A 71,063-nucleotide genomic window follows, 5' to 3' on the forward strand; every position below is an offset into this window, starting at 1 on the left:
CTGGCACGTTCGGAGCAAGCATAGCAGTGCATCCCCAACCCCAGCCCTAGCGAGATCGCGATACCAGTACCACGCGTACATAATTACGCTCTGGAAATAGCATGGGCATAAGGGGAGGGGCACAACCACGGCACGCCCAGAATGCGGCTCAACCGCACCAGGGGCTCCCGATTTTGCCATTTCTTATTTTTTTTATATACTTTCAGGACTCCACTATTCGGAAAGCCTGTCCGGCAGTACAATCGCCGAACATACGATGCAAAAGCCAGGGAGACAACAGGCCATGTCAAATGCCCAGGTGGTCTCTATAACGAGCTACATACCTGTCTTACTTAAAGTATCACAGCTTGCCCCTGGAGGGGGACATGTTAAATAATCCCATCTCTTGCGTATCGCACCATTTGTATCGTTCTGCTCTCATAGCAGCCCTTTTAATAAACAATACATAGCTTTTGTCTATTATTGCACTCATTTTTTATATAAATATGTTCAGTTATGACATTATGCAACCGTACACTTTGGTACGGCCAATACACCAGGGGCTTAAGTACCCCATAATACGGTGTGAGAAGACCGATCACTCTCATGAGTGCGGTACCCCGAACTTATAGCATTATATGCATCGGTTCCGAATCATGTCTTGGGTCAATAGTTGGGTTTGCCCGGCTCCCATGTTTTGGTACCTTACGTTCCGCTATGTCGGCTAAGGTAGCGCTGGGAGAACTACTGCAATTGTGCCCCAGTTGAGCTGGGTTAACACCTCAGTAGAGAAAGCTAAAACTGACTGTCATGATAGGGCGAGAGACCGGTCGCTGTTCGAGAGGTTTTTCGAGTCCATAAAGACTTATGTCGCTTAGAGCGAGGAGCTGGCTTTGTCCGGCCTAGGCGTGGATAGCGCCCCGAACTCGGTCTTCCGAATACTAGGGGCTTCGCTGAAATTTAAAATTATAGAATTCTATGGCTAAGTGAGAGTGGTAAAGCATTATAAGTCCGACGGCCTTGTTCGTTGTGCTGAGCGCCTCCCTCGATGGACCCAAGAATGGGAACAAGAGCGCTCAAGTTTATCCCGAACACCCAGCACTCATGGCATGGGGGTAGAAGCCGACGACTTGCATCTCTCAGATTTAATAAACGGATGCACAGAAGGTAATATTTTAAATTCAAAAAGCGTTGCTTAGCGCATATGAACAAGTTTTCAGCGCACAGGATAAACACGAGCAAGTTTACTCAAAAATTACATCCCTGGTACATTCATCCACCACACGACGAGCACCCTTCAGGACGCCCTCATAATACATCTCGGGCCTGCGATGCTCCTTCCCCTTCGGTGGCCCCTCTGTCACCAGCTTCTCAGCATCCAGTTTTCCCCAGTGCACATTAGCACGGGCAAAAGCCCTGCGGGCGCCTTCGATACAAACGAAGCACTTGATGACTTCAAGCCGGGGACAGGCATCCACCAGCCGCCGCACCAGCCCAAAGTAGCTCAAAGGCATGGCCTCCCTAGTCCACAGCCGGCCTATCAGGCCCTTCATGGCCTGTTCGGCTACCTTATGAAGCTCGACCAGCTGCTTCAGCTGGTCGCTCAGGGGCACCGGGTGTCTGGCCCTAGCATACTAGGACCAGAACACCTTCTCCGTCGAGCTCCCTTCCTCGACCCGGTAGAATGCGGTGGCGTCGGATACACTGCGGGGCAGATCTGCGAATGCTCCTGGAGAGCTCCGGATTCGGGTAAGTGTTGGAAATATGCCCTAGAAGCAATAATAAAAGGATTATTATTATATATCTTTGTTCATGATAGTTGTCTTTTATTCATGCTATAATTGTATTATCCGGAAATCGTAATACATGTGTGAATACTTAGACCACAACATGTCCCTAGTGATCCTCTAGTTGACTAGCTCGTTGATCAACAGATAGTCATTGTTTCCTGACTATGGACATTGGATGTCGTTGATAACGGGATCACATCATTAGGAGAATGATGTGATGGACAAGACCCAATCCTAAGCATAGCACAAAGATCGTGTAGTTTGTTTGCTAGAGCTTTTCCAATGTCAAGTATCTTTTCCTTAGACCATGAGATCGTGTAACTCCCAGATACCGTAGGAGTGCTTTGGGTGTACCAAACGTCACAACGTAACTGGGTGACTATAAAGGTGCACTACCGGTATCTCCGAAAGTGTCCGTTGGGTTAACATGGATCGAGACTGGGATTTGTCACTCCGTATAATGAAGAGGTATCATTGGGCCCACTCGGTAGTGCATCATCATAATGAGCTCAAAGTGACCAAGTGTCTGGTCACGGGATCATGCATTACGGTACGACTAAAGTGACTTGCTGGCAACGATATTGAACGAGGTATTGGGATACCGACGATCGAATCTCGGGCAAGTAACATACCGTCTGACAAAGGGAATAGTATACGGGGTTGCTTGAATCCTCGACATCGTGGTTCATCCGATGAGATCATCGAGGAGTATGTGGGAGCCAACATGGGTATCCAGATCCCGCTATTGGTTATTGACCGGAGAGCCGTCTCGGTCATGTCTGCATGTCTCCCGAACCCGTAGGGTCTACACACTTAAGGTTCGGTGACGCTAGGGTTGTATGAATATGAGTATGTAGCAAACCGAATGTTGTTCGGAGTCCTGGATGAGATCCCGGACGTCACGAGGAGTTCTGGAATGGTCCAGAGGTAAAGAATTATATATAGGAAGTGTTGTTTCGGCCATCGGGAAAGTTTCGGGGTCACCCGGTATTACCGGGACCACTGGAAGGGTCCCGGGGGTCCACCGGGTGGGGCCACTTATCCCGGAGGGCCCCGTGGGCTGAAGTGGGAGGGAAACCAGCCCCTAGTGGGCTGGTGCGCCCCCCCTTGGCCCCCCTGCGCCTAGGATTGAAAACCCTAGGGTGGGGGCGCACCCCACTTGCCTTGGGGGGCACTCCACCCCCCTTGGCCGCCCCCCCCCCCTTGGAGATCTGATCTCCAGGGCCGGCGCCCCCCCTGGGGGCCTATATAAAGGAAGGGGGAGGGAGGGCAGCCGCACCTAAGTCTTGGCGCCTCCCTCCCCCTGCTACACCTCTTCCTCCTCCCGCAGTTGCTTGGCGAAGCCCTGTCGGAGTCCTGCTGCATCCACCACCACGCCGTCGTGCTGCTGGATCTTCATCAACCTCTCCTTCACCCTTGCTGGATCAAGACGGAGGAGACGTCACGCTGACCGTACGTGTTTTGAACGCGGAGGTGCCGTTCGTTCGGCGCTAGGATCTCCGGTGATAGGATCACGACGAGAACGACTACCTCAACCCCGTTCTCTTGAACGCTTCCGCACGCGATCTACAAGGGTATGTAGATGCATCTCTCTCTCTCTCATTGCAAGATGAACTCATAGATGGATCTTGGTGAACATAGGATTTTTTTTATTTTATGCAACGTTCCCCAACAGTGGCATCATGAGCTAGGTCTATGCGTAGTTCTCTATTGCACGAGTAGAACACAAATCTGTTGTGGGCGTAGATCTTGTCAACTTGCTTGCCACTACTAGTCTTTTCTTGCTTCAGCGGTATTGTGGGATGAAGTGGCCCGGACCGACCTTACACGTACGCTTACGTGAGACAGGTTCCACCGACTGACATGCACTAGTTGCATAAGGTGGCTAGGGGGTGTCTGTCTCTCCTACTTTAGTTGGAGTGGATTCGATGAAAAGGGTCCTTATGAAGGGTAAATAGAAGTTGACAAAATCACGTTGTGGTTATTCGTAGGTAAGAAAACGTCCTTGCTAGAACCCAATTGCAGCCACGTAAAAGATGCAACAACAATTAGAGGACGTCTAACTTGTTTTTGCAGCAATTGTCATGTGATGTGATATGGCCAGAAGTTGTGATGAATGATGAATGATATATTGTGATGTATGAGATCATGTTCTTGTAATAGGAATCACGACTTGCATGTCGATGAGTATGACAACCGGCAGGAGCCATAGGAGTTGTCTTAATTATTGTATGACATGTGTGTCAATGATTTAACGCCATGTAACTACTTTACTTTATTGCTAAACCGTTAGCTATAGTAGTAGAAGTAATAGTTGGCGAGCAACTTCATGGAGGCACGATGATGGAGATCATGATGATGGAGATCATGGTGTCATGCCGGTGACGGAGATGATCATGGAGCCCCGAAGATGGAGATCGAAGGAGCTATATGATATTGGCCATATCATGTCACTACTTTATATAATTGCATGTGATGTTTATTATGTTTTATGCATCTTGTTTACTTAGAACGGCGGTAGTAAATAAGATGATCCCTTATAATAATTTCAAGAAAGTGTTCCTCCTAAATGTGCACCGTTGCTAAAGTTCGTCGTTTCGAAGCACCACGTGATGATCGGGTGCGATAGATCCTTACGTTCACATACAACGGGTGTAAGACAGTTTTACACATGCATAAACACTTAGGGTTAACTTGACGAGCCTAGCATGTACAGACATGGCCTCGGAACACAAGAGACCGAAAGGTCGAACATGAGTCGTATGGAAGATACGATCAACATGGAGATGTTCACTGATGATGACTAGTCCGTCTCACGTGATGATCGGACACGGCCTAGTCAACTCGGATCGTGTAACACTTAGATGACTAGAGGGATGTCAAATTTGAGTGGGAGTTCATTAAATAATTTGATTAGATGAACTTAATTATCATGAACTTAGTCTAAAATCTTTGCAAAATATGTCTTGTAGATCAAATGGCCAACGCTCATGTCAACATGAACTTCAACGTGTTCCTAGAGAAAACCAAGCTGAAAGATGATGGCAGCAACTATTCGGACTGGGTCCGGAACCTGAGGATCATCCTCATAGCAGCCAAGAAAGCATATGTCCTAGAAGGACCGCTAGGTGAAGCACCCATCCCAGAGAACCAAGACGTTATGAACGCTTGGCATTCACGTGCTGATGATTACTCCCTCGTTCAGTGCGGCATGCTTTACAACTTAGAACCGGGGCTCCAAAAGCGTTTTGAGCAACACGGAGCATATGAGATGTTCGAGGAGCTGAAAATGGTTTTTCAAGCTCATGCCCGGGTCGAGAGATATGAAGTCTCCAACAAGTTCTATAGTTGTAAGATGGAGGAAAACAGTTCTGTCAGTGAGCACATACTCAAAATGTCTAGGTTGCACAACCGCCTGTCCCAGCTGGAGATCAACCTCCCGGATGAGGCGGTCATTGACAGAATCCTTCAGTCGCTCCCACCAAGCTACAAGAGCTTTGTGATGAACTACAATATGTAGGGGATGGTGAAGACCATTCCTGAAGTATTTTCAATGCTGAAGTCAGCAGAGGTTGAAATCAAGAAAGAACATCAAGTGTTGATGGTCAATAAGACCACTAAGTTCAAGAAGGGCAAGGGTAACAAGAACTTCAAGAAGGAAGGCAAAGATGTTGCCGCGCCCGGTAAGCCAGTTGCCAGGAAGAAGTCAAAGAATGGACCCAAGCCTGAGACTGAGTGCTTTTATTGCAAAGGGAAGGGTCACTGGAAGCGGAACTGCCCCAAATACTTAGCGGACAAGAAGGCCGACAACACTAAAGGTATATGTGATATACATGTAATTGATGTGTACCTTACCACTACTCGTAGTAACTCCTGGGTATTTGATACCGGTGCCGTTGCTCATATTTGTAACTCACAGCAGGAGCTACGGAATAAGCGGAGACTGGCGAAGGACGAGGTGACGATGCGCGTCGGGAATGGTTCCAAGGTCGATGTGATCGCCGTCGGCACGCTACCTCTACATTTACCTACGGGATTAGTTTTAAACCTCAATAATTGTTATTTAGTGCCAAGTTTGAGCATGAACATTGTATCTGGATCTCGTTTAATATGAAATGGCTACTCATTTAAATCCGAGAATAATGGTTGTCCTATTTATATGAGAGATATGTTTTATGGTCATGCCCTGATGGTCAATGGTTTATTCTTAATGAATCTCGAGCGTAATGTTACACATATTCATAGTGTGAATCCCAAAAGATGTAAAGTTGATAACGATAGTCCCACATACTTGTGGCACTGCCGCCTTGGTCACATTGGTGTCAAGCACATGAAAAAGATCCATGCTGATGGACTTTTAGAGTCTCTCGATTATGAATCATTTGACACATGCGTAACATGCCTCATGGGCAAAATGACCAAGACTCCGTTCTCCAGAACAATGGAGCGAGCAACCAACTTATTGGAAATCATACATACCGATGTGTGCGGTCCAATGAGCGTTGAGGCTCGCGGAGGATATCATTATGCTCTCACTCTCACTGATGACTTGAGTAGATATGGGTATGTCTACTTGATGAAACACAAGTCTGAGACCTTTGAAAAGTTCAAGGAATTTCAGAATGAAGTAGAGAATCAACGTGACCGAAAGATAAAATTCTTACGATCGGATCGTGGAGGAGAATATTTAAGTCACGAATTTGGTACGCACTTGAGGTAATGTGGAATCGTTTCACAACTCACGCCGCCTGGAACACCTCAGCGCAACGGTGTGTCCGAACGTCGTAATCGCACTCTATTAGATATGGTGCAATCTATGATGTCTCTTACCGATTTACCGCTATCATTTTGGGGATACGCTCTAGAGGCAGCTACATTCACTTTAAATAGGGCACCGTCTAAATCCGTTGAGACGACACCATATGAATTATGGTTTGGGAAGAAACCTAAGCTGTCGTTTCTAAAAGTTTGGGGATGCGATGCTTATGTCAAGAAACTTCAACCTGAAAAGCTCGAACCCAAGTTGGAAAAATGCGTCTTCATAGGATACCCTAAGGAAACCATTGGGTATACCTTCTACCTTAGATCCGAAGGCAAGATCTTTGTTGCCAAGAATGGATCCTTTCTGGAAAAAGAGTTTCTCTCGACAGGAGTAAGTGGGAGGAAAGTAGAACTCGATGTAGTACTACCTCTTGAACCGGAAAGTAGTGCAGCTCAGGAAAATGTTCCTGTGGTGCCTACACCGACTGGAGAGGAAATTAATGATGATGATCAAGGTACTTCGGATCAAGTTGCTACTGAACTTTGTAGGTCCATGAGGACACGTTCCACACCAGAGTGGTATGGCAACCCTGTCCTGGAAATCATGTTGTTAGACAACGGTGAACCTTCGAACTATGAAGAAGCGATGGCAGGCCCAGATTCCAACAAATGGCTAGAAGCCATGCAATCCGAGATAGAATCCATGTATGAAAACAAAGTATGGACTTTGACTGACTTGCCCGATGATCGGCGAGCGATAGAAAACAAATGGATCTTTAAGAAGAAGACGGACGCGGATGGTAATGTCACCATCCATAAAGCTCAACTTGTTGCTAAAGGTTATCGACAAGTTCAAGGGGTTGACTATGATGAGACTTTCTCTCATGTAGCGAAGCTTAAGTCCGTCTGTATCATGTTAGCAATTGCCGCATACTATGATTATGAGATATGGCAGATGGATGTCAAAACGGCATTCCTTAACGGTTATCTTAAGGAAGAGCTGTATATGATGCAGCCGGAAGGTTTTGTCGATCCTAAGAATGCTAACAAAGTATGCAAGCTCCAGCGATCCATTTATGGGCTGGTGCAAGCATCTCGGAGTTGGAACATTCGCTTTGATGAGACGATCAAAGTGTTTGGGTTTATGCAGACTTATGGAGAAGCCTGCGTTTACAAGAAAGTGAGTGGGAGCTCTGTAGCATTTCTCATATTATATGTAGATGACATACTTTTGATGGGAAATGATATAGAATTCTTGGAAAGCATTAAGGCCTACTTGAATAAGTGTTTTTCAATGAAGGACCTTGGAGAAGCTGCTTACATATTAGGCATCAAATCTATAGGGATAGATCGAGACGCCTCATAGGTCTTTCACAAAGCACATACCTTGATAAGATTTTGAAGAAGTTCAAAATGGATCAGTCCAAGAAAGGGTTCTTGCCTCTATTGCAAGGTGTGAGATTGAGCTCGGCTCAATGCCCGACCACGGCAAAAGATAAAGAAGAGATGAGTGGCATCCCCTATGCCTCAGCCATAGGATCTATTATGTATGCCATGCTGTGTACGAGACCTGATGTAAACCTTGCCGTAAGTTTGGTAGGAAGGTACCAAAGTAATCCCGGCAAGGAACACTGGACAACGGTCAAGAATATCCTGAAGTACCTGAAAAGGACAAAGGACATGTTTCTCGTTTATGGAGGTGACGAAGAGCTCGTCGTAAAGGGTTACGTCGATGCTAGCTTCGACAAGATCTGGATGACTCTAAGTCACAAACCGGATACGTGTATATGTTGAATCATGGAGCAGTGAGCTGGTGCAGTTGCAAGCAGAGTGTCGTGGCGGGATCTACATGTGAAGCGAAGTACATGGCAGCATCGGAGGCAGCGCATGAAGCAATATGGATGAAGGAGTTCATCACCGACCTAGGAGTCATACCCAATGCGTCGGGCTCAATCACTCTCTTTTGTGACAACACTGGAGCTATTGCCCTTGCCAAGGAGCCCAGGTTTCACAAGAAGACCAGGCACATCAAGCATCGTTTCAACTCCATCCGTGAAAATGTTCAAGATGGAGACATAGATATTTGCAAAGTACATACGGATCTGAATGTCGCAGATCCGTTGACTAAACCTCTTCCGCGAGCAAAACATGATCAACACCAGAACTCTATGGGTGTTCGATTCATCACAATGTAACTAGATTATTGACTCTAGTGCAAGTGGGAGACTGTTGGAAATATGCCCTAGAGGCAATAATAAAAGGATTATTATTATATTTCTTTGTTCATGATAGTTGTCTTTTATTCATGCTATAATTGTATTATCCGAAAATCGTAATACACGTGTGAATACTTAGACCACAACATGTCCCTAGTGAGCCTCTAGTTGACTAGCTCGTTGATCAACAGATAGTCATGGTTTCCTGACTATGGACATTGGATGTCGTTGATAACGGGAGCACATCATTAGGAGAATGATGTGATGGACAAGACCCAATCCTAAGCATAGCACAAAGATCGTGTAGTTTGTTTGCTAGAGCTTTTTCAATGCCAAGTATATTTTCCTTAGACCATGAGATCGTGTAACTCCCGTATACCGTAGGAGTGCTTTGGGTGTACCAAACGTCACAACGTAACTAGGTGACTATAAAGGTGCACTACAGGTATCTCCGAAAGTGTCTGTTGGGTTGACACGGATCGAGACTGGGATTTGTCACTCCGTATAACGGAGAGGTATCATTGGGCCCACTCGGTAGTGCATCATCATAATGAGCTCAAAGTGACCAAGTGTCTGGTCACGGGATCATGCATTACGGTACGAGTAAAGTGACTTGCCGGCAACGAGATTGAACGAGGTATTGGGATACCGACGATCGAATCTCGGGCAAGTAACATACCGTCTGACAAAGGGAATAGTATACGGGGTTGCTTGAATCCTCGACATCGTGGATCATCCGATGAGATCATTGAGGAGTATGTGGGAGCCAACATGGGTATCCAGATCCCGCTGTTGGTTATTGACCGGAGAGCCGTCTCGGTCATGTCTGCATGTCTCCCGAACCCGTAGGGTCTACACACTTAAGGTTCGGTGATGCTAGGGTTGTACGAATATGAGTATGCAGCAAACCGAATGTTGTTCGGAGTCTCGAATTAGATCCCAGACGTCACGAGGAGTTCCGGAATGGTCCTGAGGTAAAGAATTATATACAGGAAGTGTTGTTTCGGCCATCGGGAAAGTTTCGGGGTCACCCAGTATTGTACTGGGACCACCGGAAGGGTCCCGGGGGTCCACCGGGTGGGGCCACCTATCCCGGAGGGCCCCATGGGCTGAAGTGGGAGGGAACCAGCCCCTAGTGGGCTGGTGCGCCCACCCTTGGGCCCCCCTGCGCCTAGGGTTGAAAACCCTAGGGTGGGGGGCGCACCCCACTTGCCTTGGGGGGCACTCCACCCCCCTTGGCTGCCCCCCCCCCCTTGGAGATCTGATCTCCAGGGCCGGCGCCCCCCCTGGGGGCCTATATAAAGGAGGGGGAGGGAGGGCAGCTGCACCTAAGTCTTGGCACCTCCCTCCCCCTGCTACACCTCTTCCTCCTCCCGCAGTTGCTTGGCGAAGCCCTGCCGGAGTCCTGCTGCATCCACCACCACGCGCATCGTGCTGCTGGATCTTCATCAACCTCTCCTTCCCCCTTGCTGGATCAAGACGGAGGAGACGTCACGCTGACCGTACATGTGTTGAACGCGGAGGTGCCGCCCGTTCGGCGCTAGGATCTCCGGTGATAGGATCACGACGAGAACGACTACCTCAACCCCGTTCTCTTGAACGCTTCCGCACGCGATATACAAGGGTATGTAGATGCATCTCTCTCTCTCGTTGCTAGATGAACTCATAGATGGATCTTGGTGAACGTAGGAAATTTTTTATTTTATGCAACATTCCCCAATAGTAAGTAACAGGTAATTTACTTTCACGTGCTTCCTTTGCATAAAGAATGCCTTACCCGCCGCAATCCTTTTCATCGCCTCAATTTCCTAGAGGGCTTTCTGGGCTTCGGCCTTGGCAGATTTGGCGCTTTCAAGTGCCGAGGCAAGCTCGGACTCTTGAGTCTTCGAGTCAAGCTCTAAACTCTCATGTTTTTTCACAAGAGCATTGAGCTCTTGCCGCACCTCCGCCACATGCGCCTCTTGTTTCTCTCGCTCGGAGCGCTCCATCACCGCATTATCTTCGGCCTTGGAAAGCGCTTCCTTCAGGGTCACCACCTCGGTTGTGGCCCCTGTAACATTCACGTTGGTCTTGTCATTACTTGCAACCAGGTATTTATATATACACTTACATAAGGTACTATATACCTTCTTTGTCCTCGAGCTTCTTCTTGGCAAGGCCGAGCTCGTTCTCGGACCGCTCGAGGCTCTGCCTCAATGCATCAACCTCCGCAGTCAGTGCGGCAGAGGTCAGCAGCGCAGCCTGCATTCCCATTTGACATATTTATGTTAGACTCCTGCGTATATCTTTTTTCGATCCTCAGTCCGGCTTTTCTTTCTGAACACCAGACTGAGCATCAGGGGCTACTGTCTATGCGGTAACATTTTTATATGTTTTAAATACATACCTCAAAGCCTGTTAGAAGGCTGGTACAGGCTTCTGTCAGCCCGCTCTTGGTGGACTGAACCTTCTGAATCACCGCACTCATAACAGTGCGGTGCTCCTCGTCCATGGAGGCGCCGTTAAGTACCTCCAGCAAATTGTCCGGCGCCTCTGGTTGGACGGAGGCTGCCGGCGTCGTAGGCTTGCCCTTCTTGCGAGGGGGGCGCCTACCGGACTCCGGAATCACTGAAGGTTCCGGAACGGTGTCCGGCCCAGGGCCGGACTTAGATCCCTCTGGGGCTTCATCCCCTTTGGGCCTGGAGTCCGGGAGGTCGCCTTGCGGCGCCTCCAGGACCACCTCCTCCTGGTTTAGCCCCTTTTGGGACTCCACCTCGGCATCGTCCGTAGGGCGAGGGGAGGAGGCCGTCGGGAGTGAAGCGCTATTCACATCCGACGAAGCCAGGGAGCCGCTCGACGAATCACCGAGCTGAGCCTTGGGCGGACTGCATGATTGAATTTGGTGTCAGAAGGTACTGTACAATAGGGGAACGCCATAAATTATTCTGGTATCCGGATACTTACGATTTTGCCAGGGGCTTGGCCCCGGATGGCCATTCCTCTCCGCCGTCGTCGGCGTCGGAGGCGTAGTCTGGAAGAAGGGTCTTCCCCTTCTTGGACCCTCCGGCCTCCCTAGTTGGGGCGGCCTTCCTTTTCTTTCCTCCCCCCGTTGGAGGGGGAGAGGCTTCTTCTTCCTCCTCCTCGTCTTCAGAGGCGGAGTGCGCTTCGGGGTCGTCGGGCGATGAATCCGACACCACCAGGCGCCGGGAACTCTTTGGAGTCCTCGTGGCCTTTTTCTTGGCCTTCTTCTCTGGCACCACGTGAGGTGCCGGAACCAGCAGCTTTGCCAAGCGGGCGTCTGCTGGGCCTTCGGGCAAAGGAGCCGGACAGTCGATCTGTCCGGCCTTCTTCTGACAGTCCTGTTAAAGGAATGGGAGTTTAGATCCCGCATAGAGTCAAACTATGAAAAACAAGTATCCTGTAATGGGTAAACTAAGCTTACCGCGCTGGCTTGGCGCTTCGCGCAGAATCCGCGATCCTCGGTAATGGGAGGGTGAACCTTGGAGCTCTTGAAAAGCACCTTCCAGGCATCTTCGTGCGTTGTGTCGAAGAGCCTGGACAAAGTTTGGTGCTGGGCTGGATCGAATTCCCACAAATTAAAAGCCCGTCGTTGACACGGGAGGATCCGGCAGAAGAGCATGACCTAGACTACGGTGACAAGTTTCACCTTCCTATCGATCAGGTCACTGACGCAGGTTTGGAGTCCGGTCACCTCTGCCGAATTACCCCACGATAGGCCCGTCTTTTTCCATGAGGTGAGCCATGTGGGGATGCCAGATCGGAACTCGGGGGCCGCTGCCCATTCAGGGTCACGTGGTTCGGTGATGTAGAACCATCCCGATTGCCACCCTTTGATGGTTTCCAAAAGGAGCCCTCGAGCCATGTGACGTTGGCCATCTTGCCCACCATGGCGCCTCTGCACTCCACTTGTCGGCCGCCCACGACTTTCGGCTTGACATTAAAGGTCTTCAGCCATAAGGTGAAGTGGGGCTGGATGCGGAGGAAGATCTCACACACGACGATAAACGCCGAGATGTTGAGGATGAAGTTCGGGGCCAGATCATGGAAATCCAGGCCGTAGTAGAACATGAGCCCCAGGACAAATGGGTGAAGAGGAAAGCCCAGTCCGCGGAGGAAATGGGGGAGAAACACGACCCTCTCATAGGGCCTAGGGGTGGGGATGAGTTGCCCCTCATCTGGGAGCCGGTGCGCGATGTCGTCAGACAAGTATCCGGCCTTCCTCAATTTTTTGATGTGCCCCTCCGTAACGGTGGAGGCCATCCATCTACCTCCTGCTTCGGACATGATTGGAGAAGGTTGAGGTGGGAAGTGCGGACTTGGGCGCTGGAGCTCGAGTGCGCGGAAATGGATAAGCAAAGGAGGAAGAAGGCGTAGATTGAAAGGGTGAATTCTTATCCCCTTATATGGGCGGCCGAAACTGCGTGCCCCCACCAGCCTAGTAAAGCTCGCTTATCTCCCAAGCGCCGCGATTGATGGCGCGGTTGGGTTACCCACGCCCGTATTGATGAGAATCCCGGAATAAGGGGACACGATCTCTGCTTTGACGAGACGTGCCAAGGAAACCGCCTCGCTAAACACGCTGAGGTGGGACAGTAAAACGATTCGAATGAAGGCTTGGCTGTGGCATGACGTCACGCTACGGAATACGTCAGCAGATTAGATTTGTGCAGATATCATTCTCTCTGCGGTGGTATGTGGAACTTATTTTACAGAGCCGGACACTATCCTTGTGTTCAACATCTTCTATGAAGTATTCGGAGGAGGAACCCGCCTTGCAATGCCGAAGACAAATTTGCGCGCCGGACTCGTCGTCATTGAAGCCTGGTTCAGGGGCTACTGAGGGAGTCCTGGATTAGGGGGTGTCCGGATGGCCGGCTATGACCTTTGGCCGGACTCCCAGACTATGAAGATACAAGATTGAAGACTTCGTCCCGTGTCCGGATAGGACTTTCCTTGGCGTAGAAGGCAAGCTTGGCGATACGATATGTAGATCTCCTACCATTGTAACCGACTCTATGTAACCCTAGCCCTCTCCGGTGTCTATATAAATCGGAGAGGTTTAGTCCGTAGGACGAACAACAATCATACCATAGGCTAGCTTCTAGGGTTTAGCCTCTCTGATCTCGTGGTAGATCCACTCTTGTACTACCCATATCATCAATATTAATCAAGCAGGAGTAGGGTTTTACCTCCATCGAGAGGGCCCGAACCTGGATAAAAACATCGTGTCCCTTGTCTCCTGTTACCATCCGCCTAGACGCACAGTTCGGGACCCCTACCCGAGATCCGCCAGTTTTGACACCGACAAGGACCAACGAAGGAATTGAACGCAAAATTCACTTGAACTAGCCCCGGCTTGATATATTACAAAGATAATAGCGAGTACAACTTGGTTCGAGGATCAAATCCAAATTCTACAGAGATAACTAGGGTTCTATAGCTACGCTAGATATTACAGTCTTGTAGAATGGGGAAAAGATGCGCCTGGAGGCTTGGAGAGGGGGGTTTAATAGCTGGCAGAGCCAGGGGTGTCACCGTCGCCAGCCGTTCGTTCCGTTACTGTAGCCTTTCCAGAGAGTGGCGGCAACGGCGTGACTGTGAACAAGAGAGCAGTTAGCCGTTGATCGCCCGAACGTTTCATCTACGCCGTCCATTTCCCTAGCAGATAACGATTCGGTCTCGCTGTCGATTTCTTCAGAGTTGCTGTTTCTTTCTTCAGTTAAGCCGTGCAGAGAAGCGGGGTCCTGATAGAGGCGATTCTTTCTTTCTACATGAATTTGTCAGACGACCTCACCTGACAAGAACGCAACACATTACCATGCCAATTTTCTAACTCGAGGGCATTCACATTGTGGATTTCTGATTTAGTTTTTCGTCAAATTACGGTGAAATTAACTACTATTTCAGTTTTCAAAATTTGGTTGAATTTCGTTGAATCTGGTTCCAGTTTCAACGAAATTCAACCAAATTTTGAATTTTGCCTAGATGGTATCAAAGTGTCGCCGCCTTGAGACAAAAAGTCAGCAAAATTACCCTCACGTTCATGAGATCGATCATTCTAAGTGTAGTGTACTTAGCAACTACTCCCTTCATTCGGAATTACTCGTCCAAAAAATGAATGTATCTAGATGTATTTTAGTTATAGATACATCCATTTTTGTGACAAGTAATTCCAAATGGAGGGAGTATGTTTCAGACTAGAGTTCATGCATGAGTTTTAACTGGAACAAACGAATCAAGCACGAATCATGCATAAGTTCTCTGTAAACTAATATAAAAGCGTTTAGATAACTAAAATAGTGATCTAAATGCTTTTATATTAGTTTACGGAGGGAGTTTACGGAGGGATACTTAGAAACTGAGTCCAACACAAACTTCGCATGTCCAAGCTTAAGATAGTTGGCCAAGAAGAACACACACACGCGGTTGGAATTGGAGCTGCCACAGAATCAAGCTTGAACGGGGTTAATAATGTCGTGGGCGGTGACAGGGGCGAAGAGCATGTGGGCGTGCGGGGTGAGGTCCTTGTGCGCCTCCTTGATGGTGCCCTCGGCGACGCCGGTGGCGACGGACACGTCCTTGACGGAGTTGGTGGCGCCGGCGCGCTGCACGACCATGTAGATGACGGCGGCGGCGATGGACTCGGGGTTGCGGCGGACGTCGAGGCGCTCCTCGAGCCTGCGCACGGCCTCCTGCGCGTCGCGCACCTCCTGGTTGCCCAGCCCGAGCCGCGAGCAGAAGCGGCGCAGGTAGTCGGAGGCGCTCACCACGCCGATGTCCATCACCTGGCCGTCCTCCTCGCCGAGCAGCTTCTTGATGTGCGTCGACATCTTGCCGATGTCCTTCTTGGCGGCCGGCCCCGCGGCCGTGACGGAGGCGAGCTCCTTGTAGGTGCGCGGCATGCCGAGGTTGCGGCAGGCGATGTAGAGGCAGGCGGCGTAGACCGAGTCGCGGTTCCGGCCGCGCGGGACGCCCTTGGCCTCGTCCAGCTTCTTGAACGTCTCCTTGGCGTGGTCCCGGATGGTGGCGACGAGGCCGAGCCGGTCGGCCATGTCCCCGATGCCGCGGAAGCCGTCGACGAGGGTCACCGCGCCGGCGCCGTCGCCGGGCACGGACGTCCGCGGCAGGGCGTTGGCCTCGCCGGAGGACTTGCCGGGCTTCTTGTCGTAGGCGATGACGGTGGAGAGCTTGGTGTTGAGGAAGGGGTCCCCGGAGGCGCCGACGCGGCTGGGGTCGCGGTCCTCGCCGCCGCCGTCGGCGGCGAAGCTGCGCCACTCGGAGCCCTCGTCGATGTAGTGCGCGTCGAGGACGAGCGCGCACTCGGTGCAGATGGTGTCGCCGGTGCCGTGGTCCAGCACCACCTCCGTCGCGCGGCGGCAGTCCGGGCAGTAGACGCGCTCGTCGGCGCCGGTGGGCATCGTGGCGCGAGAAACTCTCGGGGCTTGGTTGCGGCGGCGGCGGCGGCGGCGGCTCGGGGAAAGTGCTGGGGGAAAGGGTTTGGGAAGCTGGGGCGGCTGGTATTTAAAGGCTGATAGGTCGGTGCGGGCAGTGGGCGTGCGCGCCACGGACCCGGAAGCGACTTCGACTCGTTTTGTGCACGGACGCGGCACGCTTTAAATTCACCGTATGATTTTTTTTTCAAGGAAAAACGCTTGGGAACCCTAATTGATCGTTGATGCGCATTGGCTGCCTCAGCAATCGTCCGATTAGAGCGTAGTACATTTTAAAGCCAATAATCGATTATGTCATGCCATCTACAGACAACGCAGTACATTTTAATTGTGTATTATTTTAAAAATAAATTTGTCTATACAACATCTAGATGTGAGATATTATCTCACATCTAAGTCATCACATCAGAGATCCTGTTGAACTACAGCTCCTACCACGACAACCAGCTGACATTACTGGAACAGAAGACGGTTAAGAACAAGAAAACCGTTTAGATTAGACAATATGTTTGAATTTTTTTGAACCTTTTTTTACAGACAGTGATCTTTTTTCTGAAATGTCAAATATTTTTTTAAACAAAAACATGTTTAAATTTTCTATAAAGTACTTTTCAAATGTGAATAAAATTTATAATTTCGATTTTAATTAAAAAAAGAACAAAAATTGGTATTCTAAACAATTTCTTCTCGAACAAAATATGAAAACATAGGCAATTTTTGAAAATCTTTGAACAATTAAGAGAGTGTGGGCACTTTTGAAAATTCCAAACATTTTCTGGAAAACATGAATAAATTTATTATTTTTTATGTTAATTAAAAATCAATAATTTTTTTGTACCATTTCAAAAATGTTTCAAGCATTTCAAACAAAACATTTTGATGTTTCAAAAAAATGTATTATACAGTGGAAAAAAATCCTAACATACAAAGAAATGTTCGTGACAATTTTGTAAAAGAAACTTCACGCATTTCAAAAAATGATCAGTAGGAATTTGAAAAATGATTACATTCTATAAAAAAATGAATGGGCATGTATTTGAAAAATATTCAGGATGTATTTAACAAACATGTTCAAAGTGTGTTAGAAAATGTTCCCGTGTATATAGAAAAATATACAATTGCATTACAAAAGTGGTTATGTATTTGTAAAAAAAACATACAACTATATAGGGGTACTAGGTTGGGAACGAGTGAGTTGCGTGCCAAGGGTGGACATACAACTATGTAGGGTATGAGTTGCATGTTTGCCTTGGACATGCCGCTGGGTTGGGTGGGTTTACATGTTGGGGTTGGACATGAAACTAGATAGGGGTCGAGGCAAGTTGCGTGTTGAAAAACAAGGAATAAGCCTAGTTCCGAGTCAAAGGGTGGGCTTGCAACTAGAAGAACTACGAGCTGAGTTGCGTATTGATGATGGACTTACAATTGGGACACTACAAACTATGATACCAGTTGCGAGTCAAGGGTCGACTTGCAACTAGGATAAAACAAACTACGGTTTCAATTATGAGTCATTGATGGACTTGCACATAGGATGAAAGACAAAAACATAGGCTCAGTTGTGAGTCAAGGGTGGGCTTGCAACTGGGATAAAACAAACTACGTGCCTAGTTGCGAGTCGAGAGTGGACTTGTAACTGTGACAAGTATGTAAAATAATGATAAAAGTTGCGAGTTGAGAGTGGACTTGCAAATGAGATAAAAAACAAGACACACACTGGTTGCGAGTCGAGGGTGGACTTGTAACTGGGACAACAAGAAATTATGGGCCCAGTTGCGAGTCGAGGATGGACTTGCAACTGGGACAATAACAAACTATGATCCCAATTGCGAGTCGGTGATGGACCTGCAATTAAGATAACTATGAAGCAATGAGCCCAGTTGCGAGTCAAGGATCGACATGCAATTGGGATGAAACAAACTAGGGATCGCCTGGAACTCATTCGACTGAGAAATAGATTGGTCTCAGTCGAATGACGTGGTGATGACGTCGTGTGCTATTTGTCTCAGCCCGATCATCTGGCAGGCCCGAGCCAGCCTCCTTTCTCTCCCGCACAAAGCCCAATTGGGCCGAATCCAATCCCAGGCCCTTTGTTCTGTTGTTATTTGTGGGCCTTTTGGCTTGTTTGTTTTGATTGTTCTTTTTGGGCCTTTTTGACTAAAAGGTTGTTCTTGCTTTACAAAAAAATAGAAAAAGACAAAATAAAGCCCTTGCCCAGCTGTACAAGATCAAAAAAGCTGCGTTGCTTTTTGTTCCTCCCTGTTCCTCTCCTGATCGCAGCACATGTCCCAGCCCCCAACCACCCCCACTCCTCCTCCTTCCTCCTCCAGCCCCAGCCGCCAGGGCACAAACCTTTCCCCTCAAAAATGGCAATGTGAGCAGAGGAAGGAAGCTGATATGGTCGAAGAAGGCAAGGAGAAGCAAGGAGCAGAGAGAGAAGACAAGAAAAACATGGATGCAGGCAAGGAGAAGCAAGGAGCAGGAACAGATCAGAGGGCACAAATCACTCACCAGGGTATGCATGCTTCTCCCCTCTCCAGATCTAGGATTCTTGTCTCTCCTTGCCCAGATCATGCATTCTTGTCTCTGTTCTTGTACTATCTTGCCCTTTTATTCTTCAGAATTCTATTGTGAAAACACAAAAAGGCAAAAAAGAAAGTCAATAATAAACATACAGAACAACCCCCATAGGAGCAAATTCGTAAAAAACATGGAGCTTTCTTCCTAGGTGATGCATCCTTCATATACCTGACAAAGAAACTCTTGACATTGATTGCAGCTGTTCTTGATCCGTATGGAGCTACTATGTTTGGTTCTCAGGTTAGTGACTACAAAAAAAAGCAAATGAAATTTAAATGAACTTCTGAATCTTGCTTGAACTATTCTGGTTATTTGGTTACGAAAATTTCATGTCTGATCTTTTGTACTATTATGGGGAAACACATAAAAACACAGGGGGGGCAAAATAGCCAACAGCAACAGTGGCTGAATTCTGATGCTTGGAACCAAGGGATGCAACATACACACCCCTGGATGCAAAATCAGAGGCTTCCACATGCTTCTATTAACAGAACACAAAGGAATGCCCTGAATATTCCAGTGAGTGCAATTATGTATGGTATCTTCAATAGTCAAGGCAATACACAGGTATTTCTGTGCTCTTTGAAAAAATTGCTTTTCAAATTGTCAGTAGACATTTCTGTTAATGTTAAAACTTCTTTGTGCAGGCAAACTTGCATGTGAACCTGGGTGCACATACTTCAGTGGGTGAGTACAACCAAGTGTCTGCTGTGCTCCAACCCCCTGTAAGTGTTTACAGTCTAGAGAAAATGGGATAAAAAAAGAAAATCTACTATGATTGTTTTACAAGAAATAATGATGCAGGCAAACAAGGTCGCTTATGAAGCCCCTATGTCATACATGCAACTCCTACTTGCTGCTGAAGAAGAGGTTCTCTACTAACATACTCGTGTTTGCTTGACGTACATAAAAATTGTACTAACTTACGAAAATAAACCCACAAACATAAAAAACATCAAACAAAAACGAAACTAACTAGTGTTGTCTTACTTTTCAGGGTGCTAGAAATGCATCATCTCAATCACAAGAAGATCGCCTTGTTCGTACTGAGGTATGTTTTTTCCTACTTAAACTTGTGTCTATGTCCCCTAAACAAAAATTGTTTGACTGCTGTGTATAACTATAAAAAAAACTCTCTACAGAATGATATGTACATGATAACTGGGCGATACAGTGTATCTTCAGAAGATCCATTCCAAGCACATGCTGGCAGTGGAGCTCAGCATACATCTGAAGTCGATGACCAGCATGATATAGATCTTGAACCTTTTGTTGACAATCGATTTTCAGAAAGCTTGAATGATTTGAACTAGGACAATGAAATGCAGACAGAAGCAGGAGGAAACAAAAACGTCTCTATGGTGTCAAATGAGATTGCTTCTGACAATGATTCTGATTCCGAGGATGATCTTTCTTCGTCGTTGTTGCAAAATGCCTATGAAATTGCTGTTACAACTGTTGGAGAACAAGAGAATAGTGGTACAGCTGGTGAAGTTCAAAAATTAACACAGGAAGACATACTGATATTCCTTGAAAATGACAGTATAGAAGCCGCTCAAAGTGCTAGCCAAGAAGTGTGCAGCCATCACGTACCTCATGTGGACATGTTCTTTGATACGGATGATGCAGCTTACAACTTTTACAATGAGTATGCCTCAATTGCTGGTTTTTCTGTGATTAAAGCATCTCACTATTGTGGCAAGAAACAAGGAGGCAGTGCAGCAACTCGGGTAACTTTCAAGTGCAATCGGTCAGGAAGAGTAATTGATGAAGAAGAACAAGAGAATAGGAAGAAGAAACGACGTGACACAAGGCAACAGAAGACAGGACAAGAGCCCTATCGCAACGCAAGGAAGAAAAAAGCAAACACCATTGCACTAACAGGATGTAAAGCTCAGCTTATTGTCACCAAGAAGGATGAGAAGTGGGTGATAACAACCATAAACCTAGAGCACAACCATGATTTGAGTCCTCACACAGAAGTGAAATACCTTCATTCTCATAACTACATGACAGACGAGGAGAAGCTCCTAATCCGAACTTTCAATGCTGTGAAGCTACAAATAAGACAAATAATAGCAATCCTAAGTTACTTGAGAGGCGGGAACACTCCTTACACCAAAAAGCATGTAAGCAATGTTAGAACAGCCATTGGCAAAGAGAGCAATCAAAATGATATGATGCAGGTGCTCACATATTTCAGGAAGATACAAGCTGAAGATCCACAGTTTTACTATGCATTCAAAACAACTAAAGTCTCTGATGACGCAAGTAAAGTTTTGTGCATTTTCTGGGCTGACGGATATTCTAGGAAAATGTATGAGCTGTATGGAGACTGCCTCAGCTTCGACACAACATTCAAGACAAACAGATACAACCTCCCGTTTGCTCCCTTTGTTGGTGTCACGGGACATGGCCAGAACTGTTTGTTTGCTTGCTCTATCATAGAGAATGAAACAGCTGACACCTTTCAATGGTTGTTTGAGACATTCTTGCATTGCATGGGTGGGAAATCTCCGTCCACAATCATAACAGACGAGGATGCTGGGATGAAGACAGCTATTCCTTTAGTTTTCCCGCATATCTGCCACAGGCGTTGTTTGTTTCATATTAAAAAGAAGGCTGAGGAAAAATGTACTAGGACTTTTGCAGCACATAAGACACTACATGATGATTTCAGTGACATCATTCACAACTCTCTGACAATGGCTGAGTTTGAGCAATTGTGGACAGAAATGGTGGAGAAATACAACATTGGGCATGTGAAGTATTTTCAAATCATGTGGAAGAAAAGGAAAAGGTTTGTCCCTCTGTATTTCAAGACGGACTTCTTCCCCTTCATTCACTCTACTGCGCGTAGTGAAGGCACCAATGCCATTTTCAAGGACAACATCACGTCAACTCACAATGTGATCAGCTTCCTCCAAGAGTACCAGAAGATTTCAGAGACCATACAAGATAAGGAGAGGCAGCAAGACTCTATCACAAGAACAACTTCGCCGACATTCTGGGTACGAAGTGAGCTTGAGATACAAGCTGCAAAAATGTACAACAGAAAGATATTTTACAGATTCCAAAAACAGATAAAGTTTGTGCTGAATTTGCATGTTGAAGAGGTTGAGAGAAATGTGAAGTATGAAGTCTACAAGACACCAATGCTAGCTGAAAAAGATTTCAGAATGCGAAGATTTGTTGTGATTGTCAACTTGCAGCAACAGTTTTTCAGTTGTATCTATGGGAAATTTCAGAAAGATGGCATTGTGTGTTGCCATGTCTTGAGGGTCCTTTCTCATCTCAACATGTCTGTGCTGCCAGAAAAGTATTACATAGACAGGTGGAGGCCAAAAAATACAAAGGACATACGGGACATCTGTTTCAATGTTCCTTTGGAACTAACTGCTGGAAGTCAACACTTAAGGTATACCCTGCTATCCAACAGGCTCAATGAGATGGCTTCGGACGGTGCATCAACAAACAAAAAATATCTGTATGTTGTAGCAGAATTTGAAAGGGTGCAACAAAAGTTGGATGAGATGACTAAAGAGGATGAACTTGGAGAAGCGCAACAAGCAAATGTTGACAAGGACACAATAGAAACTGATGCAGTACCGCATCCTGATGGCTATGGAGACAAACTTCAAGATCCTGATGTTGCAGTATCAAAAGGGCGTCCACAAAAAGGTCGTTACAAAACTTTCATGGAAAGTTTAGCATCTAAACAGAAAGTCACGTGCAGTCGGTGTGGGATGCCTGGTCATTATAAAAGTTCTTGTACTGCAAGTACTGAAGATGTCAACTCGGCTCAGAAAGAAAAAGACAGCCGCAAACAAGCCTCAGGTTTTTTTCATAAAAAAACTTTCTCTCTTTTTGGTGTTACCTGGTTTTTACTGCATTACAAAAAAATGTTTATGGCCTATAAAATTTTGCAGCCTCATCTAGGACATCTACAGGCAAGCAACCAGCTGGTGGAAACCCGAGGAAGAGGGCAAGAAAATAAAAATAAAAATTTGGGTGCTGGAAGTTCAAGAAGGCAAAAAATATGCAAGTGATGACTGAAATAAATGTAAATTGGCTAAAGTTTGGGTCGTTTGTTGTCTTACTGAACAAAAAGCAAGAAGGAACTATGAATGTTCATGGATGATATCGCTTTTTCTATTGTTTAAATTTGAGTACTGGTAGACAAAAACAAGCAAACAAAAATTGCTTTCCTGTTGGGGTAGGAACATTGACCTTAACACAGTATGTCCCTTGGAAAATTTCCATCCACTTTTTCACTTGTGCTGTAGATTCCGTGCGCAAAAAGAATTTTGAAATCCTGCACCAAAGAAATGATGGGGGAAAATGATAGAAAACAAATGAACAAGGTCAAAAAATAATGTACACGTGCCGCAACAGAATACATAAAAAATGTTAGAAAAAGAGGGATACTGAAAATAATCAAACATAAAAACAAATAAAAAAAGAAAAAGAACACTGTAAGAACTGATGTTTTCGATATTGATCTGAAAACAAAATGACACAATCCGAATTGTTTTCCGGTTAATGACCAGTTTCTACGACACTGCTATACAACTTGTATTCGCTTTCAAAAAAAGAAAATCATATTGTTCCTCCATGTACACGGGATGTTGTGTGATGTTGTTAAACTTTTGTGATTGTTTTTTATCATCTTGCTGAAAGCCCTTCTTGTAGTATTCCTCCATGCATTACAAACAAATGTTATAGTTGATTGGCTGCTTGACCTTCTGAAGAAGTACAAAAAAACTAGTTAGTAATCTCAAAAATCGCAGACAATCACAAAAACAAACTTTGTTACAGTGGCAAACACAAAAAAAAATACATAAAAAATGGGAAGACAGAAGAAAAAGATAAACAATTTTGTATCATAAGTCATTTGCTAAAAAAAGAAAAAAGAAGAACAAGTATGCTTGAATGGAAGAAGTAAAAACATACCAATTTACCATGCAAAGTTCTTGACTAGTGCTTTGCCTTTATCCTCTGTGTTGTGAATACTAAACAGAATGTCAACAGCAAATCTAACCCTTGCATCTGCTACGTCGTTCATCGTGAACTGTCGCTGCAGAGGATTTCGTGAAGCCCAAGTTTGCATCCACTTAAGAGCAAAAATCCCACATGCATCGCTGTGTTTTTTGCATAAAATTTAACAACAAAAGAATTAAAAAAAATAAAAACAGTAGTTGTGAATTTATGTTTACACGAATTAGCTAGTTTTTACCTTCCTATTTGCTTTGGCATGTTTGGGTACTCTACACCAAACTTTCTGAAACCCATCCCTCTCAGATTAGATTCTTCCCATGTTTTTATGAAATTATTTATCTAATGACAAAAAGAAAAACAAATACAATTATGATTAGCAACACAACAAAAATGGAAACGGGTGTGGGTATTAGCAGCTTAATTTGACAAGTAATAAAAAGAAAAAGATTAGGAAAAGTGTTTTAACCATCAAATCTCTGATCCCGATATGGAATGGTGTGTTCCCTTCATAATATGAATCTAGGAAGACAAATTTTCTTGCTATAATGTCGACAACAAACAAAAACCAATGCTCACCATGAACTGACAGAAAGAACATCTGCATTTTTTGTATACAGAATTAGGTTGCAAAAAAATTGATTGCAAAAAAAATCAACAATACTAAAAAAGAAAACAAGAAAAATTAAAAATATAGTCTCGTGCAATCAACCGTACACGTTCATTTTCGTGTAGAGGCAATGCTTTCCCAGCTCTATTGAAGCTTCTAAGTGCTTTTCTCCTCATTTCCCTCCTTCCTTCTTCAGAGGACCAACTCCCAAGAAAATAATCCTGGTTTTGTGGAAGAACAAAATTTAATTGTTGAGCTTCCACCCAAGAAGTCCAGTAAAGTTCTGTACAAAAAAAATCCTCAGTAGAAAAATGTTGAGCTGTGCTTGAAAATGAAATTTATTTGTACTTACACCTAGTGTAGTGAAGAAGTAGTGTATTTTTGACCTCCTTGGATGATTTTCTCGAAACAGGATCCGACAAAAAACTTTGAAAACATAAGCTTCCACATGACCAGCCGCATCAAATGAATCACCGAGTTGTCCAAGGAAAAGGGTGGTTTTATCAATCAAGACAACAACTTGGCTGCAGGTGGTTTAACAACCAGTATTGTTAGTGAAGGCAACAAAAAATCAGAAACCATAAAAATCACGGCCAAAAAAAAGAATCTTAGTTCAGAAAAAAAAACCTTCTGTGAGGTTCAACTTTGCTAAGTGCCACTATTCCCTTGTGTAGTTCTATCTCATGTGGCTGAAGAGGTCCTCTCTCATTGTGATCATATGGAGAGCAGAGAACCTTGCTTGGGTGTATTATCCTTTTTGGAGGCAAATTCTCGTTATCCCTTGATGAAGAGCCTAAATAAAGCTTTGTGTTGTATAAGTTGTCTGCCGTGTTTACCATACTAGAGCATGAACCATTGAATGATCTCTCCCCCAAAACTTGAACATCCGGAGACACCTACAAAAAATCATGCACACACAATTTATTGTTAGAATGTATGACAGGAAAAAAATAGAGATGATGCTACACAAAAGAAAGGGGTCAAGAGAGCTCCATGAAAAAGGAAAAAATTGGTCATCAAATTTTCATGAAGGTAGTCACTTACAAGGATTGGTTTCTCTTTAGTGCCTTTTTGATCATCATCTTCAACATAATCATCTAAAAAAAGCCTCTTGCCAAAAATTGATGTTGCTGAATATCTCTGCAAAGCCACAAATAATGTTGAAAGGGACATGTTCACCAACCAATCAAAAAAATGAAGCACAAATTTTGAGATCAATTTTTTTGAAAAAAACAAGTTTGTAAAAAAAACAGGTAGAATTTTGATGATACCTTCCTGTGCTTGTGTATAGGACTTTCAGTGTTCTCACTGTCCCATTTGCCCATCGGGGAGTAGCATGTTGTTGCTCTGACCCAAGAGTGTGACATGCGTGCAACAGGGGATGTCTGAATGAAAGTTTTGTTGTGTATGCAAAAGAAAACATAAAAAACTGGGGTGTTTAGAAAAGCATAAAAAGCAAAGAAAACAAAAACAATATTTTTTTGGGAAAAAAAAAGACATACCAAGTCGAGGATGCCATCCTTTTCTATGAACTAGGGAAGAAAGTCTCTGTACTTGCAAATGGCTGTGGACACAGGCTGTCTCTGGGCACAGTGTATGGACGAATCTCCCTGCACTTCTTGCTCATCCTATGAAAACACGAAGAAAAAAAGATGAATACCAAAACAGTAGGAGATTTACTACAACAAATTTGGTTTGAATTTGTAGTGTGTACTTGGCAAAAAGATGGTACCTGCAAGGTGTGTCCTTCGATGACATCCTTGCTTCCATTCCATGTATATTTCTTCTTTGCTTCCTACAAATGTTGAAATATAAGTGGGTGAATTTTGTAGCACGGCAAAATGGTGTGTATGCAAAAAAGAAAAAAATGACAACTCAAACACAAAAAAAGGACTAGGTGCGGAGAAACCAATTACCTCTATTTGAGCATTATATTCTTCCGAGTTCATCTGTAATGGGCGCCACAATTCTGGCTCTGTTATTTGATTGCCACAATCATCATGGTCTGGAAGTAACCTGCAGCTAGGTGTCATATCGTCTGCAAAGAAGTACTTTTGCCTTGCAGTGTCTAATGGGTGCAATGTGTCTTGGAACTCTTTAATGTGTTGTTGCTTATCATCTATCCCATCGTCAGGAAAAGAGAAAAAAAATACACAAAAATAATGAGAAGAGAATTGATGCCAGCACAAAATAAAGAGACAAAATCATGACTGCTCAAAAAAAAAGTGTAGGCAGTACCGTTTGATGGTGCTATATTGATATCTATATCAAGTTCAACACGCTTATTGTAATCCCTGACATCCATAGTATTTCCATCTGGAAAAAATAAATTAACAAAATAAGTAAATGAAAAAACAAGGCAATCAGAAAATCTTTGTCGAAAAATGATGTGCTGATGAGTAATTTTGTCACGAGGCTGAATGTGTGAAAGTTTTCCCCTCGAGTAAAACCTTTGTCATTGTTGGTTTGAAGGTGCATGCATTCAGGTACAATTGCTTGCTTCTCTTTTCGTTGGTCAACGGGACTGGTATCTACACAATGCTATGGTTGTGGAAGAAACAAAAGGTTCAGTCGTGGGTGTATATAAAAAGCACAACCTAGATCAAAAGTATTATAAAAAAGCACAAATGGGACAGTAAGACAGAACTTCAAAATGAATTCCTCAGGCGGTGTACCTGTGTTTTATTGTTGTTAACAGTGTTATGTTGAAACCCTGCAAATGCTGTGTGTACATCTCTGCTAGATACTTCCTTTGAATTGATTACTTGTTCTGTGCTCATCACTGCTTTTGCCAATCTGGCTGACAACAGCATGTAGTTCAGGCTAGAGCTTTTCTCTGGTGCTTCTATTTCAATAGGACAATCGTTGACATTGCGCTCGAGGATATTACTATGTACATACATCATATTTGTGTCTTGGTTGTGTTTAACACGGTCAACCTTGTTTGTGCTTTCTCCCTGCCCCAAAACAAAAAAAAGATATGGTTGTTGTCAGGGTTATATGCAGAAGGCTAAAAAGAGAAAAATGTAAGACAAAATGTTAGAAAATAAAAATGTGTTCTACTGCTCTTCCTGTATGTGTACATCCTTTACCATTTCCATAATTTGCTTCCTGGCGAATTAGTTTACAAACTTGCATGATAAATGACAAAAAAGTAGGAAAATAATAAGAATGTTAGATGTTTGTTCTTTATTTGAAACTAACCATTTCAACTTGATCTTTGTGCTCATTTGTAGGAGCATTCCATATTACTGGATGCAAATCAGCTTTCGCTCCTTCTCTGTCAACTTCAAGAGTGCTTTGCTGGGGCTGTGGTCATGGTCATTTGGTGCAGAAAAAATGAACCAAAAATCAAACACACAAAAAACAAAAAAAAATTAAAAAAAGACTAAATACAAAGCCAAAAGTACCTTTATTTTATCTTGCAATGATATGTCCTTGGTTGTTGAAGATATTGACTGCTGTGTACTAGTCTTCACTCTCCTCTTCCTGCCTCTTTGATCTGCCAGAAATATAGTGGGGGTCTTAATACAGAAAAACACAGCATGAGTAAAAAAAAGAAGAAAAACGGTGTAATAACACACCACTGCCCATTTTCAATCCCATTAGAATCAACTCTAATAGTACTGCCAGACCCATTATCTTTGTCAGTTGGCATGTATAAATGGTCGGGTGACTCTAACTTCTCTGTATGTTGAGAGCCATTACAAGAAGAGACAATGTTCAAAGTATCAAGCAGCACTTGTTTTGCTATCAGGCATGTGGTCAGGTTTTGATTCTTTACGCGCTCCTGGAAATTGAGGAATATATCTTCTTTGATCTAACAAGCAGAAAAAAAAATCCACAAAAAAATCAAAAAAATATAGGAAAAAAAGGAAACCAAAATAACTAAAAAGCACTGTTGAAGGTGCTGTCTCAATCAATCCTGATGCACTTTACCTTTTCTAAAAAAGAGTTGCCTAACACCCTTTGTATAGCTTTTCTTATGTTTGAGTTCTTGGCGGTGCTTGCCCATGCACCGTCAGTTTCTACGTAGCAAGTTTCTGCCTCATTTTTGATTTGCCAAAAAAATGGGAAAATCATAAACAAACATAATAGGAGTAGATGTGAGCAACAAAAAGATACACATAAAACAGAGAATACAACAATAGCAAAACAAAATATGATATTTACTTGAAGAGCTCCGTAGAGTCCATCTTTCCCGAGGAGCATATCGCTGAAATGTTTAATGGTTTGTCCTTTCCAAAAACAAATTCTAGGTAGTGCTGGAGGTATTGTTATTGATCCAAAATTGTTAAAGTCTAGGCACCGAACCTGCAAAAAACACAACAAAAAAACAAAAAGAAACACTTCAGTATGTTTGATGAGAACAAAGTACTCCCAAAATTAAAAAAAGTAACCAAAAAAGTTTAATATGAACAAAAAAGAAGGAGCATACTGCTAGCTGATATATGCAGCCTCCCAAAGTCGTTGTTATCCATTTCTGCTTGAGCTTGTCTGTTTGGTACTTCTTGACATAAGACATATTCCATGTATGTACAAATGAGCACCAATCAAGATCTCTTGACTTTGACACATCCACGAGTGCTCCCATGTATTTTGTGCTTGGTTTTGTGTTGGATGTGGGACACAGGAAGGTTGCTAGTGCTACAGTCAAGAAGCAGCGAAGATAAACGTCGTCAGGCAGCTCTTCCTTCATAAGCTTGTTCCCGAAGAAACTTATGGATGGGAGATCTGTTAGCCCAAATAGTGATAGAAACTCTGCTTTCCTAGATTCCTCGTCTAGCACGCTGATCTTTGTTCCGCCTGCTGGTATACCAAGAATTAATGATACAGCTTCAGGGTTGAGAGGAATTGATTTCCCATCAAGTACAATTGATTCATCTTTTGTGGATATGTTGTCCGCGACCCACTGTGCGAATGGCCGTGGAACATAACAATCATCTAGCTCAAGTAAGTATCCAAAACCACCATTCCTCACAACCTCCATCCTATGATTGCTTTTACACACAACGTCAACAATCTTTGTGAAATATCCAATGCTAAATCTGCTGTATGCAGTTGCTCTTTCTTTGTTAATGTGCGGTTTGGCTTTTCCTTCCTTTGGCTTTCTCCTCTGGAAATGGAATAAATAGCAAGCGTTCAAGATTTGTTGTTTTTGTCTCACAAAATGTTAACAATGAAAAAAATTGAAAAGCACAAAGTTACCTTCTTATTTTTCTCTTTCAAAGCACTTCTCTCCTGCTTCCTCTCTTGTCTTTTTTGTAACTGTAGAAAATTAAAGTAAACTTTCTTTTAGACGATTGAACTTTTGAAAAACAACTCAAGTAAAGAAAAGAACACAAGCTTCTTCTAGTTCAAGACACATTACAAATGATCTTAAGCCATCGATCAACATGCCGTCTGATGCATCTGATTCTGTCGTATCAACTATACTTAGCTCGTCTTGTTCATCCACGCTATCATCCCCTGAAACATCCTTTTGACTGTTGTTGTTTGACTCCAAAGGCTCGGGAATTCTATCTTTGTTTAAAATCTCCTGTTTAAAAAGACACAAACAAAGAACTGAGTTAAAAAAAGTAATGGTGTTACTACTACTAGGAAAAGAAAAAAAGATCAAGTCATCTTCTCTAAGCATTTACTCATTAGTACGAAAAAACTCTGAACATAGACTGATGGTCAACTCTCTGATAAAAAAACGGATTACTCAAAATTACAGAAAAATCATGAATCAACCTATCTGAACACTGATTAATCCTCCTCGTTTGAGCTACATGTAGTGATTCTGTAGACAAAAACAGAGTTGGTCGACTGATCGTGCGCTTACAGTAGGGCAGGCAGGGCAGGCAAAAGCATTGGACATAAAGTAGCTTGAGAAAATAAAAAATAAAGAAAATGATCCTCTCTGAATACTAACTGGTGAGTCACACTCTCTCAAAATATAAAATGCATGCTCCCTGAATAGACTAGAAAAACTGAAAAACACATGATGTATTCTCTGGAAAAAAATACAGAGTCAACTTCTGAAAAAATTACAGAGCCAACTTCGGAAAAATTACACACTCAACAACTTCCCATGACATAAAACTCTGAAAATTGTTTCATACAAACAAAACAAATTGCGATATGCTAGTTGGAGGCAAACCATTCAATTCATGAATTGCATTCTACTGTATGAGCCTCCAATGATGAACACTGCTGCAACAACTTTCGAGTTGGATGACCACAAATACTAACTGATTTTCTACTGTATGAGTTGTTGTTGTTGACAAACATGTTGGCTCAAAGCTATATGATTAGTTTTTTGCATTTTCTACCATGGAGGCTTCAATGGCCAAGTTAAAACAGAACATATAAACAGTAAGGATGCTACAAACATACACACACAAGATCTGCCGATCCTTAGCCTTCAAACACAGGAAACAATTCAAAGGAATTTGTATATGCTATCAAATTCAAAAGGGATTTGCAGAAAAAAACATGATGCACACTGACGGGCTAGCCATTCCTTAGACTTCAACACATGAAACAATTCCTTAGCCTTCAAGGACACAACAGCAGGCTTACAAAATTCAAAGGCACACACTGCCCACGACAAATTAGAGTTCAATGGCCACATAAATACTGACTAATTTTGACGCAGGCTCAGGAATGAAAAAAAAATAGAGTTCAGTGATGTGATGAACAAAATTTAGGCAGGCTCATACAAGGGGGACGCGCAGGGGGGGGAGATGTGTGCTGCTCACTGGATTTGGCGGCTCCTCGCCTGTGGCAAGCTCCGGGGCGGTGGGGACGATACGCAAGGGTGGCTCGTCGGCAGCACAGAGGTCGCGGACAGTGGGGACGGCGCGCGACGCTGGCTTGTCAGCGATGCAGAGGACGTCGACGGTGCCCGCTGTGTCCGTGGCGAGTGCCTCGCCCGTCTCGCGGAGGTGAACTGCAGGGGGTTCGTCGGCGGCGAGGTCGGTCGCCATCGCCTTGGAGGTAGTCACCCCCGTCTCTTCCTCCTCTGCTCCACCTCCACCGATTTCAAAACAGTGGCGCACGAAAAAAATGGACAGAGTAAATGTGTCGGTGTGGATAATTATGACAGATCCGTTGGTGCATTGGGATATTGCAGAAAACCCCCTGAAAAACTAAAAAACTGTTTCAATTAGAGAAATGATCCTTCCCTCCCCTAGTAGCACTTGTGTGTGTTTTGAACTAGCAAGTACGCAGTAATGAAGAACTTCAAAAATTGCAAAACAAAAAATGACACAATAAAATGGAACATTGACAACAAACTAAAAAAATGTTGAGTTAAAAAAACAAGTTGTTGTAGAGCTTTTTCAGCTGTTACAAAAATTTGATGGTGAACTTGCAAAAAAAGTCCACCGTAGGGCGAGCGACACTTCACCGTGACTTTCCCCCCCTACGTCAGCTCGGTGAGCTGGAAAAAAACCCGGTGTCTCCTTGTACAATGAGCCAAAGAAAAATGCCCCGTAAAGCTATAGTCATTTATGTATGCAAAAAAGAAGCATGCGTGAACGACATCGTCGGCCCCTGTTTGCCATCAATTATAGCCTAATACCTATGAAGGTCACCAGCAAAAAAAATTGTCCACTAGAAAACATTGGCGTAAACTCCATGTTCAATAACGGAATCGTCGTCAACAAAAAGATGTTAGAAGCAAACAAACAACAACAAAAGCACCCCCTCCCCACCTGAGTTGTGACTTGAGGCTTGAGTCGCAACTAGGGCAACTACAAAAAGTACACCACGATTGAGTTGCGACTCATGAGCGGAGTTGCAACTTAGGTGAAACACAACCAACATCTCGAGTTGCGACTCGGGGGTTGGTGTTGCAACTGGGACGAATACAAAACATCTCGAGTTGTGACTCGAGGATGGAGTTGCAACTGGCTGAATAGAAAACAACAAATGCAACCCTTCGACTTGCAACTCGGGAGCGGGGAGTAGCATGTTAAAGGGTTTAATTGCAAGCCCCATGAAAAACAACTCGGATTGCAGGTCGGTTATCGACACACAATTGGGTTATCGACATACAAACTAGGGGCCCTTGACACATGCACACACACTTCTCCCCCCCCTAGTTGCAGGTCGGTGTTCAACTTGCAACCAGGGGTCAAGAATAAAAACACGCACACACACCCCAGTTGCGGGTCGATGGGTAACTTGCAAACTGGGGGCCCTTGAGACACACACACACACACACACACCCCTAGTTGCGAGTCGATGGCAACTTGCACCTAGGTGTCAAGAATAAAACACACACACACAAAGACCCCCCGAGTCAATGTGTAACATACAACTGGGGGCCCTTGACACAAGCACACACACCTCGCCCCCTAGTTGCAAGTCGATGGTCAACTTGCAACTAAGGGTCAAGAATAAAACACACGCACGCACTCATGCACACTCCCTAGTTGCAAAATCAATTTGTAGCTTGCAACTGGGGGCCATTGAGGCACGTACACACACTTGTCCCCCTAGTTACGAGTTGATGGGCAACTAGCAACTTGGCGCCACAAAAAACACACAGACGCAGAACCCCTAGTTGTGAGTCGATGATTAACATGCAACTAGGGATCCCCCCTGATAGAAAGACACACACATGCATGCACTCCTAGTGGCAAAAACTATTATTGACATGCAACTATGGACCTAGAAGAAAACACACACTAACACACACACACACACACACACACACCTAGTTGCAAGTGTGTTATTGACATGCAACTAGGGATCCACAGCATAAACGCACACGCAAAACACACACACACACACACCCTAGTTGCGAGTCGCTGTCTAACTTGCAACTGGGGGTCCTCAACAAAACACAACCCCCCCCCCTAGTTGCGAGTCGATTCTTCACATGCAAATGGGGATCCCCTCCTTGATAGAAAGACACGTGGATGCACGCACTCCTAGTTGCAAGTCTGTTATTAAATTGCAACTAGGGACCCAAAAACAAAACACACACCCCTAGTTGCGAGTTCAACTAGGGATCAAGAAAAAAAGACACATACATAGACCCCCCCTAGTTGCGAGTCGGTGGTAACTTGCAACTAGGTATCCTTTAAACAAGCACACACACACCTCTCCGTGGTTGTGATTTTATGGGCAACTTGCAGCTGGGGCCCACAAAAAAAACGCACACACACCACCCCTAGTTGCGAGTCGATGGGCAACTTGCAACTGGGGCCCTAGTTGAAAGACACAGACTTGCACACACTCCTAGTTGCAAGTCTGTTATTGATATGCAATTAGGGACCTACAACAAAAACATACACACAGCCCCCCCTACTTGCGAGTCGATGAGCAACTTGCAACTGGGGGCCTCAAAATAAAACACACACACAGCCTAGTTGCAAGTTGATGCTTGACATGCAGCTGGGGGATCCCCTTGATAGAAAAGGCACAGCCATTCACGCGCTCCTAGTTGCAAGTGTGTTATTGACATGCAACTAGGGATCCACAACAAAAACACACACGCAAAACACACACACACACACCCCCTAGTTGCGAGTCGCTGTTTAACTTGCAACTGGGTGTCCTCAACAAAACACAACCCCCCCCTTAGTTGCGAGTCGATTCTTCACATGCAACTGGGATCCCCCTCCTTGATAGAAAGACACGCGGATGCACGCACTCCTAGTTGCAAGTCTGTTATTGACATGCAACTAGGGACCCAAAAACAAAACACACACACCCCTAGTTGCGAGTTCAACTAGGGATCAAGAATAAAACACACATACATAGACCCCCCTAGTTGCGAGTCGGTGGGTAACTTGCAACTAGGGCCCCTTTACACAAGCACACACACACCTCTCCGCAGTTGCGAGTTTATGGACAACTTGCAGCTAGGGCCCACAACAAAAAATGCACACACACCACCCCCTAGTTGCGAGTCAATGGGCAACTTGCAACTGGGGGACCTCAACGAAACACACACACCCCAGTTGCAAGTCGATGCTTGACATGCAACTAGGGATCCCCCCTAGTTGCGAGTCGGTGGGTAACTTGCAACTAGGGCCCCTTTACACAAGCACACACACACCTCTCCGCAGTTGCGAGTTTATGGACAACTTGCAGCTGGGGCCCACAACAAAAAAATGAACACACACCAACCCCCTAGTTGCGAGCCGATGGGCAACTTGCAACTGGGGGACCTCAACAAAACACACACCCCCCAGTTGCAAGTCGATGCTTGACATGCAACTAGGGATCCCCCCTAGTTGCAATCGGTGGGTAACTTGCAACTAGGGCCCCTTTACACAGGCACACACACACCTCTCCGCAGTTGCAAGTTTATGGACAACTTGCAGCTGGGGCCCACAACAAAAAAACGCACACACACCACCCCTAGTTGCGAGTCGATGGGCAACTTGCAACTGGCGGACCTCAACGAAACACACACCCCCAGTTGCAAGTCAATGCTTGACATGCAACTAGGGATCCCCCCCTTGATAGAAAGACACGGGCTTGCGCGCACTCGTAGTTGCAAGTCTATTATTGACATGCAACTAGGGACACACAATAAAACACACACACACACCCTAGTTGCGAGTCAATGGCAACTTGCGACTAGGGGTCAATAAATAAAACACACACACACTCCCCCCCTTGATAGAAAGACACAGGCTTGCAAACACTCCTAGTTGCAAGTCTGTTATTGATATGCAATTAGGGACCTACAACAAAAACATACACACAGCCTCCCCCCCTACTTGCGAGTCGATGAGCAACTTGCAACTGGGGGCCTCAAAATAAAACACACACACAGCCTAGTTGCAAGTCGATGCTTGACATGCAGCTGGGGGATCCCCCTTGATAGAAAAGGCACAGCCATGCACGCACTCTTAGCTGCAAGTGTGTTATTGACATGCAACTACGGATCCATAACAAAAACACACACGGAAAACACACACACACACCCCCTAGTTGTGAGTCGTTGTGTAACTTGCAACTGGGTGTCCTCAACAAAACACAACCCCCCCCCATTAGTTGCGAGTCGATTCTTCACATGCAACTGGGATCCCCCTCCTTGATAGAAAGACACGCTGATGCACGCACTCCTAGTTGCAAGTATGTTATTGACATGCAACTAGGGACCCAAAAACAAAACACACACACCCCTAGTTACGAGTTCAACTAGGGATCAAGAATAAAACACACATACATAGACCCACCTAGTTGCGAGTCGGTGGGTAACTTGCAACTAGGGCCCCTTTACACAAGCACACACACACCTCTCCGCAGTTGCGAGTTTATGGACAACTTGCAGCTGGGGCCCACAACAAAAAAACGCACACACACCAACCCCCTAGTTGTGAGTCGATGGGCAACTTGCAACTGGGGGACCTCAACGAAACACACACCCCCCCAGTTGCAAGTCGATGCTTGACATGCAACTAGGGATCCCCCCCTTGATAGAAAGACACGGGCTTGCGCGCACTCGTAGTTGCAAGTCTATTATTGACATGCAACTAGGGACACACAACAAAACACACACAAAAAACACACACACCCCCTAGTTGCGAGTCAATGGCAACTTGCGACTAGGGGTCAATAAATAAAACACACACACTCCCCCCCCCCCCTTGATAGAAAGACACGGACTTGCACACACTCCTAGTTGCAAGTCTGTTATTGATATGCAATTAGGGACTACAACAAAAACATACACACAGCCCCCCTACTTGCAAGTCGATGAGCAACTTGCAACTGGGGGCCTCAAATAAAACACACACAGCCTAGTTGCAAGTCGATGCTTGACATGCAGATGGGGATCCCCCCTTGATAGAAAAGGCACGCCCATGCACGCACTCCTAGTTGCAAGTGTGTTATTGACATGCAACTAGGGATCCACAGCAAAAACACACACACACACACACCCCTACTTGCGAGTCGCTGTCTAACTTGCAACTGGGGGGTCCTGAACAAAACACAACCCCCCCCCTTAGTTGCGAGTTGATTCTTCACATGCAACTGGGGATCCCCTCCTTGATAGAAAGACATGCGGATGCACGCACTCCTAGTTGCAAGTCTGTTATTAACATGCAACTAGGGACCCAAAAACAAAACACACACACCCCTAGTTGCGAGTTCAAGAATAAAACACACATACATAGACCCCCCTAGTTGCGAGTCGGGGGGTAACTTGCAACTAGGGCCCGTTTACACAAGCACACACACACCTCTCCGTAGTTGCGAGTTTATGGACAACTTACAGCTGGGGCCCACAAGAAACAAACGCACCACACACCACCCCCTAGTTGCGAGTCGATGAGCAACTTGCAACTGGGGGACCTCAACGAAACACACACCCCCAGTTCCAAGTCGATGCTTGACATGCACTAGGGATCCCCACCCTTGATAGAAAGAAACGGGCTTGCGCGCACTGGTAGTTGCAAGTCTATATTGACATGCAACTAGGGACACACAACAAAACACACACAGAAAACACACACACCCCCTAGTTGCGAGTCAATGGCAACTTGCGACTAGGGGTCAATAAATAAAACACACACAACTCCCCCTTGATAGAAAGACACGGAACTTTCACACACTCCTAGTTGCAAGTCTGTTATTGATATGCCACACACCCCCTAGTTGTCAATGCTTGACATGCAACTGGGGATCCCCCTTGATAGAAAAGGCACGCCATGCACGCACTCCTAGTTGCAGTGTGTTATTGCATTCAACAAGGGATCCACAATAAAAACACACACCGCAAAACACACCACACACACCCTAGTTGCGAGTCGCTGTCCTAACTTGCAACTGGGGGTCCTCCACAAAACATAACCCCCCCTAGTTGCGAGTCGATTCTTCAGATGCAACTGGGGATCCCCTCCTTGATAGAAAGACACGGGGATGCACGCAGTCCTAGTTGCAAGTCTGTTATTGACATGCAACTAGGGACCCAAAAACACACACACACCCCTAGTTGTGAGTTCAACTAGGGATCACGAAAAAACACACATACATAGACCCCCTAGTTCCGAGTCGGTGGCTAACTTGCAACTAGGGCCCCTTTACACAAGCACACACACACCTCTCCGTAGTTGCGAGTTTATGGACAACTTGCAGCTGGGGCCCACAAAAAAAACGCACACACACCACCCCCCCTAGTTGCGAGTCGATGGGCAACTTGCAACTGGCGGACCTCAACGAAACACACACCCCCAGTTGCAAGTCGATGCTTGACATGCAACTAGGGATCCCCCCCTTGATAGAAAGACACGGGCTTGCGCGCACTCGTAGTTGCAAGTCTATTATTCACATGCAACTAGGGACACACAACAAAACACACACAGAAAACACACACACCCCTCCTAATTGCGAGTCAATGGCAACTTGCGACTAGGGGTCAATAAATAAAACACACACACACTCCCCCATTGATAGAAAGACACGGACCTGCACACACTCCTAGTTGCAAGTCTGTTATTGATATGGAATTAGGGACCTACAACAAAAACATACACACAGTCCCACCTACGTGCGAGTCGATGACCAACTTGCAACTGGGGGGCCTCAAAATAAAACACACACATAGCCTAGTTGCAAGTCGATGCTTGACATGCAGCTGGGGACCCCCCTTGATAGAAAAGGCACGGCCATGCACGGACTCCTAGTTGCAAGTGTGTTACTGACATGCAACTAGGGATCAACAACAAAAACACACACGCAAAACACATACACACACACACACCCCTAGTTGCGAGTCCCTGTCTAACTTGCAACTGGGGGTCCTCAACAAAACACAACCCCCCCCCCCCCCTAGTTGCGAGTCGATTCTTCACATGCAACTGGGGATCCCCTCCTTGATAGAAAGACACGCGGATGCACGCATTCCTAGTTGCAAGTCTGTTATTGACATGCAACTAGGGACCCAAAAACAAAACACACACACCCCTAGTTGCGAGTTCAACTAGGGATCAAGAAAAAAACACATACATAGACCCCCTAGTTGCGAGTCGGTGGGTAACTTGCAACTAGGGCCCCTTTACACAAGCACACACACACACCTCTCCGTGGTTGCGAGTTTATGGGCAACTTGCAGCTGGGGCCCACAAAAAAATGCACACACACCACCCCTAGTTGCGAGTCGATGGGCAACTTGCAACTCGGGGACCTCAACGAAACACACACCCCCCCGGTTGCAAGTGGATGCTTGACATGCAACTGGGGATCCCCCCCCCTTGATAGAAAGACACGGACTTGCGCGCACTCGTAGTTGCAAGTCTATTATTGACATGCAACTAGGGACACACAACCACACACACAGAAAACATGCACACCCCCTAGTTGCGAGTCAATGGCAACTTGCGACTAGGGGTCAATAAATAAAACACACACACACTCCCCCCTTGATAGAAAGACACGGACTTTCACACACTCCTAGTTGCAAGTCTGTTATTGATATGCACACACCCCCTAGTTGTCAATGCTTGACATGCAACTGGGGATCCCCCTTGATAGAAAAGGCACGCCCATGCACGCACTCCTAGTTGCAAGTGTGTTATTGCATTCAACAAGGGATCCACAATAAAAACACACACGCAAAACACACACACACACACCCTAGTTGCGAGTCGCTGTCTAACTTGCAACTGGGGGTCCTCAACAAAACACAACCCCCCCCCCCTAATTGCGAGTCGATTCTACACATGCAACTGGGGATCCCCTCCTTGATAGAAAAGACACGCGATGCACGCACTCCTAGTTGCAAGTCTGTTATTGACATGCAACTAGGGACCCAAAAACAAAACACACACACCCCTAGTTGCGAGTTCAACTAGGGATCAAGAATAAAACACACATACATAGACCCCCCTAGTTGCGAGTCGGTGGGTAACTTGCAACTAGGGACCCTTTACACAAGCACACACACACCTCTCCGTAGTTGCGAGTTTATGGACAACTTGCAACTAGGGCCCACAACAAAAAACCGCACACACACCACCCCTAGTTGCGAGTCGCTGTCTAACTTGCAACTGGGTGTCCTAAACAAAACACACCGCCCCCCTTAGTTGCGAGTCGATTCTTCACATGAAACTGGGATCCCCTCCTTGATAGAAAGACACGCGGATGCACGCACTCCTAGTTGCAAGTCTGTTATTGACATGCAACTAGGGACCCAAAAACAAAACACACACACCCCTAGCTAGTTGCGAGTTCAACTAGGCATCAAGAATAAAATACACATACATAGACCCCCCCTAGTTGCGAGTCGGTGGGTAACTTGCAACTAGGGCCCCTTTACACAAGCACACACAAACCTCTCCGCAGTTGCGAGTTTATGGACAACTTGCAGCTGGGGCCCACAACAAAAAAACGCACACACACCACCCCCTAGTTGCGAGTTGATGGGCAACTTGCAACTGGGGGACCTCAACGAAACACACACCCCCCAGTTGCAAGTCGATGCTTGACATGCAACTAGGGATCCCCCCTTGATAGAAAGACACGGGCTTGCGCGCACTCGTAGTTGCAAGTCTATTATTGACATGCAACTAGGGACACACAACCAAACAAACACAGAAAACACACACACACCCTAGTTGCGAGTCAATGGCAACTTGCGACTAGGGGTCAATAAATAAAACACACACACACACACACACCCTTGATAGAAAGACACGGACTTGCACACACTCCTAGTTGCAAGTCTGTTATTGATATGCAATTAGGGGACCTACAACAGAAACATACACACAGCCCCCCCTACTTGCGAGTCGATGAGCAACTTGCAACTGGGGGGCCTCAAAATAAAACACACACATAGCCTAGTTGCAAGTCGATGCTTGACATGCAGCTGGGGATCCCCCTTGATAGAAAAGGCACGGCCATGCACGCACTCCTAGTTGCAAAGTGTGTTATTGACATGCAACTAGGGATCCACAACAAAAGCACACACGCAAAACACACACACACACACCCCTAGTTGTGAGTCGCTGTGTAACTTGCAACTGGGTTTCCTCAACAAAGCACAAACCCCCCCCCCTAGTTGCGAGTCGATTCTTCACATGCAACTGGGATCCCCTCCTTGATAGAAAGACACGCGGATGCACGCACTCCTAGTTGCAAGTCTGTTATTGACATGCAACTAGGGACCCAAAAACAAAACACACACACACCCCTAGTTGCGAGTTCAACTAGGCATCAAGAATAAAAATACACATACATAGACCCCCCTAGTTGCGAGTCGGTGGGTAACTTGCAACTAGGGCCCCTTTACACAAGCACACACACCTCTCCGCAGTTGCGAGTTTATGGATAACTTGCAGCTGGGGCCCACAACAAAAAAACGCACACACACCACCCCCTAGTTGCGAGTCGATGGGCAACTTGCAACTGGGGGACCTCAACGAAACACACACACCCCAGTTGCAAGTCGATGCTTGACATGCAACTAGGGATCCCCCCCTGATAGAAAGACACGGGCTTGCACGCACTCGTAGTTGCAAGTCTATTATTGACATGCAACTAGGGACACACAACAAAACACACACACACCCTAGTTGCGAGTCAATGGCAACTTGCGACTAGGGGTCAATAAATAAAACACACACACACTCCCCCCCTTGATAGAAAGACACGGACTTGCACACACTCCTAGTTGCAAGTCTGTTATTGATATGCACACACCCCCTAGTTGTTGATGCTTGACATGCAACTGGGGATCCCCCTTGATAGAAAAGGCATGCCCATGCACGCACTCCTAGTTGCAAGTGTGTTATTGACATGCAACTAGGGATCCACAATAAAAACACACACGCAAAACACACACACACACACACACCCTAGTTGCAAGTCGCTGTCTAACTTGCAACTAGGGGTCCTCAACAAAACACAACCCCCCTAGTTGCGAGTCGATTCTACACATGCAACTGGGGATCCCCTCCTTGATAGAAAAGACACGCGATGCACGCACTCCTAGTTGCAAGTCTGTTATTGACATGCAACTAGGGACCCAAAAACAAAACACACACACCCCTAGTTGCGAGTTCAACTAGGGATCAAGAATAAAACACGCATACATAGACCCCCCCTAGTTGCGAGTCGGTGGGTAACTTGCAACTAGGGACCCTTTACACAAGCACACACACACCTCTCTGTAGTTGCGAGTTTATGGACAACTTGCAGCTGGGGCCCACAACAACAAAAAGCACACACACCACCCCTAGTTGCGAGTCGATGGGCAACTTGCAACTCGGGGACCTCAACGAAACACACACACCCCAGTTGCAAGGCAATGCTTGACATGCAACTGGGGACCCCCCCCCTTGACAGAAAGACACGGACTTGCGTGCACTCGTAGTTGCAAGTCTATAATTGACATGCACCTCCCCCCTAGTTACAAGTCGGTTGATGAGATGCAATTAGGGGCCCCTTTCGCAAAAAATGCGCAAACACGCAACTATGGACCTTGACCGCACTCTCATAGACCTACGACTTTCAACATAACTACTTGTAAACAATAAGGCGTCTATGAAAAAACCAATATTTTTGATACTACAAAGAATTGGGAAACAAAATGCTTGTACAGTGCGGGAAGGCGAGGGTGTTTATTGTTATAAATCATAAACATAAAAGCATTGAAAAAAACATAAAACACAATTACTCCTAAAAAACATACTGATCAAAAGATAATAACAAAAATATAAAACATCACTAATCATTACGAGAAAACGCATATTACACAAAGTTTTGAACACACATAGACAATAAACATCGCAAACGAGCAGGCACGGGGGTTACTTGGTTCTTGTCAACCGCATAAACAAAAGACCACAACAATGTTTTGCATCAGCATACTACATAACTAGGGACATAGCTTCTCGAAAAAGAAAGTTAAACTTAAAGCTGGCTGACAACAACAGTAACATTGATGTCCGACTTCTTGCTGGCCTTGAAGAAGATGAAGATGTAGTCATTGATCTCCAGGGTAGTCTTTGAAAGGAAACGCCTCCACTACTTTTTGTTGAAAACTATAAGTCCATCAGTAGACGTGCTATATTCAACGCGAGTCTTTGCCTCCCCGCTGCTTAGACGAACACCAGCCAAACCTTCTTTAAGGATGTTCAAGCTTGTAGCAACCCTCTCTGGCACTTTCTGTACACACAACAAAGAACAGCAAAACAAAAAGCATAAAAGTTTTAAAAAGCTTGAATCAGCACAAGATAAAATGCATGCATTGAAGAAAAAAATTATGCATATAAAAAAATAAAGTAAACACAAATAGCAAATTTTTAAAAAAAGAATCAACAAAACATACCATTTGTCCAACTTGAGTGTCAGTTGAAGTAAGACAGTGTACAAAAGACACTCCTAAAAACTTGGATTTGAAGATGAGCACCAGTTCATCGAGAATGTCCTGCTGTGCATCATTCAGAGTTAGACCCCTTGTATACTCGATCTTTATGTCGCCACCGTCTTCATCCACATCTGAGATGTCTCCATCTATCATCTCTTCATCAGCATCCCCGTCTGAAGAGCTCCCTTCAACTGTGTCCAAGTCACCACTTTGAACAACAACATATGCCTGGCGGGGGCGCTTGTCCAAGTCAAAAATGACCACAGCACCCTTCTGAAGAGAAAAGTCAGAAGTGAATTTCTTCCAGCCACTCCCCTTGATCCTGGTCCTGTGTGCCCCCTTCACAATATCGACAGAGTACTTGCGTCCATGGGCTTCAAAACGCATGTAGTCGCCGGTAACGCCATTGACATAGACTCTTGCATTGCATGGGACAGTCTACAAAAAAAGAGAAAAAATAATTAGCAAATTGTACATAACATAAAAATACATAACTGAATACAGAAAAAGTGCAACCATCCATGGCAAAATACGCAAAGCATTCTGACCATAACTTGTACAATCAGGATAACAATTTCGTTAAAAAACTAAGATACTACAGAACTATCAATGACATAATCAACCAAACTATTCTGAAAAGAACAAACAAAACAATGATATGACAGTATAACCAATGACTTAACTAGAAACCCTAATTGCATGGTCTTCCCCAGTCCCAAGTCATCACCGACGATGACATTCCAAACAGCGATAAAAAATTGACATACTTATTAAAGAAAAAGTTGATATGAAGCAAAAAAGAAAAAAAATGCACATGGAAAAAAAATCAGCCCAATTACCGCTTTAGACAGGAACTCATCACGAATGTCGATCTTGAAGTTGTTGTCAGCACCGCCATGGCAAAAGTTCCCACATAGCTCACAAGAAAAATCCTGAGAACAGAAAAAAAAAATTAAGGGACAGGGTCACTGCAAGCAATTCCTCAAAGGACCAAAAACGGGCGGCCTGAAACCGGATGGACAACAGACTACTTTCAGACTAAGCATTGACTGAAATTACAAATACAAATTATGCATGGATCACAAACTGACTAAGCATAACAAAACAACCTAAACCAAAATGGAAAAGCACATATCTGATAACTAGACACTCCCACGCCACTCTTTTCCTTGAATCATCTGTTCAAGACTGCCTCTACTCAATTAACTTAAAATAAATTCAAGCGTATAAGTGTCTGACAAACGAAAATAATAGAGTATCTTCCAAATCTTGTGCAGGAGCAAGGGACAGTTTCAGCTAAAAGGCTTAGGCTAGTTTCCACTGCCTAAAAACGACGCAAAATCACATATGCTTTCTTTTGCGACAAGAAGGAGATTCTAATTTCACAAACTGTATTTATATGATGCAAGATATTAGTTCTTAAGAACAAAAATTATATACATGAAGGGAGTCAACAAAAATAAAGTGAATGATCGACTCGACGAAGAGGAAACAGAGCAAAAAACAGAGTCTATAAAAAATTCTGCGCAAGCAACAACTCCAGGAAGGGTTATATTACAGTACATGCTATGGTGATCAACCGGAGATAGAACACAAGCAAGCTGCAACTAGTCAAAAATTATCAATTCTACACAGCGAACATAAAAAGTAAAAAGACTAATGAATAAACTTAACAGAAGCCATAATCATAGAGGCTGCTGTCACTTTTATGTTGAGAGACACCTTAATAATATGGAAGCCAAGCAATGTATAAGCAATCAAATAACAAAGCCTCTGAATACAGGGCAGGATCTGGACCTAGAATTACTATTTAGCAATCAAATAATATGGAAAACTTGATGCACACATAAAAGATTTTCATCACAAAACAAAAGTCATGACATTATTACCTAGGGACCATCTCTATCATATATAAGCAGAAGAGGGTCTGGGGTGCTATCTGCTACATACAGTCCCACAAACAGGAGATCTAAAAAAGAGATAACCATATAGATACTACTCAAAAATGACAGCAGGCTCTGAATACAGGGCAGGATCTGGACCTAGGATTACTATTTAGCAGATATAAGTAGATGCACAACTACATACAGGGCAGGATCTATACCTAGGGGCGCAATCAAAAAACATTTTAATTCGCGCTAAAAAACATGATCATTCCACACTCAATAACATTTATCCCCCCCCCCCTCCCCCATCCCCCAAGTTAATGATGAACTATCTCAAGACAATCAAAAAACAGTACAACAAACCCTAGAATGCAAATAAACGAATCTAAAAAAAGGACAAGAAAAGCAAACGAACACTCACTCCGCCGGCCTCCCCTGCCATCTCTCTCGCCACAAGCCCACCAAATCGTTCCACGCTTAGATTGAAATCAGAAGTGAAGGGGAACAGCCGATGGGAAGAAAAACAGATGATGGGAAGGGGAACAGAGACGAGGAGAGTGAGGCGAGGAGAGTGACAACAGCAGCACGAGCTGGACCTTAGTAGGAGGGCTAGACCGTTCGCATTCTAAAGCACGGCCCAAAAAACAAAAACAAAACAATGCTCAGGCCCAGCCCGCAGCAAAACAACTCGCTCCCCCTGCGACGCTTCCGGCCCGACAGAATAAAAAAGAGAAAAAAAGAAACAGGACGGCCCGCGAGCGGGACAACAGAAGGGTCGCGTCTCCCGTCGCTACGAAGCAGTCCACCTGGAGGAAGCACGAATCTTCGCGTGGTTCGGTCGGACGGTCAAAAAATTGAATGAGACCAATTAGTTTCCCATTCGAATGAGTTTTAGCAAATCTGAACAAACTACGACCCCAGTTGCGAGTCAAGGGTTGACGGTTGCGAGTCTAGGATCGACTTGCAACTGGGATAAAACAAACTACGATTCCAGTTGAGAGTCAAGGTTGACATGTAGCTAAGATGGAAGACAAAAACACAGGCCCAGTTGCGAGTCAATGGTGGACTTGCAACTCGGATAAAACAAACTATTTGCCTAGTTGCGAGTCAAGGGTAGACTTGTAACTGAGACAAGTATGTAAAACAATGATATGAGTTGCGAGTAGAGGGTGAACTTGCAAATGAGATGAATATCAAAACACTTCCCAGTTGCGAGTCGATGGTGGACTTGCAATCGGAACAACAAAAAACTATGGGCCCAGTTGCGAGTCGAGGCTGGACTTGCAACTGGGACAACAACAAACTATGATCCTAGTTACGAGTCGAGGATGGACTTGCAATTAAGAAAACTACGAACCAATGAGCCGAGTTGCGAGTCAAGGGTCGACTTGCAACTGGGATGAAACAAACTACGGTCCCAATTGTGAGTCAAGCGTGGACTTGCAACTGAGATGAAAAAAACACATGCCTAGTTGCGAGTCGAGGGTGGGCTTGCAACTGGGAGAACTATGAGCCCAATTGCGAGTCGAACGTGGACTTGCAACAGGGACAACTACGAAACTATGAGCCTAGTTGCGAGTCAAGGGTCAACTACAACTGGGATGAAACAAAACTACAGTCCCAGTTGCGTGTCAATGGTGGACTTGCAACTGGGATGGAAGACAAAACACAAGCCCAGTTGCGAGTAAATGGTGGATTTGCAACTCGGATAAAACAACCCGTGAGCCTAGTTGCGAGTCAGGGTGGACTTGTAACCGAGACAACTATATAAACAATGATACAAGTTGCAAGTCGAGGGTGGACTTACAAACTAGGACAACTACAAATTATGAGCCCAGTTGCGAGCCAATGGTGGACTTGCAACTGGGATGAAAAACAAAACCACAGGGGTATTATGAGTCAATGATGAGCTTGCAATTGGGATAAAAAAATTACGGGCCTAGTTGTGAGTCGAATGATGAGCCAAAGGTCTTGTCATTTTCCTGTCTCTCTGGAAATCCTAACTCACTGTCCTCCCCAAGAATAATATAAATTAAAACCAAATGGAAAAAATGATGAAACAAAAAAATGGAAGTGAGTGAGAAACAAATTAATTGGAGATAAGAGAAAAGACGAGACGAAAAGATAATGAAGAATGATGAAACCTCACGAATCATGCGTATCTCTATCACTACTCTCTCCCTCTCATTTGTTTCGATCAACTTTAAAAACAAAACACAAAATGAAAATGGCAATTCACACATCAAATATAATGCACCCACACAAAGGTTAACACATCGCACCCACGGACCGGATAGAAAGGGACAACAACCCAGACACTATGGGGGATGATGGCGTAGGCCTCATGCGATGCGTAACATTGCACACCCCTAAAAGACACGAAAAAATGGCCAAAAAAACACAAATATTGGCGTCTGAATTGTATAGTTGAGGAATTAGCTAAGACTTAACTATTTTACATCTAGTGAGAATTTGTAATTCTGATGTTCAAAATTCACTGCGATCTATACGCCTTATTTTTGGTGTAGAAAAATTACCAAAACATAAGAGAAAATTTATCAGAGAAAACAAAAACAAAAAGGACAAACAATCCACATCGAAAAAGAATAATAAGTTGAAGTACGATGCATTTCTCTGTAACAAGTGAGCTACCTTGAAATGAGCACAAACTGCAAAAGAAAGCCCCCACGTACAAAAATATACAATGAAAAAGAAATGAACAAAAAAAATAAAGAGCCAAATAATGGCTGCGCACGCAACAAAAACTACTTCAGGCGTAAAAATGAAAAAAGGCCACGAAACCACACACGCGCTCCTACCAGTTGATAAATATGTTTAGAATTGAGATCGAGAGAGAAACCAGAGACAAACACCGTGATGTAAAAGTAAACTCTTATTCTCATTGATGATGGGATTACACATATATGTAGCCCCTGAAGGGGTGCGACCGAAGGGATGTGAGGCAACCGCCTCGGTTAGAAAAAGCAGGGATTAATAGGATTAATTAAATCCTAACACTCCCCCTAATCCATGCTTGTTAGTGTAAGTATCATCATCTTGAGAAGCTCCTCCAAAAACCCTGTGGGAAAAATATGAGGAGATAGGTGTTCCATATGTTGCTAAAACTCCTTCAAACCCAGTGGGAAAAATAAGGAGAAAATGATGCAACATATATAATGGTTATTGTCTCTTTTAACTCAATACGAGAAAACCCATAGAGTTTAGAGGACAATAAATATGTCGTATATACTTTCCTAAAAACCCCGGTGGGGAAAACAAAAAGTATGACATATGATCTCATGTTGATATTACCTCATTAAAAACCTTCATGAAGGGAAAAAGAGTATAATATGATGCATTGAACAGGAACAATTCAGGAAGATACTCCCCCTGATTCTTGCAAAAATTCAAAGCTGTCACATACCAAAACATAGAAGTTGGTAGAGACCCGCTGAACAAATCAGTCGCATGATTTGACTTGCAAGATATGCAATATAGTGATATTGCTTATTATGTAACTTGTTTGCATCCGGGAAACACAAGAAACATTATCGTTGAGATAATGGTTGGTGAATGTAGCCATGAGGTCTATTCCGAAGACTCTTCATGAGAGGGCTACCACACCTAGTAGGAACACTAAACTTGTCTATGATCTGACATAGTGGGGATCTGATCAATGTATCCAATGATATTGGTGTTCAGATTTCTCCAAAACTGAAAAACCAGGACAAGATGTTTCACTCCTTGGAGATATCGAAAGATATTCTTGAGTACCAACCAATTGTGTTTGGTCGATCCAATGGCATATGGAACGTTGTGTCCCAATATCTCATTTCCATCATCTCTTGATCTAAAATAGATCGTTCTCTATGTCTAGAGAATGAACTAGCATGAGAGTTATGGATGGATAAGATTTGTCCACAATGAATTTCTCCAATATATTTTGGATATAGACAACATAGTATACCATAATGTATGAACGAAGGTGCTCAAGTTGTAGTAACGAGCGGTATTTTGGTTTACCCAAATCCTTCATTTTGAAGTCCGTCACTTAGATGATTACATGTGTCGTCATTGCAGACACACAACACATGGATAATCATCATTGTAGGAGTAATCCTTGTGTACAAGGATCTCACTACGTCGGTTGTACCATATGTACCGACAACAATAAGCCGTATGGTGGCTTACTGATTTTACACAATGTATGTTGCATTTTGTATTTCGATTCAGAATTGGGATTCCATTGGAAATCAATCATGTATGTCTGAATCTAGTGATTCACATGGACATGTGATCACTACATCTATCAACCGTAGAAATAGATGATTTTGAACTGCCAATGATATAAGTTATCGGAATGAGATTCCACCTCTAGAGAATAGTTGGGTATCTGCGTGAACCCTTGTGCTACAATACTTGCTCTTTGTCTCACCACCTCGTTGTTCTCAATTCTGTTTCCAGAAGAAAACTGGTGTAGATATTGCTTATGAATACATTCCCATTATTGAGCAAGATCATTTCTACCTAGATTATACCCTTTGCTTGAGTTCAGTCCGAGTGTTGATCACACTTTGCCATGGCCATGGTCTTTGGATCTGAATCATTTGTAAGGTTTTGCAATCTAGTTGAGAAATGTATGTCGACAATTGTAGACTTCCGGTTATATGATTCTCCATAATCTATATATCAATATATAGTTGATGAAAATATCGTTACCCGTAGTGACTTCTCGTGATTTCCCAATGCGATTGAGTCGGGTATTCCGATGTCCCGGTCATTGTGTGCATTATGACCTGGGTTGGTGGAGGTTTCCCGTCCACTGGGTGTATACTACCCATTAGGTGTCTGCCAACGTGAAGTTGACTTGCATTTACTGATTCACAGGCCTTGGTATCCTTGCTTGTGAGAAGCTGAATCCTGATGTACTTCTGCCATACATCTCCCCCTGTTGCTTTGAATGAGGAGTGGAGTGGATTTTGCTGGTACCTCCACTCTTTCAGGCGTACTTTTGCAGGATTGTAGGATTGTGTGACACCTTTATAGTCAGTAAATGAATCCGGCAGATTATTTGCAATGTGTTGCAAATCTTCTGAACGCATGGTTCAGATCTTTGAGTACGTGGATTTGAGGCAGAAATGTGTTGAACAATCCACTAAATTCCTGGCATTTTTATGGTACTTGAAATCTCCCCCTAATGCCTGGAAATGTTCCTCATTGAATCAGCATACTGGCCTTGAATAACTCCCCATGTGAGGGGCTTGAGGTATTGACGGAAATACAGTTATTCCTCACATAGATCCCAACTATATGTTGAGGGGCCAATGATGTATGCCGGGTGGTGATATCGGTATGCAACCGAATTACCGTAGATAGGAAATGCTTGGTAGATTCCCACGTATCAAAGACAGAGGAGAATAATATTATGCAGTTTGGTCATGAGCGTGTAAAACTACATGACTCCAACGTAAAGTTGGTAAGTTGCAATTCCAAAATAAAGATAATGCAATGAGCTTAACTCTTTGGATATGATTCTACCAAACCATTTTGAGTCTAGACATTAGGACAAATTGCTAAACTTCAATCCAAAGGCCATAGAGAATGCCTTCAAGGAGAATTCTGCAATGTTATCCATTCGATTTGCTTGAAACCGATGTCAGGATAATGAGCCAATGGTTTCTGTGAATAAAGCACACACTTAAGACCATCATGTAGATATGCCTTTTAGAACCATGGAATATCTGAATAGTCTACTCAATGGCTGGGAAGAGCCACTTACCTCGACTTGATGCATTCAAGGAGTTTGAATGGTTCATCATAGAATTTAAGGTGTGCAAGCCTTAAAATTAGCTTCCCCGTGTCACTTGTAGTGCACATAAAATCCAAATGTTATTAGAATTTAGCATCATAATAATCATAAACTATTGGAATTGCTGATAGTTTCTATTTCAACCCAATGTCTCGATGACCAAGACGAGTATGCCAATTTTGTCATGTACAAGACACTCTAGAAAACTATCTCGTACACAACATGTGCTACGGGTTGTATCGTATGTGTAGTATAATCCAGATGATACACATAGAATGTGCTTGCCATATCCGTTGCATATGGTAAAGAGAAGTTATTTCTCTTTATTGTCATCATAAGTTTCGCTATGAAAACTATTTTGACGGATACCTCCGTAGTTTAGTAGGGTACGAGTTAAACCTGGGAAGCAATAAAGCATCCCAACGTTACTCGAGTACCCACAGGAATAGTAAATATGACTCGAGTTGAGCCAACAAATACCTCATCGCGTCTAGCGATTTAAATATCTCCTTTCTCTCAATGAGAGTGGAAACATTGGACTTCCCTGAGTATAGAGTGGGTGTGGTGCATATGTCCGCAAGGCACATATCATTTTTCATCGGATTGACTCCCGTAGAAATCTATATGTAGACATGAAGATTCTCAATATGAAAATCACTGTCAGATATATAGAATGCATACAAATGTATGTGTATCAAAGTGCTGATACAATATATTGTGATATACAATATATGATGACAACAATACTTATGTTCTTATTAGAACATCGTAAATTGACATAAATTATGTTGACCACTCAGGAGATTGAGAGACTAGAAGAAGTCTCCAAACATGTCGGTTGAGGCATATTCAACCATCACGTTCTCCGTGCTCATAGGGTCCCGTCACAGCTGGTGTTGTCGGATTGAAGGTTGAAGTAAGATTCAAACCTTTGCCCTTGAGGTTCATTGTATCCCAGGAATTACTGATACAGAATAACCAGATGCTGAGATCTGAATCTAATGCCTTATAATGTATAAGACAACATTTTTCTGTTAGCGGTGTGATCCTGACCAGAAGTGAATCCTGGATTGCACACATTATCCCACGAGACACAAGAGCGATCATGATGTCCATGGCCCAGATAGGACAGTGGTGGCCATTGAGGGCGAATGCCCCAAACTCTATAGCCATATGTTACCTCTATGGGTAAACCAGAGATAATTAATTTACAACCAGTAAATTAAAGACCATCATGGTTGATGTTATAATGAACTTAGCAAAATCAATGGGTATTTCAAGAAGTTATCTTGAAACCATTAGTGTGAATCTCAAATTGCTAAATATGACACCTTGAAGATAATCTCCAAAATGGAGTAGATCTCGCAGCACTAGAGAGTATAATATGATGGAATCAGTAGATACTCACTCGTAATGCCTTATGTCATGACTTAGTAAAATGCATGGGAGAGCACTTTGTAAAGCAATTATAATGTCAAAATGACAAAATATAGGCTTTAACAGTAGTCATTGATAATCTGCGAAGGCAGTAGATCTAAATGACTACCTTGTGATCCCAATACATCAATTTGAAGAAATCACTTTGAATTTTGCATTCTTATTTGCAAGAACTTAAAAATCACAATTGCAAATAGACATATTAATCTCAACATGTAATGGACATGGAGATACATACATTCCGGAATACATCGTACTCAACAGAAATACACCACTATTATAATGAATAGTAATGATGTTGCAAACTTGATGTTCAAGTGAAAAACTTGAATTGTATAGATCCCAAATTAAATGAGATGATCCTGTATCAAGTTGCAAGATAATTCAGCAGGATGAATTAATATTTTGCGAGAGAAAATTAATCTCAATCGCTATGAAATTGTTTTGTGGGAGAAAAAAATTCTCAATCACAAAATCAATATTGTTATGCGAGAAAATTTAATCTCAATCGCAAAACAATGTTGTTGTGCCGGTAAAGAACATGTTGAAGGAATTGCTAGAGCGCAAATACATTGAACATGTCCTAATCCGTGAATCAGTAAAACCTCGATGGTAGAACTGAAAAACAACAAAGAGATAAGCCTCCATCGGCCCTCTCTATGCGTGGTTACACCACCGTTGTGTGGGAACGACGTCGAGTCGCTGGCATAGGAGGGCGAGCCACGCTGCCGCTACGGGAGGGGCTCTCCGCGCCGGGCCGTCCTTCGCCGCATCCAACACCATAGGCGGCACGCTTTGGATGGCCGCGCCGTTGCCGAGAGCAGACGAGGCTACGCTGTCGTCGGAAGTTGTGCAACCGGAAGAACGGGTCACGCGAAGGCGACACCCGTGGCCGTGATGCGGGCGCTGCCGCCTGTCCAGAGGGGAGGCCTCGTTGTGAGAGTCCACCTCGATCCAGACGGGCTAAGGCGACGCCGCCAGCTATGGGATAGCCGTGGCTGCAACAGCGTGCAGGCCATGTGTCGTGCGTCGAGCCGGAGCATGGGAGGGCGCTGCCCGCCATGGCTGGGGCGAGGGCGTGAGGCGCAACACCGTGGTGGTGGGCGCTGCACCGCTGCCGCTGATGCGGCACGTCGCCAGGAGGAGGAGGGATGGGGTTGAGGCCGTAGGAGGCCGTTGTGGCTGTCATACCTTGCTGCCATGGACGATAGCCACGGACGCATTGTTCGTTCTCTTCTTGGTAACTGCTTCCGTGAAATCGATCGGCAGTTGCCGATCTGATCTCCATGGCTTCTGTGCCGACGAGTCAAGGGTCAAGTTGCGAGTCAAGGGTCAACTACAACTGGGATGAAGCAAAACTACAGTCCCAGTTGCGTGTCAATGGTGGACTTGCAACTGGGATGGAAGACAAAACACAAGCCCAGTTGCGAGTAAATGGTGGATTTGCAACTCGGATAAAACAACCCGCGAGCCTAGTTGCAAGTCCGGGTGGACTTGTAACCGAGACAACTATATAAACAATGATACAAGTTGCAAGTCGAGGGTGGACTTACAAACTAGGACAACTACAAATTATGAGCCCAGTTGCGAGCCAATGGTGGACTTGCGACTGGGATGAAAAACAAAACCACAGGGGTATTATGAGTCAATGACGAGCTTGCAATTGGGATAAAAAAATTATGGACCTAGTTGTGAGTCGAATGATGAGCCAAAGGTCATGTCATTTTCCTGTCTCTCTGGAAATCCTAACTCACTGTCCTACCCAAGAATAATATAAATTAAAACCAAATGGGAAAAATGATGGAACAAAAAAATGGAAGTGAGTGAGAAACAAATTAATTGGAGATAAGAGAAAAGACGAGACGAAAAGATAATGAAGAATGATGAAACCTCACGAATCATGCGTATCTCTATCACTACTCTCTCCCTCTCATTTGTTTCGATCAACTTTAAAAACAAAACACAAAATGAAAATGGCAATTCACACATCAAATATAATGCACCCACACAAAGGTTAACACATCGCACCCACGGACCGGATAGAAAGGGACAACAACCCAGACACTATGGGGGATGATGGCGTAGGCCTCATGCGACGCGTAACATTGCACACCCCTAAAAGACACGAAAAAATGGCCAAAAAAACACAAATATTGGCGTCTAAATTGTATAGTTGAGGAATTAGCTAAGACTTAACTATTTTACATCTAATAAGAATTTGTAATTCTGATGTTCAAAATTCACCGCGATCTATACGCCTTATTTTTGGTGTAGAAAAATTACCAAAACATAAGAGAAAATTTATCAGAGAAAACAAAAACAAAAAGGACAAACAATCCACATCGAAAAAGAATAATAAGTTGAAATACGATGCATTTCTCTGTAACAAGTGAGCTACCTTGAAATGAGCACAAACTGCAAAAGAAAGCCCCCACATACAAAAATATACAATGAAAAAGAAATGAACAAAAAAAATAAAGAGCCAAATAATGGCTGCGCACGCAACAAAAGCTACTTCAGGCGTAAAAATGAAAAAAAGGCCACGAAACCACACACGCGCTCCTACCAGTTGATAAATAAAAGAAAAGGAAGCCCACACTCCCTTGGGTGGGCCGTTCCACAATGAAAAACAACGAACGGGAGACACAATATAAGAACGTTTTTCAAGTTAACATAGCTTGGAAAACCTTTTTATATTTATGGGACGGAGGAAGTAATTTATTAATGCATGGTCCATCTCCTTCTCTCACAAAGTGACTAGGAGTACGCATTTATTGTACTTACTCTTAGTTTTTTTTAATAACGATTAGTCTTTATTTAATCTGGTGTGCAACACGAGACCTGCTGGTCGACACACACACACACACACACACACACACACACACACACACACACACACACATATATATATATATATATATATATATATATATATATATATATATTTTGAGGGTTTAGCCAAACTTTATTCATCAAATACCACATGGAGTGGTATGCGGTTCGGATCATGGGGTTGGCCAAACCAGACATGGCGCCCCTGACCGAGATTAAGTACATGTTTGGCTAAACTATGTGCTTCATAGTTGATAGCACGACTTTCAAAAATAAAAGAACAATTAAAAGCTAATGCATGAAGTTTTATCTCCTTGATAATGGCTCTGTAGCCTCCTTTAGCTCCACTATTGATGTCGCCAACTGCTTGCTTAGAGTCAGAAGAAATGACGAACTGATGCACGTTCAGGTCTGCAGCAAGTGCAAGAGCCTCTCTACATGCAATAACCTCCAAAGTAGCTGGGTCGTGGAGGCCGTAGATTGACAATGCCGAACTCCCCAAGTAGTTGCCATCGCTGTCCCGACAGACTGCAGCTGCCACTCCCCGACGCCCCGCTCGAACTCCGGCATCGACGTGTATCTTACAGTAACCCGGCGGTGGCGCTTTGGGCCTTCTTGCTATAGTGTTGCGGTGAGCTGGAATGGTCCGAGCTGCTTTTCCCCCTTCATCTCGAATCATCGCCAGGTCCTGGATGAATCGAATCACAAAAGAATGTATAGCATGGGGACTTTGGAATATACCCTCATGTATTGCCTTTCTTCTAGCTTGACGAACAACTCATGCGATAATGACTGCATATGTGTAAATAACCATTGTTTCGCATTGGGTTCCGAGGTTGCTGCAATTTATTGTCCAAGCTCTTCATCAACCAGCGCCCACGCACACCTCGACATGGTGCAATCTACTAGAGAGTGCTTCCATGATTCGGGCGCCCCACATATTCCACATGCACTTGAGTCCGACATATGTCTGTGTGATCTTACATCGTTGGTAGGTATTGAGTGCTGTGATAAACGCCATAGGAACATTCTCACTTTTCCGGGGACCGCTGTCTTCCACAATGATTTCCACTCCTCCTCTGTGGCCGTACTAGACGGGCCTGCGGACCCTTCAAGCCAGGCTTCCCTTCTTTGCCTGATTGCCACAAGCATGTTATATGCTGAGCGAACTGTAAAATTTCCTCTCTTATCAAAGAACCAGCTCCAGAAGTCAGGGATGTTTCTTGTGCATAAAGGTATTTCCAGAATAACCTTCACATCCATAGGCATAAAGACTTCATTAACTTTTACTATATTCCATTTGGCCGACGTTGGATCAATTAGCTCCGAAACCAGCATGGGTGGGTTCTGTGCTACACACCCGTAGGGCCGCATCATCTCACCTCGTGGCAGCCATTGATCTTCCCAGATCCTTGTGTCTTGTCCAGACCCAATTCTTTTGATTAAGCCCAATTTGAGAGTGTCTCTTCCTTCTATCATTGCCCTCCAGATTTGACTTGGGTGGTTTCCCAACACCGCTTCTAGGATTGATGAGTCTGGGTAGTAGATGCTCTTCAGAATTCTCGCACTAAGCGAATCAGGATTTTGCAAGATTCGCCAGGCTTGCCTAGCCAACATAGCCATGTTAAATAGCTCAAAGTCTTTAAATCCGAGACCCCCCATGCTCTTTGGCTATGTCATTGTTTTCCAAGACACCCAATGTGGTTTCCTCTGTCCCTGTTTAGAACCCCACCAAAACTTCCTGATAAGCATGTTGAGGTGTTCGCACAATCCCCTCGGGAGTTTAAAGCATGACATGGAATACACTGGAACAGCCTGAGCAACCGCTTTAACCAGTACCTCTTTAGCAGTCGTTGACATGGTATTTTCAATCCAACCCTGAATCTTGCTCCACAGTCGGTCCTTCAAATATTTGAATGCCCCATTTTTAGAAGAGCCAATATCAGATGGCATACCTAAATATTTCTCATTGAGAGTCTCGTTGGGGACATGTAGCAATGCTTTAATCTCTTGCCTTGTCCCCTCGGGAACACCCTTACTGAAGAAAATAGAACACATGGAGTAGTTTATCCTCTGGCCTGTAGCTTGGCAGTAGATATTCAAAACTAGGTTCACCTCGGTCGCTCCCATACCATTAGCCTTGAAGAACAGCAGGCTGTCATCAGCAAATAATAGATGGCTAACCGGTGGCGCCGAGGGTGCCACCTGCAAACCTTGCAGATTGGATGACTCACTTTTAGATTTTAAGAGGCACGAAAGGCCCTCTGCTGCCAACAAGAACAAGTATGGGGAAATCGGGCCCCCTTATCTAATACCTCTGGACGGGTTGAATTCCTCCAGTCTCTTGCCATTAAACATTACTGAAAATTTCACCGAAGAAACAAGACTCATGACAATTTGTACCCATCTGTCCGTGAAGCCTAGCTTGAGCATTATAGCTTGTAGGTAGGGCCATTCAACCCTGTCGTAAGCCTTCATCATGTCAAGTTTTAGAGCACATGGTTGATATTTCTTCGCCTTATTTCTCTTAATAAGTGCAAACACTCATAAGTCGTGATGATATTAAATGTAATTAATCTCCCTGGCACAAAAGCGGACTGCTCCTGTGATATTATGTCAGGTAGCACTAACTTTAGACGGTTAGATATCACCTTAGAAGCAATCTTGTACAAAACATTGTAGAGACTAATAGGGCGGAATTGAGACAACATTGTTGGATTCTTTACCTTGGGGATCAGGACCAATATCGTCTCGTTTATGCACTCAGTCGTCTCCTTCCCTTCCACTATTTTAAGGACCACTTGGGTCACTTCGTCACCACATACCTCCCAGTGTCGTTGGAAGAAATGCGCAGGATAGCCATCCGGGCCAGGCGCTTTTGTCGGAAACATCTGGAACAACGCCGTTTTGACCTCAGCTTGTGTGTATGGTGCATTTAGCATATCATTCATCTCCGGAGTGACCTTGCATGGCACTGTATCGAGCACCTGTTGCATGTTTTGAACCCCTTCAGACGTATAGAGATCTTTGTAAAAGGTGTTCGTCAAGGCCTCCATCTGATTGGTATCATCTGTCATCTCGCCATCTGGACGTAACAAAGCTTTGATCTGGTTTTTTCGTCTCCGCCGGCTGGCCCGTAAATGAAAAAAATACGTGTTCTTGTCCCCGTGTACCAGCCAGTCCAGCCTAGCTCTCTGACGCCATAAAATCTCCTCGCGATGATACAACTCAACCAGTCTGTCTGCAACCTTAACCTCTGCATGTGATGGCCCAGATCGCCCTTGGATCTCACGCAGTACTGTCAGCTGCTTTTTTAATGAGTTGATCTCCTGACGGATATTCCCAAAATGACAGTTCCCAGTTTCCTAGGTCACCCGACAAATTCTGCAGTTTGGACTGTAGTGCTACCACTGTATCTCCTTGGCTCCGAGCCCAACTAGCATTGATTGTATCATTGAGTGTAGGATCTCGCTCCCAGCATTGCTCATATCTAAAGACCCGTGGGGCCCTCCTGCATGCATGCAAGTTGTGCAACCAGAGTAATATTGGTATGTGGTCGGACGTAGCCGCCTGCTTGTGTTCTACTTCGGCCGTAGGGAAGGCCAAGAGCCATTCCGCTGTGGCGTCCGCTCTGTCTAGTCTCACTCTCGTATATGTGCCTCCAGCTACCTTCTTCTCGAACGTCCAGTTGGAGCCTGAGTAGCCAATATCTGACAGTCCACATATGTCCAGTGTATCCCAGAATGCATCCATCTGAGCTTGACTTCTCTGACCAATTCCATCGTGCTCATGCGCGTGCAGGACTTCACCAATAGCCACCCATGGAAGGTTGCTGACCCCCACAATGCCCCGGAGCATGTTCCACGTCTTGTAACGCTCATTCACCTGGGCCTCTCCATAGACGAAGGTGGCCCTGAACTGTGTTTCAGCTAGATCCTCGACCATAGCATCTATGTGATATTCCGAATAACCAATAATCTCAACTTTTATGTCATCTTTCCAAAAAATACCAATTCCACCGCTCCTACCAAAGCTGCTAATAGCATAACTTTTATTGAACCCTAGAGTACCTACTAGATTCTCCACTCTCAAGCCCTCTATTTGAGTTTCAAGAATACATAATATAGAGGGGGCATGTTGCCTCGTGAGGTCACGAAGCTTGTGAACTGTCGCGGGTTTGCCAGCCCCACGGCAGTTCCAAGTTAGGATACTCATTGCGCCTGGCGCGACCCCGCTAGGGGGCCCGCCTTTCGCACATCAGGGTTTGTTGATGAAGTTGTACTCTTCGTGTCTTGCTTGTCACTCGGTGCAGTCTTTGGCCTCTTGAGGTCTTGCTTAGATGGACTTGGCGGCATGGTAGCTGGTGGGAGGGCCAAGGCATTACTCACTGGGAGCGGGCAAAGTGTACCATCGCCTATCTTGAGAATAACTTGGCCAGCATCTCTCTTTCTGTTTGCTTCCACGTCCACCATTGCTGTGTCATCCAGCGGATCCTCAAAACAACCCGTGCTATGGCTCTGTCCTGCTCCACGTCCTACACCTCTCCCTGATCTGCCTCGACCTCTATTCCCTCCAGAACCTCTTCCTTCTCCTGGCCCTCTACCCGGTCCCTTGAACCACGAGGCTTTAAGATCTTTGAACACAAGTGCTGCTGGGGGATGGACCTCGTCCCCGCACTCCTTGAACAGGTGCCCAAGATAACCACAAACTGCACACCAATCTGGAAGTCTTTCAAATTTGATCCTGAAAAGAACTCTCTGGAGGGCATCTTTCTTCTTGATAACTAGCGAGACCGCATTCTTCATAGGTTTTGTTACATCGATCCTCGCCCGCACACGGGCAAAGTTTCCTTCAAAGTCATGTGACTTGGGTTTAACAAATATGTATTCACCCACCGTGGCAGCAAGGGCCTTGATCTTAGGGAAGAATCCATCAGGAAGATCATGAATTTGCATCCATATGTCTATCTTGTTGAGCTCTATTGTCGAGGGCTTGGTATAGCCGTCATACGGAGCCAGGATCACCGCTTTACCCTTGAAAGTCCACGGCCCCTCCTCCATCACGCATTCCCAATCCCCCAAGCAGGTGAACTGCAGCGTGTAGAGGTTATCTTCAAGCGGCCTGATTTTCACCTCTTTTGCTAGGTCCCAAGCAATCCTCATCTAATATAGAACCAATATTGGCTGTAGGGTTTCTCTGTATGCACCCTTGCAATGGCCATCCACCGCGTCGCCTCTGCCTGCAGCTCATCGTCGTCAATGATCACGTCCTGGAGCTCATCCTCCTTCAATCCCAATTCTGCCATTAGCGCCTCCAGATCGGACACTTCCGCGCCAGATCCTGAAGGCCTATCATCCATGTTTCTCTTGCCCGAGAAAGACTGATCCACGGGCGGTATAGTCCCCATCAGAACCCCACACCCGCCGCTCGGGAGGTGCGAGCCCCACGATCGCCGGCGAGAGGAGGGCAGCGGGGTAGAGAGATCTCTACGGTGAGGCGTCTAGCATCGCCGCCGAGAGGAAGCGATACCCTAACGAGAGGGGAAATTCGAGGAACGACGAGTCGACGCATATATATGCTTCATAAAACGCGATGACCACGCGTGAAGGCTGTGGGCCAGCCCAATCTGATGAGCTCCCTTGAATGTTTTTTCTGTTTCTTTTCCTTTTTTTTGGAAAACTGACTGCTAGGTATTTTTGGTTCTTTTCTGTTTGGTTTTTTAAAAGAGATGTTCGGTATCTGCTTTAAAATATTTTCATGTGTATCCAAAAATGTTTAGCATGTATTAAAAAAATCATTATACATTGGAAAATGTTCACAGTATGTTATTTTTGCAGTAAACTAAAAAAGATGGTTCATCCTAGTTTTTTTTATTTCTATTAAAAAATATGCATCATATGTTAAATAGAATTTTGTTGTACATTAGCAAATGTTCACTTCTTATAAAGAAAATATTTACATTATATTACATCGAAAAAAGTTATAGTACTCCCTCCGTCCCAAAATTCTTGTCTTAGATTTGTCTAAATATGAATGTATCAAGTCATGTTTTAGTATTAGGTACATCCATATCTAGACAAATCTAAGACAAGAATTTTGGGACGGAGGGAGTATAAAGAAGTTTCAAAAGGAAAAAATGCAAAATAATCCAAAAGAAAACCAAACCAAAAGAATAAAAAAATAAAAAAACAGAGGGAAAACCAAAACTGGCACCTCTTGTAAATGACACTCCTAACTTCCCTGACAAGTGGCACAATGTGCGCCACTTATATCAACCTGACAGTTTTCCCTTTTTTTGTGTATTCATTTTAGTAACGATTACTGTTTACTAGGAAAAGGGCCCGTGTGTTGCAACGGGAGAAACAAATCATGGGAAGGATCCTAAAAGAATATTAGGCGAGGGTGGGAATTACCGAATTAAAACAAAGTGGTAAAAAATCATCCCAACTTTTGGTAACAAAATGAGTGGCACATATTATAACTGAAATTTGTGTGCAGATCAAAAAGAGCAGTCCGCTTTAGTACCAACTTCCACTCTGCACAGTTTTCCAACTTGTATAATGTAATGTGCAGGGATAACTTCAAAATCAGAAATAGCTAGCACGGAGCCGAAATCATCATTTTAGGTACATCTGATCATGATTTGAGTTCCGGCTAAACAAAAGCAACCCTTAGCTAGAAAATCTATAAACAAAGTTATTCTAAAGTTTTTAACCCGGAATTAAATTTATCTTTGGCCATGATGAAGAATATATTTTGGTAACCTCGTATCAAGAGACAATATCCTTTTGGAATAGATCTTTTGAACCAGTGATTGGTTTGAACTATAAAAGAAACGTTGACTTCCTCTGAATTTTGAAGTGAAAAGAAAACTTATTGTGTCAGCTACACCTAGCTAGCTAGTGCCTTGCTGCACCAGTAGCAGTCGCCACAGCTTACTCCATTGCGAGCCGCTGATGCAGCCTGTTGATAACTTGGTATACTCTTCAGCAGCCACATCAAAACAATATGTCACTCTTCAGAGGAAGCCAGGGATGTTTGTTCAGGCTTCTAATGCAAATGGAGCAGGGGAGCCTTTCCCTGTTGATCTAAAAAAATAATATATCCTTAGAAATCTGAAAAACAATTTACCACTCGAACAATTTTGCAAGTAGCAAAATAATATTGAAAGTACTCGAAAAGTACATCTTCTATGCCATGTTGAAAGACCAATCTCATGATTCACAAAAGGTATTTCCTAACAAATGAAGAGGCATCTCTGAAGGTTGCTGAAAATGAAATTGGCAGGAAAAAATGGCACTCTAACTCCATGCTTTTTCCTCGAAGTGAGGCCAGTCTGCACCTTAGCAACACGAATTTAGACCTGCTAGTATTGTTGTAGACATGTACACAGCTGAACCACTGTGCAGTGTTTCAGGAATGTGTACAACAGTGTCAAAGGGAAGGTAATTTAAGATGGCATCTAAATAGTTCAGTAGTGCTAAAAAATCTAATTAGTTCAGTAATGCTCAAAAAATCTAATTAGTTCAGAAAGACATTAGGAGATCAGCAAAGTGAAGAAACAAACTGGCACCTTGGACGGAATATTGATAGGAACAAAACTATCAACTTGTTCATTTTTTTAGCAATTCCATGAATGCAGAACCAGGGAAATATGGTGCAAACAGTTTTGGTTAAAACATCTTTTGAAGCAGTCAATAATTTCAGCTTGTAAATCCCATAAATTTCTCAAAAAAACATAATAAGTAAACATGAATATGCTCTTACTTGTTCCAACATCAAGAAATAAGGATTGGGCGCATATTGGCTACATCTCTGTCGGGCATCGTGGCCTCGTATTGGAAATATTTGCTTCTGTGCTTTCAATCTATCGGGTGCTCCAAGCGCCTACTGGATGTCGTTTGTGTGTGTATGTGAGCATCTAAGAAAAAGGTCAATCGTGCATCATGTTAAAGGAGAAGAACAATTATTCTATCGAAGAACATCAGCACATAATCCAACTTGATCTTAAGTCCATGTCCTGGACACCAAATCCATTGAGTACACATAATTAAAATATGCAAATTGATTGAGCTATAATAGTTTTGATGTATTTTTATAGTTCTGTAGTTCTGCTAAAAGCAAGTTGGAAACTATTATTAGCAAAACATTTCAGCACCTACTCAATGTTTATATCCGAAATTTAAGCATCCAGTTTGTTAGACAAAAAAAAATGCAAGCAACATCATGAACGACTCTCCATAAGTTAATTATCCCAGATGAATTAGACTGTACAACAAGCTCACCTTTGAAAACAAATTACGCCTGGCCTGATACACCAAAGAAGAACCTGAAAAAAAATGAAGTTCAACTCCTCATAAGCATAACATCAAACACGTTGTGGGCAGAATCTGAACATAAGCACACATTTATTTGGGAATAATGCAGTTACTGATCTGAGAGAGGGAGAGGAGCAGCACCACGCCATGACCAACAGTACAAAGGGAGATGTGAGGCAGCCCTACCTGTTGCAGTGTGTGCGTAGCAAGTCACCAGATAGCAGTAGCACAGCGTGCGTGCATCAGACATGAGAGAGCGAGAGAGCTGCACGCATTCAAGGGAACCCGAGGAACGCCATGTCGTCTCTCAGGCGGAACGCGGACCCCCTGAACCATAACAGGCGCCGGCTTTCGTCCTCGGGGTAGTACCCCTCCTCGAGCGCCCGAACGAACGGGATCCGCCGTCCCGGCTCCAGGTAGATGAACATGAAGGGGAGGTACACGTATGGGGATTCTGCAAAGAACCATGGTTATTTTTAGGAGATCAAATTTGGACAGAATTGAACTATGGCTCAAGAAGAAATCGATCAGTCGCTGAAAGCAATTCAAGAAGAGATACCAAGAAGTGGGTCTGTCATGGCGAACTCACCAGATGCAGGGCAGGAAAGGCAGGTATGCCATCTTCCCTGGCAGGGAAGCGCTCGACGATCCAATACTGGAGGGGAAGCTGGCTCTGTGGTCGATGTTGACGCACCTGCCGTTAGCGCTGAGGTAGGGGCCGATGACCTTGCGGAGCAGGACGACGTTGTCCCTGAAGCCCGGCCTGACGGCCCACCACATGATGGCCTCCACCTCCGGCTGGTCGTAGTCGCGAAGCTCCGCGCGGAGGCCGCGGTGGCCAAGCCGCGACCGTGTGGTCGGGGCGGTCGTACGCGGTCACCGCTCCCATCTCTCTTCCTCTGGCCTCCTCTTGTCCTCCCTTTTTCTCTCCTGCTCATCTCTCTCTTCTCTCATACATACCCGACGTCATGCCGCTCCCGCCGACCGTCGTGCTCCAGTGGCGAGGATGGGGGGCCCGGTCGGATCCGGGTGGATCTGGACGGGATGGATCCATTTCCGGCGGATTTGGCGTGGAGGCGGCCGGATCCGGCGAGATTGAGGGCTAGTGGCGCCATGGCCCTCCTGGAGGTCCCTGTTCAGCAAGAAAGAGAGACAGAGGTGAGAGGAGATCGAGAGGAAGGAGGGAAGGGGCGAGGCGGCGGGGCGCGGCGGAGGTGTGGGGTCGCCGGCGAGGCGGCTTGCGGGGGCGAGGGGAGCTCGGGCGGGATGGAGCAGCGGGAGGCGGAGCGGTCTGGTTTGGGCTGGGTTTTCAGGGTTATTTTTGTAAAAGTGAAACGTTATCCACTAAAACAGGGACTGCGGGTTGAATTTGAATAAACTGAAGGACTTTTATGCAAAATCGCTAGCGACGACGGACGACCAGAAGCACTCCGTGCTTTATTAGTAGGGAAAGATTTAATCTGGTGCACAACACGAGACCTACCGGTCGATGCCTATATGCTTTTCTGCTTTTCTGTTTTTTCGTTTTTCTTTTATTAATACATGGCCCGGCTCCCTTGAATGTGTTATTTTTTTCCTCCTATTGGAAAACTGACTATTGGATATTTTTGGTTTTTTCCTGTTTGGTAGATGTTTGGTGTGTGCTTTAATTTTTTTTCATGTGTATCAAAAAATATTTAGCATATATTAAAAAATAAGCATCGTACATTAGTAAATGTTCACAGTATGTTACTTTTACAGTAAACTAAAAAGATGGTCCATCATAGATTTTTGTTTTATTTCTATTGAAAAATATGCATCATATGTTAAATAGAATTTTGTCGTACATTAACTAATGTTCCCTGCATGTAAAGAAAATGTTTACAGTATTTACATTGAAAAAAGTTATAGTATAAGAAGTTCCAAAAGGAAAAAATGCAAAATAATCCGAAAGAAAACCAAACCAAAAGGAAAAACATAAAAAACATAAGGAAAACCAAAACTGGCATCTCTTACAAATGTCACTCCCACCTTCCTGACAAGTGGCAGCCACTTATCTCAATATGAGAGTTTCCCTTTTTTCGTGTATTCGTTTATTCAAAACAGTATATCTCTTAAACCGTGTATCCAAATGCCGAACCGTTTTAACCTCTGGATTTCCCGCGTCAAGATCTTAGAAACTATATCCCATGTTAATGGATTTTGACGAACCTTTTTTTCACAGATAAACGTGAAATCTAGAAATCATACAAAACGGAATTAAAAAACAAAACCAAAAACAGCAAAAAAAACACACACAAAAAAAATGGAAGAAGCAAATCAGAAACCCAAAAGTGCAATTATGCTTCATTCTTTTGGAAGCACAGGTTGTGCTTTTCTCTTTTTAGGAAGCATAGGTGTGCTTATCATAGACGCACATGTTGTGTTTCTCCCGGAAGCAATGCTAAGCATATGTTGTGCTTCTTGCGAAAACAGGGAAGCACATGTCACGGAAAATCGTTACTTTTTGGAAAAACAATTTTTTCCCCATCAAACCTAGGGAAATCCAAGAAAAAACCAAAGAGCCGGAAAAAACCACAGATAAAACCCAAAAACGCGTACAAAAATAGAAAAAAAAAATCATGCTCCTACAGGGTGCGACAGGTGGCGGCGCTGGGGCAAGCCACATGCGCCATGGGAGTTACCCCTGCATAGGGTGGCATTTCCTAAATGGCGCTTAAGGCGCCTGTTTATTCAATACACGCTAACGTGTGCACACCCTTGCCTCCACTTGTGCCAGCCCATCTTACAATTTTTTTTCTTTTTCTGTACAAATCTTGAGAAAAGATTTGAACTCTGTACCAGCAGGGTGACAGCGCAGCCAACTTTGTTTTTCCTAGTTTCCTTGTTTTTATACATCTTCAAATAACAAATGTGAATCTGCTTTTATATTTTTATTTTTTTAAATTCGTTGAACTTTTTATAAATTGATTAACTTTTTTTCAAGTTCAATATTTTTTTTCAAAATTGAACTTTTCTTTAAAATTGATGATTTTTTTTCAAATAAATGAACTTCTATTTCTAATTTGATGAACTTTTTTCTAATTCACTGGACTATTTTCAAAAAAAGATTTTTTTTAAATGTTGATGAACATTTTTTTTCTAATTTGATAAACATTTTTGCCAAATTCGATTAACTTTTTTCAGAATCGGTGAACTTTTTAAATGTTAATGGCCTTTTTTTCAAATGCAATGAGTTTTTTAATTTTGGTTAACTTTCTTTCAGTTTCGATGAACATTTTCAAAATTGATGAACTTATTTTCAAATTCTTGAACTTTCTAAAGTTTGTGAAGTTATTTCAAAATCCGTGATTTTTCACATTTTTTTTGTTTTTTGAGATTTTTTTAATCTTTTAAGGAAAAACTTACCTTTTTAAAAAGTCAATGGTTGACCAGACTGGTCTACAACTGTACAAAATGCGATCGAGCGAGGAAAACCGGCCAAGAAGGGATCGAGCACTCGCCCTCTACATAGGCGGGCCCATGAGGAGGGGCGGCGAGCGCCGGTTCCCTGACGCTTAAGGCGCCACATAGGAGCACCTGTAGATGGTAACCATTAGCTTTTTTTAGTGCTGGGTACTCCCGCAAGACCTTAGTATATATTTGGCCCAACCGACTCAGCCACGGGCTCACACCAACAAGGCAAAATTATTAAAGATCACTCTCACCTTCCCAGGGTGTGACAAGCGGCGCGCTACATGTGCGTCACTTGTCGCAACCTGGAAATTTCCCCCTTTTTCGTAGATCCGTTTATTCAAAACGTTTTACCTCTTAAGCCGGGCGTCTAAATCTCGAACCGTTTTCATCGTTGGATTCCTCCCGTTGAAATCTTCAACACTGTATCCCATGCTGATAGATTTTAACAAACTTTTCTTTCATGAAAAAACCATACAAAAAAACCAAATTGGGAGCATGGTTTTTCCCTTTACGAAAGAGGCACTGTCATGCCTCTCGCGAAATCACAATCGTGCCTCTCACGGAAGTAAAACCGTGCCTCTCACGGAAGAAAAAAAACAGAAAACATATTTTTTCCGTTTATTAGAGGCACGACCGTGCCTCTTGCGAAAGCATAACCGTGCCTCTCGCAGAAGCAAAACCGTGTCTCTCACAGAAGCAAAAAAGAACTGAAAACACATTTTTTTTCTCCGTTTCGGAGAGGCATGGTCGTGACTCTTGCGAAAGCAAAACTGTCTTCTCGCGGAAGAAAAATAAAACAGAAAACACGATTTTTTTTAAATTTCCAAGAGGCACGGTCGTGCCTCTCGCAAAAGCAAAACCGTGGCTCTCGTGGAAGCAAAACCGTGTCTCTTGCAGAAGCAAAACTGTGCCTCTGATGGAAGGAATAAAAACTAAAAACGCGTTTTTTTTTTGTTTCCGAGAGGCATGATTGTGCGTCTCTCAAAAGTAAAACTGTGCCTCTCGCGGAAGCAAAATCACGTCTTTCGCAGAAGCAAAAAAGAAACGCTTTTTTCACGCAAAACGTCGTTGGAAAGCTAAGGAAAAAAGAAAAAAAAATGGCGCAAAAGCTAAGGAAGACCGGTGGAAAACCAAAACGTCGAAAAACCTCCAGAAAAATACCATTTAAAAAGCCGAAAACACGTGCAAAAAAATAAAAATGAAAAACAAAATCTGAAGGGAGCGTCGAGAGCGCGAAATGTGGCGGACAGCTAAGAGCACGTTAAATGGCGCTGATCGTTGTGAGACTCCCGAAGGAGCGCCCGTCAAGCCCGAACAATGCAATGCAAGGCCGAGTTGTATGCGAGGAATTCTCATTCATTCCCAGGCCCAAATAAACGAAAGCTGACACTTCCTTCAAAAAGAAAAAAAAACTGAGCCCAGTGTAATTTGGAAGTGAGATTTTCTTCGCACACATACAAACATAATCAATGAAGTAATAGTATATATCTTCGGTCAGAAACAAATACACTCTAAAAAGCTTAGAAATACACAGTACCCCTACTTAGGTCCTACACGCTATGCCCTAATCTGCATAAGCAGGATAAGAACAAAAAGAGAGCGGGGCCAGGCCATGCCATTTGCAGAAGCTCTCACACACATCCGAACAGAGCTGATGCTCCAAGCATCCAAACGCTCAGGTCCCCAGGGATCTTCCATTTGGCTCACTCCAGCAGCTGCCAGGTCGCCATCGTGGCGCGAGCGACTAGCTCCAAATCAGGGCGCTGAACATCCTGCGATACCTCCTGCCACTGCCAGGCAAGACAAGGCCTGCTAAGCTCCTGCCAGCCAAGGAGGCGAACTTAACATTAGGAAAATGATCAGCAACAAAAAATTATGCTTACATCTGAGCTGACGCAGCCAAGCCGATGCGTACGACCGAGCTGATGCACCAAGTGTCCTAGTCATCCTCTGATGTGGACACCTGCAAAAAAAAAAAAACAGCTCCTCGCATTAAAATTACCGGCAGAGGTTGCCCCTAGGCCAGCCGCTGTCAAGGAAGAGGGGTTTTATTCGGCCGTCGCTTTCCCGGCGAAGAAGATCTGGTTTCACAATGTTGAATCAGTTTGGGTTTGCAGGACAAAGACAGCCATTAATTAAGGGTGCACTCCAAACATCATTCAGGCACTTTCTACTGGTGGCACTGGCACTGAAACGGATCGGTAAATAAATTATTTCACCACCATGGCGAGTGCAATGAAAGCTCTGGGGATTTTGTTACTGCGTAATTCTCAAATGTTTACTCAGTCTATGTATTATTTAGACAGCTGCATGTACTTGAGAGTAAAAAACAGAGAAAAACTTGAGAAGCAATAGAACAAGAGGATAGTGAACAAAGAAAAAGATAGACAGGTTCCTTCAAACAGCTTTTGTGTTTGAAGTTGAAATCTAATGTTAAAAATCCAGCAAAAACAAAAAATCATGGTGAGTTACTGACTCAAATGGGAAAAGGTCATCTGTGAAGGAGTGCACTTCGAAGGGTGAGCGAATAGGATATGTAGCTCTTGTAGACAGTTCTGTTATCCTACTCGTCTCTAGGTTGGCATCGCACCTTGTTGACACATTTATCTGTGTCATTTTCCTTTTTTTACCCAACTGTCAACCACATCTAACTTTATGGTTGCTCTTGTGAATGGACTTACCTGCGAACTAACAAGACAATGACACTATAAAAGCAGAAGTTCACTCAGCAGCTAGAGCAATAGACACACGGCGCTAGTTAATTACCTGGTAGGCATAGCATGGGAGAAACAAATAATGCAAGAGCTGATGGTGGAGTCAAGGGTGGAGAAGAGGAAGAGAAAGGCAGGAAGAAGATGACCAAGGGTGGTAAGGCGTCGTTCCATGACCTGTTCAAGAACGCGGACGCCACTGATGTGGTGCTGATGCTGGTTGGCACAGTCGCCGCGCTTGCGAGCGGCATGTCACAGGTGGTCATGTCGATCATCTTCGGGCGGATGGTAGATGCCTTTGGAGGTGCCACCCGGGGCACCATCCTTCCCCGAGTTGACAAGGTACCCTTTTGCTTCTGTATGAATCTGCAAGCATGCAACGCCACTGAAACTTGTTACATGTTTGCTGATAAGAACTTGCTTACAGGACACAGATATGAAATTACACATTAACCTGATAAGAGATTCTTGATTTTTCATGCCCTCAATTTACAAATACACACATCATGTTCTTTTATTTGAATATATCAGAAGAATATGGATCTTGTAATATGGCTGTCATATTTCTTTCAGGTGGTTCTAGAGTTTGTCTACTTAGCAATTGGAACATGGCCTGCTTGTTTTCTCCGTAAGTATGACCTACACATATGATCTTTACGGTATCTTCGCGTGGCCTTTGCCATTATTTATGTATTTCCCAGAAACAAGTAGATCCTATTGAATGCTACTATTCATCAAGCCACCAACCACCCAAGCTATGATACTCAATTACCATAAGAGTCAGAGGTTTCTCAATAACAAAATTTGTTGCAGAGACACTTCAGTACCATGACATATTATTTATGTACTCCAAATATGTATGATGTTGTACGTTGTCATACTTGATCGTGTAAATATAGCATACGAGTATGTCTTTGATAGTTCAACTCTGTATAATTTGAGTATGTTAATACCTATGAATATAATATGCTCAAAATCAAGTGTTTTGAGAATCATAATACCTAGGAATACCACAGGCGCATACTCAATATCAGATCGCCCATCGATGCTTCTACTGCATCATGAGTTTCATTTAATATCCACTGAAATCATTCTTTCAATAATAATACATATGCTTACCAGAGATATCATGCTGGACCGTGACTGGGGAGAGGCAGGCAGCTCGCTTTCGATCTTTGTATCTCAAGTCGGTTTTGAGACAAGACATGGCATTCTTTGATACAGAAATCAAAGGTGGACAGGTAGTGTTCGGTACATCTGCTGACACAATACTAATTCAAGATGCGATTGGTGAGAAGGTACAAAGAATGCAGCTTCTTCTTTTCCTTTACCTGCTACAAAAGAAGAATATGTTGCTTAGTTACTACCCCAGTGATGCTTTAACTTCTATTAGAATATATCTATTGTTTTTGGTGTTTGGTGGATGATCACCGAAAGCCAATAAACATGACGATAATTATACTTGTAGTAAGACCTTGATATAATTCAGCATTAACAGTTTGCATTAAGTCATAATCTTATTTAGTTCTTGTTTTACATTTTCCCATTCCTTTTCTCTAGGTAGGGAAGTTTCTACAGCTTCTTACCACTTTCATTGGTGGGTTCACGGTGGCATTTATCAAAGGCTGGCTCCTAACCCTTGTAATGCTTTCTACTATACCACCACTAATCGTTGCAGCTGCAATCGTCTCAAAGATGCTTTCCAAAGTATCTAGCGAGGGCCTAGCATCATACATCGATGCAGGAAATATTGTAGAACAGACAATTGGATCCATAAGAACGGTAGGCCCTTTGTTGATGACGTAATCATGAACGACAAGTCCTTAGCTAACCAGTATTCATACTGTAACAGGTGGTTTCATTCAATGGCGAAAAGAAAGCAATGGACCAGTACAACAATCTCATAAAGAAGGCATACAAGGGTA

General features: G+C 44.2%; 4 protein-coding genes and 5 long non-coding RNA genes across 12 annotated transcripts in view; 3 read left to right on the top strand and 6 right to left on the bottom strand.

Annotated features, from left to right (window-relative positions):
* Positions 1-15,087: 15,087 nt before the first annotated feature.
* Positions 15,088-16,259, bottom strand: LOC123097429 (transcription initiation factor IIB-like). The gene has a single exon (XM_044519155.1). The coding sequence runs from the start codon at positions 16,162-16,164 to the stop codon at positions 15,196-15,198; it is 969 nt and encodes a 322-aa protein (XP_044375090.1). The 5' UTR covers positions 16,165-16,259; the 3' UTR covers positions 15,088-15,195.
* A 2,233-nt stretch (positions 16,260-18,492) lies between these two features.
* On the top strand, positions 18,493-20,118 carry LOC123097441 (uncharacterized). The gene is made up of 7 exons (XM_044519178.1): positions 18,493-18,712; positions 18,977-19,017; positions 19,153-19,344; positions 19,425-19,502; positions 19,582-19,647; positions 19,775-19,828; positions 19,920-20,118. The coding sequence occupies exons 1-7, from the start codon at positions 18,595-18,597 to the stop codon at positions 20,088-20,090; spliced, it is 720 nt and encodes a 239-aa protein (XP_044375113.1). The 5' UTR covers positions 18,493-18,594; the 3' UTR covers positions 20,091-20,118.
* Positions 18,506-24,361, bottom strand: LOC123097445 (uncharacterized). 2 transcript variants are annotated; one of them, XR_006447214.1, is made up of 7 exons: positions 24,242-24,361; positions 24,014-24,114; positions 23,731-23,854; positions 23,008-23,522; positions 18,946-19,025; positions 18,709-18,822; positions 18,506-18,556 (listed from the first exon to the last, which is right to left on the bottom strand). It is a non-coding gene; the product is annotated as an uncharacterized lncRNA (long non-coding RNA). The 2 variants fall into 2 exon arrangements; XR_006447207.1 differs by lacking the exons at positions 24,014-24,114; positions 24,242-24,361 and having other exon boundaries at positions 23,731-24,007.
* LOC123097434 (protein FAR1-RELATED SEQUENCE 5) lies at positions 20,100-22,963 on the top strand. The gene is made up of 2 exons (XM_044519167.1): positions 20,100-22,614; positions 22,707-22,963. Exons 1-2 carry the CDS (start codon positions 20,100-20,102, stop codon positions 22,772-22,774), a joined length of 2,583 nt encoding a protein of 860 aa, XP_044375102.1. The 3' UTR covers positions 22,775-22,963.
* A 170-nt stretch (positions 24,362-24,531) lies between the features above and the next one.
* On the bottom strand, positions 24,532-25,278 carry LOC123097452 (uncharacterized). The gene is made up of 3 exons (XR_006447218.1): positions 25,010-25,278; positions 24,735-24,906; positions 24,532-24,603 (listed from the first exon to the last, which is right to left on the bottom strand). It is a non-coding gene; the product is annotated as an uncharacterized lncRNA (long non-coding RNA).
* A 146-nt stretch (positions 25,279-25,424) lies between these two features.
* On the bottom strand, positions 25,425-26,492 carry LOC123097456 (uncharacterized). The gene is made up of 5 exons (XR_006447219.1): positions 26,299-26,492; positions 26,115-26,177; positions 25,885-26,010; positions 25,654-25,767; positions 25,425-25,522 (listed from the first exon to the last, which is right to left on the bottom strand). It is a non-coding gene; the product is annotated as an uncharacterized lncRNA (long non-coding RNA).
* A 34,762-nt stretch (positions 26,493-61,254) lies between these two features.
* On the bottom strand, positions 61,255-64,285 carry LOC123097457 (uncharacterized). Its single transcript, XR_006447224.1, has 5 exons — positions 63,582-64,285; positions 63,179-63,446; positions 62,960-63,003; positions 62,442-62,595; positions 61,255-61,762 (listed from the first exon to the last, which is right to left on the bottom strand). It is a non-coding gene; the product is annotated as an uncharacterized lncRNA (long non-coding RNA).
* Positions 64,286-67,851: 3,566 nt separating this feature from the next.
* Positions 67,852-71,063, bottom strand: part of LOC123143378 (uncharacterized) — a 7,594-nt gene continuing 4,382 nt past the window's right edge. The window contains exons 2-6 of one of the 3 annotated variants that reach the window (XR_006470827.1): positions 70,258-70,469; positions 70,140-70,192; positions 69,316-69,504; positions 68,311-68,390; positions 67,852-68,247 (exon numbers count right to left, since the gene is read on the bottom strand). This is a non-coding gene — a long non-coding RNA (uncharacterized lncRNA). Of the gene's footprint in view, positions 68,248-68,310; positions 68,391-69,315; positions 69,505-70,139; positions 70,193-70,257; positions 70,473-71,063 lie in introns of all 3 variants that reach the window. The other 2 variants (XR_006470823.1, XR_006470825.1) reach the window with 2 other exon arrangements.
* LOC123143369 (ABC transporter B family member 5) overlaps positions 69,191-71,063 on the top strand; it is a 5,864-nt gene continuing 3,991 nt past the window's right edge. Inside the window, exons 1-5 of the mRNA XM_044562289.1 lie at positions 69,191-69,480; positions 69,712-69,766; positions 70,261-70,436; positions 70,699-70,920; positions 70,991-71,063. The exon at positions 70,991-71,063 is cut by the window's right edge and continues 166 nt beyond it. Of these exons, the coding sequence (XP_044418224.1) occupies positions 69,208-69,480; positions 69,712-69,766; positions 70,261-70,436; positions 70,699-70,920; positions 70,991-71,063 (799 nt within the window). The 5' untranslated portion in view covers positions 69,191-69,207. The remainder of the gene's footprint in view (positions 69,481-69,711; positions 69,767-70,260; positions 70,437-70,698; positions 70,921-70,990) is intronic.

This window comes from Triticum aestivum, chromosome 1B (assembly GCF_018294505.1).
Source record: "Triticum aestivum cultivar Chinese Spring chromosome 1B, IWGSC CS RefSeq v2.1, whole genome shotgun sequence".
NCBI classification, from domain to species: Eukaryota; Viridiplantae; Streptophyta; class Magnoliopsida; order Poales; family Poaceae; genus Triticum; species Triticum aestivum.

What these genes read in the sequence shown, in the direction of transcription:
- LOC123097429 (XM_044519155.1), bottom strand. Translation starts at nt 16,164, where the DNA reads ATGCCCACCGGCGCCGACGAGCGCGTCTACTGCCCGGACTGCCGCCGC.
- LOC123097441 (XM_044519178.1), top strand. Translation starts at nt 18,595, where the DNA reads ATGGTCGAAGAAGGCAAGGAGAAGCAAGGAGCAGAGAGAGAAGACAAG. An exon ending in CTGCTGTGCTCCAACCCCCT is followed by an intron (nt 19,503 to 19,581) that starts GTAAGTGTTTAC and finishes ATAATGATGCAG; the next exon opens with GCAAACAAGGTCGCTTATGA. An exon ending in TACTTGCTGCTGAAGAAGAG is followed by an intron (nt 19,648 to 19,774) that starts GTTCTCTACTAA and finishes CTTACTTTTCAG; the next exon opens with GGTGCTAGAAATGCATCATC.
- LOC123097434 (XM_044519167.1), top strand. Translation starts at nt 20,100, where the DNA reads ATGCAGACAGAAGCAGGAGGAAACAAAAACGTCTCTATGGTGTCAAAT. An exon ending in CAGCCGCAAACAAGCCTCAG is followed by an intron (nt 22,615 to 22,706) that starts GTTTTTTTCATA and finishes AAAATTTTGCAG; the next exon opens with CCTCATCTAGGACATCTACA.